The sequence below is a fragment of the Gymnoscopelus microlampas genome, assembly GCF_963454915.1.
Source record: "Gymnoscopelus microlampas genome assembly, chromosome: 17".
NCBI lineage: Eukaryota > Metazoa > Chordata > Actinopteri > Myctophiformes > Myctophidae > Gymnoscopelus > Gymnoscopelus microlampas.
This window is the reverse complement of record NC_139954.1, coordinates 24073422-24139383: the sequence shown is the minus strand read 5'-3', so window position 1 is coordinate 24139383 and position 65962 is coordinate 24073422. Positions and strand designations below refer to the sequence as shown.

General features: G+C 40.8%; 6 protein-coding genes across 8 annotated transcripts; 1 reads left to right on the top strand and 5 right to left on the bottom strand.

Moving 5' to 3' along the window:
* Nucleotides 1-8902: 8902 nt before the first annotated feature.
* On the bottom strand, nt 8903-12759 carry slc25a6 (solute carrier family 25 member 6). Its single transcript, XM_084084395.1, has 4 exons — nt 12599-12759; nt 11193-11679; nt 10524-10664; nt 8903-10113 (listed from the first exon to the last, which is right to left on the bottom strand). Exons 1-4 carry the CDS (start codon nt 12707-12709, stop codon nt 9953-9955), a joined length of 900 nt encoding a protein of 299 aa, XP_083940521.1. The 5' UTR covers nt 12710-12759; the 3' UTR covers nt 8903-9952.
* A 1246-nt stretch (nt 12760-14005) lies between these two features.
* asmtl (acetylserotonin O-methyltransferase-like) lies at nt 14006-21184 on the bottom strand. Of its 2 annotated transcripts, none has more exons than XM_084084065.1 (15): nt 21102-21184; nt 19794-19902; nt 19208-19339; nt 19005-19052; nt 18856-18920; nt 18695-18759; nt 18386-18494; nt 17597-17987; nt 17264-17500; nt 16967-17129; nt 16266-16465; nt 16005-16137; nt 15745-15885; nt 15430-15552; nt 14006-15115 (listed from the first exon to the last, which is right to left on the bottom strand). In XM_084084065.1, exons 2-15 carry the CDS (start codon nt 19884-19886, stop codon nt 14910-14912), a joined length of 2106 nt encoding a protein of 701 aa, XP_083940191.1. In that variant the 5' UTR covers nt 19887-19902; nt 21102-21184; the 3' UTR covers nt 14006-14909. The 2 variants fall into 2 exon arrangements, with proteins under 2 accessions (XP_083940191.1, XP_083940190.1); XM_084084064.1 differs by having other exon boundaries at nt 19794-19907; nt 21102-21151.
* A 1049-nt stretch (nt 21185-22233) lies between these two features.
* On the bottom strand, nt 22234-27323 carry p2ry8 (P2Y receptor family member 8). Of its 2 annotated transcripts, none has more exons than XM_084084751.1 (3): nt 27300-27323; nt 24050-24351; nt 22234-23406 (listed from the first exon to the last, which is right to left on the bottom strand). In XM_084084751.1, exons 2-3 carry the CDS (start codon nt 24331-24333, stop codon nt 22635-22637), a joined length of 1056 nt encoding a protein of 351 aa, XP_083940877.1. In that variant the 5' UTR covers nt 24334-24351; nt 27300-27323; the 3' UTR covers nt 22234-22634. The 2 variants fall into 2 exon arrangements, with proteins under 2 accessions (XP_083940877.1, XP_083940876.1); XM_084084750.1 differs by lacking the exon at nt 27300-27323 and adding an exon at nt 26786-26892.
* A 2421-nt stretch (nt 27324-29744) lies between these two features.
* On the bottom strand, nt 29745-46924 carry upf3a (UPF3A regulator of nonsense mediated mRNA decay; the record flags this gene model as incomplete). The annotated part of the gene is made up of 10 exons (XM_084084562.1): nt 46769-46924; nt 45568-45674; nt 33212-33318; nt 32671-32769; nt 32334-32444; nt 32123-32178; nt 31875-32033; nt 31404-31537; nt 30766-31066; nt 29745-29918 (listed from the first exon to the last, which is right to left on the bottom strand). Exons 1-10 carry the CDS (start codon nt 46910-46912, stop codon nt 29745-29747), a joined length of 1392 nt encoding a protein of 463 aa, XP_083940688.1. The 5' UTR covers nt 46913-46924.
* On the top strand, nt 35175-36489 carry LOC311064648 (eukaryotic peptide chain release factor GTP-binding subunit ERF3A-like; the record flags this gene model as incomplete). Its single annotated transcript, XM_084084561.1, is given in 2 exon segments — nt 35175-35668; nt 35670-36489. Coding segments are annotated over 2 exon segments (1314 nt in total), but the record flags the coding sequence as incomplete, so codon positions are not given.
* Nucleotides 46925-50084: 3160 nt separating the features above from the next.
* Nucleotides 50085-59331, bottom strand: cdc16 (cell division cycle 16 homolog). The gene is made up of 18 exons (XM_084084397.1): nt 59148-59331; nt 58448-58502; nt 57496-57593; nt 57284-57322; nt 56986-57126; nt 56388-56547; nt 56161-56255; nt 55639-55772; nt 55415-55494; nt 55200-55249; nt 55046-55119; nt 54801-54926; nt 54243-54395; nt 53370-53433; nt 53191-53252; nt 52313-52448; nt 51982-52072; nt 50085-50978 (listed from the first exon to the last, which is right to left on the bottom strand). Exons 1-18 carry the CDS (start codon nt 59193-59195, stop codon nt 50719-50721), a joined length of 1866 nt encoding a protein of 621 aa, XP_083940523.1. The 5' UTR covers nt 59196-59331; the 3' UTR covers nt 50085-50718.
* Between the last annotated feature and the right edge of the window lie 6631 nt (nt 59332-65962).

Here is a 65962-nt window from a genome sequence, read left to right as displayed (position 1 = left end):
GTGTGTTTGTGTGCCAGCATCGTTAACTTCATGCTGTTCACCAGTGGGTTAGTAGTTACCAGGGTCTATCAGGTCTGTGTCATTGTGGTTTAGTGTGGTATTTAACACTTCACCATACACGGTCAAGTTCGTTTTTACAGTTTCAGAGTTAAATTAACACATTGGCCATGACACAGAATTATGGCCAAGTGAAACATTGTACTGCAGACTTTTGTCAACTATCTTGTCGATTCAATACATACTATTAGCCTATAGCCTATAGTGTATTTAATTCAATTTAATGCAATATTATTATAATGTCAAATCACAAGTTGTCAAGACCTTAACATATTAGATGGGGGGGACGACGACAACAACAACAGTAATAATAATATTATATTATATATCATTATTACAACAATAATAACAGCTATAATGATAATAATGACAATAATATCAGCTATAGTCCGCAGTGTAATCACAACACTAATGAGACACAATTATTTTGAGCGGAATAGGGTTTTTTCTCTGAATTGTTTCTGCTGTCTTTGAACTGCTTTGCAAAGAAGAGGTGAAGATCTTATCGGGGTCTGTGGAAAATGAAGCAACACTTATCATGGTTAATCATCAGCATCTGTGCTATTAAAAACAAAGTTGATGACATTTGCATCTTTTGATATCATTCGATCTCAGGCATGCAAGTACACACAATGTGTTTTACTGTCACATGCAGTTGCAGAAAGTACAACAACTGTGTTGGCCTTTTTACAGACCATTTATAGATATTAAAAAAGAAAACAATAGAAATTCTTAAAAATGAAAAGATACAGACGTATTAAAAAAACATTAAAATCGAATTCAATTTGAATGTAGAAGTGCAGTGCAGCTGTGATGCTGTAGTGTACACTAATAAAATATGCCAATAAGTACAACATGCCAGCATTTGTGTGTGTGTGTGTGTGTGTGTGTGTGTGTGTGTGTGTGTGTGTGTGTGTGTGTGTGTGTGTGTGTGTGTGTGTGTGTGTGTGTGTGTGTGTGTGTGTACGCGCGCGCGTGTGTCTCGCGCGCACGCACGCACGCACGCACGCACGCACGCACGCACGCACACACACACACACACACACACACACACACACACACACACACACACACACACACACACACACACACACACACACACACACACACACACACACACACACACACACACACACACACACACACACACACACACACACACACACAAAGTAGTAAGTAATGGTGAGGTATTATGAACTGCTAATTAATTACATAATAGTTAGCAGTGTAAGTAAGACATTATGATTATCTTCTGTACTTTATTAATATGCAAATTATTAATTAGTTAAACATTTTATCAGTAGTGACTGGTGTGGGCTAGTTACTGTTCTAAATTACATAATATTTTGAGGAGCTAATATTGACGTAATCAGTAATTCATTAGTACTGTAGTTGATAAAAGGACCAATAGTTATTGATTAGTTAATTAACTACCCCAATCGTAAGTTTACTATTACCCACTGGCTAACTAGCCATTATTCAGTACAGTGTTGCAAAGTCTTAACAAAATGTCTGCTAAATTCTAATACATCGAAGGCAATGGGACCTTTAAAAGGTCCCATTGTTCTCACATTTGTATGGTTGACAGTGGATATCTGGTTACCCACTGTAACTCGTTTAGTGTACATATCTTTATATTGGCATGTGAAAAAAAGAATCATGAAGACATCATTCTACTTAGGATGAAATATACATGTGTCCTACCTTTGAGGCGCGAGAATTGAGATCCTTGCTTAGGTAAAGTCCATAGGAGCAGAAGGCACAGTATATGGTTGAAGGATGCTCTGTCACTCATTGCTTGACACCTGTGCTGGACCTCTACTGGCCTCTATTTATATCTTACACACACACACACACACACACACACACACACACACACACACACACACACACACACACACACACACACACACACACACACACACACACACACACACACACACACACACACACACACACAAAGTAGTAAGTAATGGTGAGGTATTATGAACTGCTAATTAATTACATAATAGTTAGCAGTGTAAGTAAGACATTATGATTATCTTCTGTACTTTATTAATATGCAAATTATCAATTAGTTAAACATTTTATCAGTAGTGACTGGTGTGGGCTAGTTACTGTTCTAAATTACATAATATTTTGAGGAGCTAATATTGACGTAATCAGTAATTCCTTAGTACTGTAGTTGATAAAAGGACCAATAGTTATTGATTAGTTAATTAACTACCCCAATCGTAAGTTTACTATTACCCACTGGCTAACTAGCCATTATTCAGTACAGTGTTGCAAAGTCTTAACAAAATGTCTGCTAATACAGGCAATGGGACCTTTAAAAGGTCCCATTGTTCTCACATTTGTATGGTTGACAGTGGATATCTGGTTGCCCACTGTAACTCGTATCTTACTGTATAGTGTACATATCTTTATATTGGCATTTGAAAAAAAGAATCATGAAGACATCATTCTAATTAGGATGAAATATACATGTGTCCTACCTTTGAGGCGCGAGTATTGAGAACCTTGCTTAGGTAAAGTCCATAGGAGCAGAAGGCACAGTATATGGTTGAAGGATGCTCTGTCACTCATTGCTTGACACCTGTGCACACACACACACACACACACACACACACACACACACACACACACACACACACACACACACACACACACACACACACACACACACACACACACACACACACACACACACACACACACACACACACACACGCACGCACACACTCTCAAACACACGTATGCACACACAATATCCTACCACAGTGTCTGTGACTATCTATTGTAAACTTCAAAGCATACTAAGAACTAACTGCCTGCACCAGAGCATATGAACCTGCTGTGTAATCTCTCTCTCTATCTCTCTCTCTGATTTCATCAGTATGCATGTGGTGGATAGAGAAGTCATTCAGCCGCATCAACATCAGAAATTCTGAACATGTGGAATTATGACGTTAGTCACCCCCCCTACCATTTTCTACCATGACATATGCACCCGTGGGGAAAATACCTACAGTACAGTATCTATCACATTACCCTACTCTACAGTATGTGGAAGAACATGGTCATTGGACAATTTTACTCTTTCTCTTATATGAATGCATATTACAGTACAGTACAGTACATCCATCCGTGTGTGTGTGTGTGTGTGTGTGTGTGTGTGTGTGTGTGTGTGTGTGTGTGTGTGTGTGTGTGTGTGTGTGTGTGTGTGTGTGTGTGTGTGTGTGTGTGTGTGTGTGTGTGTGTGTGTGTGTGTGTGTTCTGAACTGACAGCACCAGACTTTCCTGTGTGTTTCTTTCTTTAACTACTTGCGTTGGCCCTCCAAGGTTATGCAGTCAAGCTTAGCTGACACCTCAGTTCACCTCTCTTTTCACAGATACAGTATATTGTGTAGTGACAGAGGAAGTCCTTGAGTGCTGATTGACTCTTTGCAGCACATCAGCTGCTTCTGTGAAGGTTACATCTCTGATTGATTGGCTGCAGCAGGTCCCTTGATAAATAAGTACATTTTCTGTACAGTATATAGTAATGATATAGCTTACTGAAATGACCCGTGGATTTCTCCATGTGAAAGAAGAGCCATGAAAATGATATTTAATAGGAACGCCCTTCCATTGCCAACACAATGCCAACACAAAACAAACCAAAACCAACAAAACCTGGTCAACATGACGTCACAGTACTGATGTCATAGACTGGCCTCCAAGTACTATGGTTACAACGGATACTGCATAACCGGAGGGGCATGCATTCCCAACCAGCATTGTTCCCAATGGGCATCATACTATTTTACATTACATTACATGATTCAGGATGAGACACATTTACTTTTTACAGTATTTCGACAATAATTTAACCATACCCCATTATATAACACCAAGGCCATGTGATGGATAGTGGCATCTATAGATAGTGTGGGATTAAGCTCAAATGAAGAAAATATGATTTTTCATATTGTGAGGAGGATGATGAAACTAAGAAAAGATGGATAAGATCTCTGTGGGGAGGGGACCTACCAGTGAAAAAGGCAAACTGTAACTGCTGTTGGAGAGGCCTGACTAGAATAACGATTAGCCTCAAGCTCTTGTCTCTGGGACGTAAGCTGAAGGTATGGTGAAGATATTGCAGTGAATGATTGAATCCAGATGGTATTGAGAATACCCCTACTTTACATGTTACGTTACACACTCATTTTGTAAATGAAAGCCTGTAAGAAGTAGCATCCATGCACAGTATTAAAGAGTTGCTCAGTGGAATCCGGAGCAATGTGCTATATGTAAAAACACTGGTAAACTGTCTCTGTAAGCAACAATGATTAACACGGTCCTTGCAACCTTGGACCAGACGTACCTTCAGTACTGAACCCCCGTACTTGAGTCAAGGTATAGATACTCCTGGTCAAATATTACTCAACTACAAATTTGTACTAGAGTTAAAGTACTGGAGTGCTTGCTTTTACGTTAAAAAAAAAACAGAAAAAACGTAATAACCATTATCTTCTAAAAGTACTAAAAGTGCAAAATTAGTATTTTTTTTATATTAACACATTGCTGTATTTTTTTTGAAAAATTAACTTGAATTAAAAATGAAAATATTTTTTTGAAAAAAATATTTAAAAAAGTATCAATAATTGTGAATATAGGAGATCTACAATATAAACAAAGCGCCGCATCGTCAAGCATTGTGAGCTAGTAGATTTTTTTGAAATTGCAATTTTTTTCTTTGAAATACAGTGGAGTGAAAAAGTCATCCAAAAATACAGTTACTCAAGTAAAGTACATATACAAACCTCAAGTACAATACTCAAGCAAATATACTTTAGTTAGTGTCCACCACTGTCCTTCCTTCAACATTCTTTCATGCAACAGTGAGGCTTGTATAGCCAGATATAACAAGATGCGCTGTGGTATATCTGCCAACATTAGGCTGTGAAAAATAATGAGATTTTCTGAGGTATTGGCAAGTGGCCTACCTTCAACGCACCTGCCCCATATAATCCTACACTACAGATTAAAAGAATAGGCCAAAATACAAGAATTTGAAAGTCCCAAATTACTTTTAATTAGTATTAAATCCATAGCCTACAATAAAATAAATAATTAAAAATATACAACATTTAAAAAAGAGTGAAGAGAAGTCAATATCAAAGATTCTAACATTGTTAGAGAGCCTCCACAGCCTGTGGTAGACCACCTGTCTGAAATCAGGACCTGAAAACAGTTTGCTGCACTCCATGATGGTGTGTGTGTGTGTGTGTGTGTGTGCGTGCGTGCGTGCGTGCGTGCGCACGCACACGCGTGCGTGTGTGTGTGAGTGTGTGCGTGCGTGCGTGCGTGAGCATGCGTGAGCATGCAGGCCTGCGTACATGCATGTGCATGCGTGTATGTGTGGCCCTACAGCATGTCAGGAATATTGTCAAATTGGGGACAAGACTGTGGTGTCCCATGCAGTTGGATATTACTGAAGTCTCAATAGGTTGGGGCTAGAGTTAGGTTTAGGGGTTTTTGTCCCTAAAAGTTTGCAAAACCAATGTGTGTGTGTGTGAGTGTAAAGCTATACAGCTCCGGTTCTCCAGGGCTATGATAGGATGAGAGTTGGTGGGGTTCATGAGGAGCAGGTCAACACAGGGAGTGAGGGGAAGGCGAAGGCAGACGAAACAGTCAAAGAAATCTGGAGAAGTCTTTGAATAGAGCGGAATTCCTCCTCCTCCGCAGCTCCTCTGGGAGGCGTCAGAAGCCTGTGGAGAGAGCGAGGTAAGACGGGGCCTGTCAGGAACAAAGCTCCAAATTCACATGATATGTTTAGCTAAAAGGGTGAAAGAGAAATGAATCAAAGCTTGGTGGGATCAAAGAAATGCAACAATAAAGTCAAGCCGGTTGCCATGGGACCAGCAGGAGATGCATATCATTTATAGGTAGTTCGTTGGCTGTGTCAGATGTGTGCGGGGGGTGGGGGGGTTGATTGCTATTGTTTGGAGGACTGAACTGATACTGGAGGGGGTTAAGAATGGGGGTCATCATCTCATAGTGAGAAGAGTTGATTTTCCTCATTTGTTTTAAGCAGCAGCCTCCTGTGATGTGTCATAGGCCGTCGCATAAACACCTTCAACTCAACGATAATAGATGACAAAACAGACACAGAGAGAACTTTGTCACCCCATAAAAGTCATCGTCACACAGCACAAACAATTGATAGACTAAACAGCCTTCATTTGTTTTTAACCTTTTGCTGGCCTAGGTTGTTAATGTTACTGTTTGAATGTGAATTAAAAAATGGGTGTGCATTTTCCTTTATGCAATGTAGATTTCAATGGAAATATACTTGGAGCACAATAGTAGCAAGAATACTGCAGTTCAAAAGAACTTTTTTGCTTTCTTTCTCTGTCTTTTTTTTATACCAGCGATACAGCATAGAAAACAAGCAAAAATAATGTCACAACTTATTCCCCAGGTGACAACCACAAACCACAGGTTCCTTTCGCAGTTTACTCAAACCTTGAGTTTCATAGTTGAAAATATTAGAACTAGTCAAACTTAAAAGTACATTTTTAAGCAAAATCTCCAGTCCTTGTTTTTTGCTGTCTTTTGATATCGATGTTACTGTATTTATGGTAGGGTAAAACAATTAGACCATGGCTTTAAAGTAATTAAACTACTTTCACTTTAATCAGTAGAGGTTATTCTCATAACCTTCCTGGCTTGCACACATGCATGCACACCTCCCTCTGAAACACAATCAATATGACTGACATAACAGTGAACATGATGTTTGTGTGTGTGTGTGTGTGTGTGTGTGTGTGTGTGTGTGTGTGTGTGTGTGTGTGTGTGTGTGTGTGTGTGTGTGTGTGTGTGTGTGTGTGTGTGTGTGTGTGTGTGTGTGTGTGGTGTGTGTGTGCTGCTCTCTGAGATTGCACCCGTGAGAGATCCCAAAATAACAACAAAGGGCCCTCAGTGGGTCGGATGAAAGCCCCTGTCACCAACTATTTCAGTACGGAAAACAGTCAGAAAGTCCCCTCCTCACACTTAAAGCATCATATAATCATAGAGAAATGTGACTCTTTCCATGATAAAATTGTCCGTTCCAAGTCTGAAATGAGTGGTGTTTTTACTAATTTAATTTGCTATAGTGACACACAGCCTGTGCGTCAAATTACACTGTAAATGCTACATCAAAGAAATTGTGAAATTCATAAACTTCTTGAATACGATTTTTACACTTTACAAGAAAAAGAAAAACAACACTAGTGTGTAAGCAGTGTCACAGTTATACCAGGGTTCAATGGCAGAGGAACTGAAGAAATGGAACCACACAAAGAAATACTTGTGTCCAATGTCTAATGTGCTATCACATCACCAGTCACCAAAATCAGTTAAATCCGTGGTAAAATTCTTTCCATGTTCAACTTCTGTCAGTCCTAGGAGATAGAAAAAGTACACACAGCCGAGAAAGACTCTATTGTTATTTCTAACTGGTAGAAGCCCTGAGGTTATTTTTTTCTCTGTCTTGAAACAAATCAATGGAGCAAAACTCACTTTGAACAATTGCACATTTTCTGAAATCAAATGTGGGTTGAGGAGCTGGCCATGGTCTGCCTTATTCTTTGTCGACAGCTCTGGAGTCTTGATAAAAGTATGCTCTTTGAAACAGGCACTCAACAGAGTTAACATTTGAGACAATAAATAAACTATTAGGATCATTTGTTTTGTTATTTTGCGTGTATTCCTATTTGTGCTCTCTGTCTTTTCCTAAACGCACATACTTTATTAGCATGGCAAATGTTTTTGCTTTCACTTCTCTGTGAAGAAAAAAAGAAAGAAGAATCAAAATACATGTTTCAATAATCTCCACAACAAACAATTACTTTTGCTTTGATACTCATTTGCTAGAAGTGCAAGGAATACCTATAACACCTATATTTTCCTTCCTTGTCCAATATTGCCCCCAAGTGGCCACACAACAAAGCGCAAAATTACACCAATGCATAGCAGTTTATTTACACTGCTAGAAGAATGTACTTTTTAAGGCCTGTATTTCCATCATTAGATTCATAGTATCAACAGTATTATGACCTATTTTTAATGTCCATTATATAAATAGCAGAGAGTGAACATAGTCTATTGAGTTCACAATTCCAGCTTATCCTTGATATCAACATATGGAAGTGATTGCAAATCCCTTGCTATCTATGAGCAGCAAATGGCCTTAAATCAGTCATTTTAATATCAAAGCACTTAACACTAGAATGGTGATTACTTGCAGGTGGATATCCGTGCTGCTTGTCAAGTCTGCATTTGAAGAAAATGACTGAGCTCTTATCCGACACGTACAGTACAGCCAGTATTCAATAGGCAAGATCACATTACAGAAGATTACTTTGGAGTTTCAGCAATTTTCCCAAATTACACTGGCCTTTGGTCTCTGGTTAACTTGATTGACTTGAATGGTTTTCATTACAAAGCCTTGCAGAGTCCTTGGTATTGATGCTAGTAAACAAAACCTTCGGTGTTCAAGGGTGAGTGAGTGCAGCTGGTACAATAGGAGAAAGGATACCCAAATCCTTTGTGGAAAATGATTCATCATGCTAGAATATGTTAATCTGTATTTCTCAGTGTCACTTTGTTGTCTTTACACAGAACATTAATGAAGCGTTTATGAGGTATTGAGTTTTATTGAATCAATACAGGCATTCACACTTAGCCAGTGTAGGGCCAAAATATTGCAAATATATGGCCTCTCAATGCATACAATACAGTATGTGTATTCAGTTTACAACAAACCTCATGTGCTATACACAAAGTGCCATGTTTGAACTTCATCCCACCCTCCCTCTGTCTCTCCCCATTGCAGGGACTGCCTGGGTAATGAAAATCAGCTTGATGTCACAAAGAGTCTAAGCCCAGACTGACAAGAAAATAGCCACAAATAACATGACCACCCTTATTACCTCTAAGAAAAAAATACTTAGAGAGGGATCCAGAATGAAGAATAATCGGGATACACTTGCAGTGTCACAAAGAATGAGAGCTATTTATTCTGGCTAGAGATATTCCCAGATTCACATCAACTGTTTGGTTGTTTCAGCCATTGCCACAAAGCTGACTGACAAGATGCGTATCTGAAAGGAATTATGGGCTGCTGTCATACACTTTCATGTATTTAAGAGATCGTGTAACGCAACCTGCACTTTTTCAATCTGAAACTTGGCAACATAACCCTTAATTGTGATAGTTATAACCCCTAATTCTGATAGTTCCCTTTCATTTTAATGTCAAAGATTGCTATAGTACACTCATCTTGTTACTGGAGAACATTCAACGGTGCAACATAGGGAGGTCTGTGTGTGCTCCTTCCAGTGAATCTTCAGACCCTCGAGCCTCTCATGCGATTTAGTGATGCCATCTTGAGACGCTTTTCTGACATAGCAAGACGCTAAATAGCTTTGCAATTCTTTGAACTGCAAAGAAAATATTTGGACAACATTCCTGGAATATCACATATCATTTAGATGGTCAACTACAGCAACAAGTAATACAGTGACATGGAAACTATTTTCCTTACAACATCACTTGGGACAGATTAAGGTCAGAAAAGAAAAACAAAAGTCAGACTTTGATCAGTTTGTGCAAAAAAAATATATAAGACAATCGGTTATGGGCAAACAGACCAAAATGATCAAAAATATATGCCATATTTAAATAGTCTGTGTTTTGATGGGTTTGTCTGTTGTCATCGTCTGTTCGCTATCATATGACTTAAGCCCCAGGTGGATTTACTTTGAGATGGGTTAGTGGTTAAAGCTTAAATAACACCAGTGGAACACCTATTCTACTTGGTCAGAATTGTTGCCCATTTGCTGTGGTGGGAGATGAGAGGCTCAAGTTAGTTCGCTAATTTCTTGAACTCGTCATAGAGGACCAAGACAAAGGCTCCGCCCATGCCTCGCATCACGTTGGACAGGGCTCCCTTGAAGAACGCCTTGCCCCCTTCATCACGGGCGATCTTCCTCCAGCAGTCAAGGGTCCCGGTGTACATGATGTCCGCTGAAAACACACAAAACACAGCATGTAACACTCACATTACAAAACATGTTGATTCATAGGCAACATGGCAGTAAAATTATCAGTGTTCATTTAACCACTTTAAACCTGATGTCCCTATTTTGGGCATGTCATAATAGGTGAACATATTCAAAACTTTACCAAATCCTTGAAAAATAGCTAAAAACAGCCAATCCACAAGCTCACGACGTGCCGCGACGCAATGCGTCGTGAGCTTGTAGATCAACTTGTATGTTCGCTATGTGACACTATCATACGAGTAGTATAAATCAAGCTTAAGTGGTTAACTCAGAGTTTAAATGTTTATACACTGAGTTAAATTAACACTGATGATTTTACTGTGTACAAAACAATATGTAATTACACAGGTCATTATAGCTTTACTTAATTACCTCCTTTGCGTCCTGACTGCATCATCATACGACGCCTCACAGTGTCGAACGGGTAGGACACTATTCCGGCCACGGCTGTCACAGACTGAGCGATCGCCCAGCTGACCACAATGTGAGTGTTCTTGGGATCAGGAAGCATACCTGTGCACAAAACAATCCCAGACACAAGCTCAGATTGGACTAGTTTCATCCAAATAGGAACATGATTGAATCCGTTTTTAGACCATGTACAATAAAATACAATTGGGCTTAGTTTAACACCTTTGAACACTTTAGTAGTAGAATCCTCTTCCCCCCGCTCCCACCCCCTTATCTGTAAAAAATATCCGATACTGAGTTAGATTTTACCGATTGTATTGTATTCTATGTATCATATGCATTACTGATGAATTGAGTACAATGGACCACACTGGAAACTTTTAGCTATACCTTTGACTGTACTACTGTACTCAACTTGTGAATAAAGCATTCATTCAATCAATCAATCAATCAATCAATCAATCAATGTATCCTGAAGCCTAATTCATACTCCACCATACAACAGTGTGCTTCGCTGAAAATAACCATTGTGGGATGAAGTATAAATTTGACAAAATTCTAACTGCTATGGATGTCTACTTCAGTAAGTCTATTTGTGAGACACCATACTGTATGTGACATTTCTTGTACCTTTAGCAGTGTCATAAATGCCAAAGTAGGCAGCCCTGTAGATGATGATGCCCTGCACAGAGACACCGAAGCCCTGGTACAGGCCTTTGACCCCATCTAACTTAGAGATCTTCTTCAGGCAGTCTGCAAGACCATTGAACTCCCTAGTGGCGCCTGCTTTACCCACATCGGCTGCCAAACGGGTACGGGCAAAATCCAGTGGGTAGACAAAGCACAGAGAGGTGGCTCCAGCAGCACCGCCAGATGCCAGATTTCCTGCAAAATAGCGCCAGAACTGAGTGTGTTTATCCACTCCTCCGAGGAAGACCGTCTTGTACTTGTCCTTGAATGCAAAGTTGAGGGCCTGGGTGGGGAAGTAACGGATGACATTGGCCATGTTTCCACGCCAGAATGACGCGAAGCCTTGCTCTTTGGGGATGCGCACGAAGCAGTCCACGATGCCCTTGTACTGCTGGTCAGCAGTGATCTGTTTGCTGACATGCTGGACCTGATTGCAGAACAGGGACATAAAAGGTTATCAGTTCAGTTAAGATAGGTTAATCATCTTCATTAAAATACAAAAGAAAATGTCAAAAGATTTCAATCCTCCTGTCCACTTGACTCTAAGTAGGCCTTGGCTGCTGTGTGAGTGACATGAAGGCCTATTTAACAGTGTCAGTGTAACTGTAATCTAATTTATCATTAGGCAAGAACATTAGGCAAGCCCTTTACATACATAGCAGCCTGATTATTTTTGAGTGGTGCCAACCACTCCTATATCTGACTTTGTCTGTGTGTCCGTCCGTATGTCCAAAAAACAAACATTGATTTTTTTCTAAACAAATGTGTTATTTGTTAATACATTTTCAGCGTAATTCATATTTTATGTTTGTGTGCTGTTGCAACAGTTTATTGTTGCCCTTCTTGGCCAGGTCTGTATATAAATATATTTTAATCTCAATGGGACTACCTGGTAAAATAATAATTTAATAACTCCATCGCCTCGTGATAGGAGAATATAGGCCCAATGTATGACACTGCAGTTATCTCTGCACCATACTGTTCAGTGTGGGGTGAGGAGAGGAGTGAATAAGTTTGTCCGTCATCAAATTGTGTAGGCCTGCCTTGTTCTATACAACATAACAAGCAGTAACATTGCATTTTATAAAGTATAAATCCTCAAATTAAAACTTCGTCGTCTGTATTTATGCAGTGGCTTTAATGAGCGTATTCACTGCTGCAGCACTCAGCTGCAATGGACGCAGACCAGGACTTAAACATGGCTCCCAAGGATAACGCAGCTATGTCAAAGGAGCCGTTTATGTTTCGTCTAACAGCAGTGGTTGATTTGTGGTCTACGTGATACACACTTTATCAATCGAGCCTTCGATTACCACGCTAAGCCCACCCGAGACTCACGAATTTACCTGAAGAAGCAGTTTCACTCGCTCGATCGGTGCCACTGCAGTTTTAGAAATAGCTGCTGCGAATCCACCTGCCAAGAAGTCCTTGGCAAATGAAATAGCTGCATCTCCCATGGCTGCTGGTTGGTGTGCAGTGTCTGAAAGTCGAGTTGAAGAGGCGAAAGCTGAAATCAAGAGCCGGCGGACGAGTTTCAAGCGTTGGGGTCGTTGGGGTACCACAAGTTCAGCATCCGTGAATGAATGGACAAAATGGGAGAACAACCTGTCCTTGTAGAATATCGCGAGAGGATACAGTAAATGAATGCGCATGGGAGCATCCTGTTCTGACCACGTGACACTACCCTGGGCTTAAAAAAAGTAAGAAAATAAGTTTGAAATAAATGATACACTGAAAAACAAGTAGGCTATAGTAAACACCACAGTAAAGGTAGGGTAGGTGATATTGTTATCATATTGATGATATTGATGTATAGTGTCTGTTCAGGTACAGCTTGGTCTCCCTGTCTCTCCAGCTCTTTAATAAACAGAACATACATTTTCAGGTACAGTAGGTTACACAATTTCAGCCAACCAGGAGAGCATTATCAGCTCCATTTTTATAGTGTTCTAGTTCCAATTTTGTCTAGTCATTTATTTGTGTCAGCACTTCCAATTTAACTTGTTTAACCTGTATCCTGACTGAGTTCTCTATCCTGATTGGATACAATTGGTATCCCGACCTGAAAATGTATTTTCTGTTTATTAAAGAGTTGGGGACTGTTGAGACAAGGAGACTCCTGTTACTGAACAAACACTATAGCAATGAGTACAGAATTTAGAACTCTTTAACACTTATATATATATATACATATACACACACTTATTCAATTCTTATGCGAAAATCATCAAATTTCTCTTTTGGGTCTTGAGTCTTGGGACTCAAGACCCAAAAGAGAAATTTGATCTCTCCCCGGGAGCCTGGGTCTTGACTCAAGACTCTTTTGCGTCTTGAGTCTTGGGACTCTCACCTGCCCTAAATGTAATTCCTGGGAACGCCACTGTTCCATGAGCTGCTGCAGTGCTGCTGTTCAGCCACAGAGAAGAGCGCCGCTCTGGTTTTGGGCTCCATGATTGGTCAAGTTCAAGGATTCTGCTATGGACTTTCATGGTCTTTTATAGGAATACGTGAAGCCTGGCTTTAACATCCTGCCTCGACACAGCCTGGCTTGACAAGGTCTAGCTCGACAAAGTCGCTCCTTTTCAGTCTGGCTTGGCGTTCATGGAACGGAATAAACCAGGCTGTACGGACCAGACTTTGTCAAACCTGGATTTGACTTGAATCCAGGCTTATTTCATTCTCCTTTTGTGTAATAGGCCCCTGGTATCCTAGTTACTTTGTACCACACAACAAATAAAAACTATTCTTACTCTAAACTCCAAGTTACTGTGTCATTTTTTTTACTCGGGTTCATGCCATTTACTCTGATCTTGCACATCTGCTAAAATGCCTAAATGACAAATTGTACTATGAGATGACACACACTGAAATCACATAGCAGCAGTACCCTTGACTTAAATATGATGCAAAACTCCCATCACAAGAGTACAGTGGATTTTATTATTTTGTCAATCTGCATTGAAGAGACATTTATTGTACATTTGAGTTGTTGCTGTCATTGCATTGTCACCCTGCAAAGGAGGTAGTGATGAGGTCATTAACATTGTAATCTCTATAAACAGATATCTGCATATACGTAGATGATAGTCAATGGGTTCCGAGATTGAAATAGAAACGAGTCCAAGTGAAATGTTGATACTGTCATGAAGGTCCTCTGCATGTGTATAGCCACTGACCATCAAATTGTATATGACTAGTAGATTTAATACCAGCTTAATATCAATACCATTCAGAGGAGCTGTTAAAAGCAAGTATTAAAGGCCAGTTATACAAATGTAAACACATGGGTAGCTCCACCAGCAAAACTAAATAATCGCAGTGGAGACATGCTTTTATTCTCTATTATAGTTTGACTCTGCTCTTGACAGACTAAAACTAGACCACATTATGCATTTGCTGTAGTTTGGGGCTGTGTTTGTTTACATTGGCAAAGTATGTAAACATTGGAGTAAAAAATATATTTGTATACGTTTTTTTAAATTTGTATTATGATAGGGTAACAAAGTTCCAAATGGCATATTTTCTTGAAATACAATATTTTAATTGGGCCTTTAAAAGACATAGTTGCCGTTGTCCCACACATCATAAATATATTCCTAAACTTATTTTTGAACAGGTTAGCCTTATGTGAGATCTTATTGGTTATGGCTGTGTTAGTCACTCTTTGATGCAGAGCATAGCGTCCAGCAGTCTGTCTGTGTGTCTTATGTGTGCCGTGGTGAAACCGTGGCTCTTCAGCAGGAGGCTGTATTCTGTGGCGCTCCTCTGTCTCCCGTCAGTCATGCTGAGAGCCTGGAGAAGCCCACGACTCGGTCCTCTTCTGTCTTCATCCAGAAAGATCTCACTGATCAGGAGCCCACAGTCTGGCAGCACATGTAAGCACATAACATGGAAGTACATATTGTGTGCAAAAACATACATTTAAAAAGAAAAAGTAAACTTAGGTGAAACTTTACTTTGCGGTCTTTAGCTTTGTCATAACTGACCATATTCACGCAGCGACTATTATGCTCTTGTCACATACTCGGGTTAGTGTTATGACATGAGCAAAATAGCTTGTGTGAATATGGTCAGTGCACAAAAACAGCACACCAGGAACTAAAAACTAGGATTTGAGCACTACAAAATATTGAAACATTGTGACTTTCATATGCTGCATTAGGTTCCTGAGCTTTACCTGGTGTGCAAGCATCAGAGATTTTACTGAGCAAGGTATGCAATTTCTCTTCAGACCAGTCATGGAGGATTCTTGCCAGGATGTACAAGTCTGCTTTGGGAAGCTCATCCTTAAAGAAATCTCCTGCAAAACGCAGTGAAAACAAAATGAGTAATTACCACTTAAAATACCACAAAATACAGATAATTACCTGCTAGGGTTCACACTAAATCCAACAGACACAATAATAAGACAACTGTATTTGTTCCAATCAGCTCACTTTTCTTTCACTTACATTGATGAAGATAATAAGTTATTGTGTGTACACAAACTGACCTGCAACAAATGATACCCTGTTGTCCATGTTCAGTGGGCGGAAGTGCCCGCTCATCTCAACAACCTCCGGCAAGTCAAACACAGTCACAGTTAACCCAGGGTGGGCACTGGCAATCTCATATGCTATGGCACCGGTACATCCTGGACAAAAACAAAACAAAAGGTAGTGACATATATCTCAGAATCCCGTAAACTTGTGACTCTAATAAGTCAGGACACGCCTTTAAAAATCAACACCATCTCCCTAGTCCCTACAGTACCTCCAAGGTCACATGCCGTTTTAAATCTGGAAAGATCAAAGGCTGTTGCTACAGCTTGGCCTGTAACTGTGGCAACGCTGTGCATGGCTTCCATGAATCTCAGCTTGACCTCGTGTCTGTTGTAATAAGCATCCTGTGAAAATGGTCAAAAACAGAAGTCGGGGAGTTAGACAGAGATGTTTCTACCAGTATGGACAATATTCCATCTGCATCCTGAATATTTATTGCAGATTTTATATATCTGCATTTGAAGGCAATCACCTCAAACAGGTTGTTTGGCTTCTTGCCAAAGGCCTTCTCATGTTGGTTGGTTCCTTCCCTGACAGCATTCTCAAGATGAGAGAAGATGGGCCACACCAGCTCGTTACAGTGCTGGATGTAGCCTTGCAGAGTGAGGGGAGCATCTGACCACAAGAATCTCTCGGCCAGGTCTGTGTTCTCATACACTGGCTTCTGGTATGCTGACCAACAAATGCAACTTGTTTAATGACAAAAGGTTTATATTCATAAGTTACAACCAACCATTAGCCCAACCAGATGCATCCAGCTCATACAGTATATAACTAGAAAATGTGGGGTTAGGATTACCGATCCACCACACCAAGGTGATGTTGTGGTGATTTTTCATGTTGCATTAATCGGTTCTTCCTGGGCCTATAACGAACTTTCCTTCAAAAGTATTGTTAATCTGTTCAGAAGATATGTGTATTTTGGTTTAGAAGATGTGTATTTTGGTAACCAACCACACCCACTGCCACACTCCATTTTATCCAATCGCCATGAAAAGTTAATCAGATCTTTCTTAGCCCAGGACCAACCTTTCCAAGACGTTAAGAATAATTTCGCTGACAGACGGACAAACAGACAGACAGACAGACAGACAGGATTGAAAACATGACCTCCTTGGCAGAGCCGCAGAGGTAATGACTAAACAGGGATAGATTTACAGAGTGCAGACTAACCTCTCTCCTGGCTTTCTAGCAGTCCCAGAGATACACAGGCCTCCAACAAACGTTCAGTTCCCTTCACAGAGGCTTTGATCTCCTGGGCCACCTCTGTTGCCTCCAGCCCTGGTCTGCTGTGTAGCAGGTCAAATACACGCAACTTGGACGCTGTGAACATTGCCTGAAGCAGATCATAAAGGCCACAGAGGCACAAAGACCTTTTTTTTTAATAGAGTGATAGGTTGTAACTATACATTTTATACATTTGATACAACTGCTAATGGTAAGTTGTGTTCTATAACAATATGGGCAAACCTTTGAGGCTTTGAATCCGTCCATCAGCTCGATTAATCGCCTCAATTCCTCTTTAGTATTTGCGTGGTCCTCATGCTCTTGCAGGTTAAACTCATTCACATGCCCTCTGGTGGTTACCAGTGGTAATGTTGCATCTTCAAAGTCTTGGAACTCTGCCACTCTACTCTCTTTAGATAGGCTGTTGACCAAAGTCCAGGAGCTGTCACCCACTCCACTTTCACTGTCCTCTCTTTTCACCTGGGGGGGGGGGGGGGGGGTCACATTAAAAATGGCACAATAGCTAAGAGAGGGGTAAATAATACAACTCCACCTTATATCAGAATTAAACACTACCTTATGGGCTGGACTTGCATTGGGGCTGTTCTGGATGTGGATGTCTGGAGAGTTGTGGCATGTCTGATTAGCAGGTGGGCCACTAATGGTTGGGCTGGGTGGTGGGCTGTGTTTGGCAGAAGAGCTCGTTAGCGCCGGACTAGCTGGAGGACTGTGGTTCGCCTGGTTGGCAGGGGGACTAGTGAGAGTCGGTGTGGTTTGAGTGCTGTTGTCACTCAGGCAGACAGAGGCACAGTCCAGGTCCAGGGAGGATGGGGGTCGGTTGTAGATCATGTCTAGTTGCTTGCAGAAGTGGTTGAGGGGGAAACCCACAACGTTGAGGAAGTCTCCATGGACGTATTCAACCAGCATTCCACCCAGGGCCTGGATACCATAGCCACCAGCCTTATCCCTAACACACAGAACGACAGACATACAGAAATGATCCTGCAACACATACACTCACATTGTTGACACAAAGGAGGTATTACTGTATGTGTACGGTCATGTACAGCATCAGCACATTTCAGCACATATCACTTAGAGCTCCAATTCATACACTGCAATCCAATTTTACACATCCATGTCATTGCACTCCATAACACTAAGTCAATCATTTATTTCGGACAGAAAAAAGCTAGTTAAGGACACATTTGTTGCGTCAAAGTCCAGCAAAGCAGCAGGTTCATAAAGTTTGCAATTCCTGCAGTGCACGGTGCCCCCCCCCCCCCCCCCCCAAACTAAGCTGTTGCATGGTGAGGTTACAAATCAATATATATATCTGCAGGTTCAGGAAGCATTCACACTCACATGGGTTCACCACTGTTAATGTATTCCCACAGCATATCTTCTGAGAGATCAGCAAACTTCACCTTTGTTTCTTCATAGAATTCAATCATCTGGTAATCGAGCTCTTCATCTGGCGGAGAAGTGACAACCGTTAAGAGGCCGTTAAGAGACTAAAAAAGTGACAAGATTTAGATTTGCACACTAAATTAATTCATTCACCAGACAAATGTGGAAAAACTGGAGGATAATACATCTCATTAAGTTGTCTTGAATGACAACACAAGTTCTTTTGTAAAGTAAAACAAAAAGTGAAGAAGTCTTTTGACTTACTTTCCTTTTCGTGGCAAAGGATAATAGCTACTCCAGTGAAAACACTATGCTCTTTACCACTCAACCTGGAAAAGGGAGACAAAGTTAAAAGAGGGAAGGAGGTTCTTTCTACAGTATGTCCTGTCTTGAGTCTTGACATAAACAATCTCAAAGACACTAACCTTGAAAGCATCCGGTAGGCATCGTGCTTATCCACCGGCTTTTCCAGAATCAAGCCATCTACTGTCTTGAGGGAAGAGCACAATACAATGAAGCTAGCCAGAATAAATGCACACTGTTTCAAATGCTGCTATGCCGTTATTTCTCTTACCACAATGGTGTCTGCTCCAATCACTATGTCTGGAATTTTCAGATGTTTCTAAAGCAAGCCAAGAAACAAAATGTTACTGTTTGTTGAACACAATAAAATCAGTGATTTTATTGTGTTCAACAAACAGCAACATTTTGTTTCTAAATCACTCAACACAATAAAATCTCACAGGCTTATAGATAGGTCATTGTAGAGCTACTCACAAAAGGCATTCTCTTGGCCACCTCCAGAGCTTTCTGCTTTGCCGTCTCAACAGCATACTCATGCGGTTCCTTGAAAAGTCTCTTGTCAAGAGTTTCTTTGAACCAGGACGGTACCACTTCAAATCGTAATCCCTGCCACACATCGGAGTTAACATGGTCACAAAATAATCATCATCATCGGCATCTTAGTGTGCTATTTCTCATGACTGATTTATTAGTTGCAAGCCGGTGTTGCACACATAACCACTTAAAACTCTCTATATGTAGTGAAAGAGACCTGAGTTCCACCATACTTGGTATGCTCTTTTTCACTCTACACCAAATCTCTTCGCCACAAATAGCCAATCTACAAGCTCACAACAATCTCATTGCGATGCGTTGTGAGTTTGCAGATCGTCTATTTTTGGTGAACGTTCCCCCAAGAACAGGGATGCTGGGGTTCAAGTGGTAAAAATAGCAGGTCTACAAGCTCACAACACTTTGCAGAGCGATGCGTTGTAAGCTTGTAGATCTGCTATTTTTGGTGCGAAATACTTAAGCGGATCCGAGTATAGCTCAGGCTTTATTGAGCTAGGTAGGTTCTTACCACATTGGTGAGAATCTCCAGTCTCCTTGGAGAAGCGCTGGCCAGCACCACCAGCTTGCCGGTGAGCTTGGAAATCACAGGTTTCATCACCATGGTGGCCTTCTCCTCACTGCCCTTTCGGTGTAGAACAAAGTTAAACATTGAAAACGTTGGCCCAGTCTGTCAAACAGCCTCCTAGACAATGTTGGGTCAGATGACTACAGCTGTTGAGTTCTGTATTACCACTGAAGTCAAGACCCACAATTCACATGCAAGCGTGCATGTGACACTGTAATGTATGCAACATAGACAATGCACTACAGTTTGTTCTGAAAGCAATTTCCCACTCATTGTAATATGTGGTAACTGGTGCCTCACGGCACGCATGTAAATAACGGGTGCAACTTTTCAAACAATAGCATCCAATGCTCATGCCTACGCTTTGGCAATGTATCCTAGCGTGGGGTTTTGCTGAAGATCCAGCATATTAATACAGGATTATATCTTATGTTTCAGGTAGGCTAAGTTTGGAATAAAATCGCTGTTGTTGTGTTAGAAACTCGCATGCATAAAGAATACTATCCTGTTTAAGAAATTCTAGACCAGGGGTCTTCAACAGGGGGCTCGGGACCCCTAGGGGGTCCTCAGAGTTACTCCAGGGGGTCTGCCAAATCTTTGCGATAGGATTTTTCTTTTTTCAACCACTTGAACCCTAGCATCTCTATTCTGAGGAACACTAGCCGAAAAAATAGCAGATCTACAAGCTTGTAGATCGGCTATTTTCGGCAAAGAGGTTTGGTGTGGGAAGGAAAGGGAGCAAATCAAGTACTAAATATTGAATTGTGTTTTAGTCGTTTAAGTCGTTAAATGTTTGAAAAGAACAAAAAACATGAATTTACACAACACTGATGATAGTCAATGAAGCTATCTATGAAATCTATGATTTAATCTGCAACACATTGTATGCAATGTAGTGGGGGTCCCTGCTTCATCTCTCTCTCAGCTACAGCTAGGGGGTCCTTGGGCTGAAAAACGTTGAAGACCCCTGTTCTAAACGATGCCAGTTAGCTGAGCTCTGCTGTTCTGGTATTGAAATGGAGAAGAATTAGCATAATAATATGCACATCTCCATGTACTGTTATGTACTGCCATGTACTGTTCTCATGTCTTACTAAATAAAGTACATCAATCAATCAATTTAGCTAAGGTTAGCTCAAGAATATTTAGCGTTATACCTTCAAGTAAAGAAGTTGAAAGAAACATAATGTTAAGCCTCTAGGTGTTGTCAGTGGACATGGTTCATATAAAAGTACAAAGTTAGGCACCTACCTGCAGAAGTCAGGTTGGACAGTGAATGAACCTTCCTTTTACTAGAGAGTTTGTTTACTATGCGCCGTGACAGCACGTACGTGATGACGTAGTCATACAGGAAGTATGTCGGTGTCTTTCATTCAACCAATCGTATTACCGTATGGGGGAGGGGGAGGGGGGTGTCTGTGACTCTGTGTAGAGTTCATAGAGTTGTTATATTATACCTCTATGGTTATTACTAGAGTACTTGTCCAGCCTCTTCATTGTCTCCGCCAGGCCAAAGGCAGTCCGTGTGTGTGTGTGTGTCTGTCCATCTGTGAACAGCTAATCTCCGGCACCGACCGTTGTCTTGATCGAAGCGAAACTGTGCACACATACTCCCTGGATGCCAGAGCAGAACCTCTGCCCCAAATGTTGCACATGGGCCGGTTATAGCGCCACCAGGAGGCCGACTTATGTAAAACACATGTTTTGATATTACTCCTTCAGATTTTATCCAAATTTCACGCAGATCGGTACACATGATCTCTATAGTGATCAAGACGGATCTGTTTGATTTTTCATATTCCATCCTGATTGGCTAAGATTGATATTTAAAGTTTGCAGGAGTGGCCCGTTTTCAACAAAATGCTGCAAATCATGAACGCAACGTCTAATTGTGGTGAAACTTTGCGCGCACATTCGCACTGCGTTGAGGAACAAATGCCCTTTTAACATCGCCCTATTATAGTGCCACTAGGAGGGCGATTTTTGCAAAACATTTTTTTTATATTACTCCAAACATCACGCAAATCGGTACACATTATCTCTATAGTCCAGTGATCTACACGGATCTGTCCAATTTTTCATATTCCATCCTGATTGGCAAATTCCAAACATTGCTGGCCCTCAATAAGCTACCTGACCTGACAGAGACCTGTGCTCCGAGGAGCACTTTTTCTAGTTTGAATACATTTTACTTTCACAACATTGACAAAAGTATTGTTTAAATAATACTTTAGTATTATATCTAACTTATCTATCTTCAGAGCTTGTCATGTCGTAATGACAGGGTCTTTGGTCCAAGTATCATTGCAAACTGCTTCACTTCCTTGCATATCAATGTTAGCTAAGCTTTATTTTGTAGCCCAATATTAAGAAGCATGGCAATAAAAAATAGAAAATCTATTAAGAGTTATATATTTCAGATAATTTAGTATTCTATTGCATATTTTATTTGCATGATACAAGTCTAACAGCTCAGATACAGAAATACACACATAGGCTACTACTCACATATACTTACATACTGTACAAACAATGTATCAAATACACACAGATTTCCTTTAACGAAACTCACAAAAGCTGAAGTGTGATGTGGAATATGTCACGAACAAAGGATGTTGCAAAATGTCATGGGCACACTACTACTGTCATGGGATTTTGTGTTATCCTATTATTACCATAAATGTCTTACTGTACCTCGGTACTGTTTTCATTTCTGACTATATTCTTTATTCAATCAAGCAATACCACCTCCACCGCTACCATCCCCCCAGCTCCTGCAGAGATTTACAAGCTGCTTGCATGTGTTTTGCCAGACATCTTGGCATGGTCAGCCTCGTGTCCTTCAGTAGCGTACTGGGTGGAGAAGATGCTCTCCCTGTGCTCCAGTCTCCCTGTGGTCTCACTAGTACTGTTCAGACTCAATCGTAGCATTTTCCTCAGCTTTTGCCGGAACTCCTTGGAAGCCAAGTAGTAGATGATAGGGTCCAGGCAGCTGTTCAAACAGCTGAAGGTGAGAGACAGCTTGTAGGCCATGTAGAGGGAGCCCCCGTAGAATAGCCGGCGCACAGTGTGTGCGATGAGGAGGATGTTGTTGGGGGCAAAGCAGAGGGTGAACACCAGGAGAACAATGACCATCAGGCGTATGGCCCTGTCCTTCTGGTCAGTCTTGGCGTCTCTGGACAGCTTGCGTATGACACGGATGTAGCAGAAAGTGGTGATGAAGAACGGGAGGAGGAAGAGGATGAAGACTAAGGTGAAGATGAAGGTGGCCCAGGCTGTTTTAGATGGCAGCATGTCTTTCTTCAGCATGTCAAAGCAGGTGGTGATTCCCAGGTCTGGAAAGTGGTAGGTGAGGTCCGTGGTCATTAATGGGTAAAGGACGGCCAGGACCACAGCCCACATGCCGAGGCAGACAAGGATGGGATATATGCACTTCATCTCCTTGGTCTGCCTGTACAGCATAGGCCTGACAATGCCCAGGTAGCGGTCAATACTGATGGCTGTCATGGTCAGGATGGAACAGTACATGTTGGCGAAGAAGACCACAGTCACAATCCTGTGGGAGACATTAAAGAGTCAGGGTAGATTTACTTTATGCAGGCATAAAGGCTGTTTTAAGTGGCACCTGTATCTAAACATGGCTCACCATGACAGCATTAGAACTAGGGGTGTGCCGATATATCGTCCCGCGATATATCACGATACGTTTTCACGACGATATGTATCGTTTTTGAAAAAAAAAATATCGTTTTGAAAAATGTTTTTTTTTTTTTTTGTACCAATCAAAATAATCAGGCATGCAAACAGCCCCGAGGTGAAAAGGGTGACAACATGTTGTTTTTTTTCGGGTCAGGTGTCACACTATTGCCCTATTTGGATTCAAAACGGCTGAAAAGCTACAAGTTTGCATGTCTGAATAATGCAAAAACAGAATTATTTGTTTGCATTTCCTTTTTTTCTCCCCTATTTATTTTCATAATAAAAAAAGTGCGTATCGTATCGTATCGAAATCGTATCGAAGTTGTGAGCCAAATATCGTATCGTATCGTTTCGTGAAATTAGTGTATCGGCACACCCCTAATTAGAACATAAGTCAAACTTCATTCAAAAAGTAAACACCCTTTCAGCTTCATCGATATTAAGGTAAAAACTGTGTTTTTCCTATCAAACAAAGAACAAACAACAACAACAAAAGATACCTGCACATGCTGGATCCCAGGGTCCAATTGTATCCTTGCAGCAGATAAATGATTTGGAAGGGCAAGGCGGCGCCAACGGCCAAGTCTGTAAAGGTCAGGTTGATCATGAAGATGATGGATGGCGTCTTGGGAGATGTGCAGAAGAGGAGGAGGCACATGGAGAGGCCATTGCCAGCTAGATTGACGACAGTAATGATGATATAAATGGCAGAGATGCCGATGCTGGCATCTGTGTTCTGGAACAGTGACAGGGTGGCATTGTCCAGCTTGGTACTGTTAGACATCTCTCATCACCTGTGTGCCTGGGTTTAAACAGACAGACAAATGCATCAGAGGGGATTACAGTGACATGTATAGTGAGTGACATGCCTTTGTTTAGTGATATTTGTTTCAAATCTGTATTCTCTACACATCTGAAGAACAAACAACACATTGCAGTTGTATTATAAAACAAAAGGTACACAAGACTGAAGTCCTTCGATAATACAATTTCCCCATTTTGGAAAAGGCAGAAATGCAGTAGCTTTAGTGCTTGCAAGGTCTTGATTATCAAGACAACAATATACAGTTGATGACTATAGACAGAATACTGTAGATGTCACTGATATGTCTATACCTCAACTTCCTAATGAATTGTGATGCTTGTCATCAGTGTTGCAATAATCTTCTTGTGCTTGCTCGTTGCAGCTTTTCCGATCATGTGTGCAATTTGACATATTTAGGGTGTAGTCTTCACACAGGAAATGGGCATGTTTGATTTTTCAACTGCCATTGTACCAACTGTTTGCACATCTGCTTGAAGCCCTTGCATCTCCAACTGCAACATTTTTGATTAGCTCATGCATGGACCCTACATGCATGGTGCAACAGTACAAAATATTAACACCAGAACCAGTGTTGAATTGGAGAAGTTGAATGGGATGTGGATGTGGACTTGTCTTACCACATATATCTAAATATTTAATCAAGCAACTGCACACAAAAGCCAGAGTAGACATGAAAATTGACCACAGACGTGTTTTAACATGAAATTCCCATTTAAAGGGCAAGACCACTTTGGTAGAGGTTTGGGTTGTGTAGTTACCTTGCCATGATGTAACTCCAAAGGTGAACAAGAAATCAAATAAAAAATAATTGCTCCATTGATTAGAAATTGATAATTCAAAATATGCTCCTCATTGACTTACATTGTACGCTGAAACAGCTCTGAAAGTCACTCTTTTAGCTCATAAACGAACGCAAACAAAGTTAATTCAGACAATATAGAGCATCACCAAACCCAGTACTGTTTGTTTTTTAATACAAATTTTAACTTCCTATTGATTTTACTATTTGAACATCCGGATCCACGGATTCAGTCCGGATTTTCTTCCTAATAAAAATGGCAAAATCAACAGGAAGTTAACATTTTTATTTAAAAAACGAACTTTGCGTTTGTTTGCGTTTGTTTATGTGCTAAAAGAGTGACTTTGAGAGCTGTTTCAGCGTAAAATGTAAGTCTGAATGACTTAGTGAGGAGCATATGTTGAATTATCGATTTCTAATCACAGGAGAAATAACTGGAGTTACATCATGGCAAAGTAACTATACAACCCAAACCTCAACCAAAGTGGTCTTGCCCTTTAACATACTTATTTTCATTACATTGTTAAATTGAGATATATCAATCATGTAGTGAAACAAATCGGTCTACATGTCCTAAGATAATGCATGAATTTAATTCAGTCTGACGAGAAGCAGGGATAAACATACATGCCATCGCCATACCAAGTGCAGAGACATGGATTCCACCCCCCACCCACCCAACACATTGGATGCAGTATCTAATGAATACACAAAATAATTGTGAATCTTCATTCACATTCCTTCATGGATTTATATTCCCTGCATTTCTGATACATTAAAAACTAAATTAGTTATTGGAGTGACTATATAGAACTTCTTCGCCAGTACATGGTGCTATAATAGGACTAAAAGTGGTTCTTTGGCTTGTAATTGGGGGACCTCTTTTGGTGCTATAAAGCATGAATATTTAAATGTGCTATATACGTTAAACCATTAGAGGTTTGTACTTTGGAGTGTGTACAGATGGAGCCGCAGTGATGGCTGGTAGGCATGTCTCTTTTGGGGTCCCTGGAATATTTCCTTATAGAAATAGACACAGGGGGGCCTTCAATATAATAGGGGGCATTAACATTGAGAACCGATGCTTTAACATGTTATCCTCAGGAAATACACTGTAATTCAATGTCATTTTTATTATTTGAAGAACCAATAGAGTACCCCTAAATAACCATATAAAGTGTCTTAGCAGGTTATTTGCATGGCTGCGGTGATAACCTGTAACCACCACTGCACCACACAAAACTGTAAACACCACCATTCATGTTTGTAGTGTACCATAAAATCTCCTACAAAGGGTCAATGTAGTGATTCTAGTGAACCAATCTCAGCCCAAATACACACTCTGGAATTCATTTGACGAAAATATAGGGTATTTCAACACGCTCAACAAAAATATCAATGTTTTATGTTCTTGTATCTAGCTTTGGCAAATGTAAAATATTGTAATATCACTCCATTGTTCTAATGTACAGTATCTAAAGCTACTTGCAACATCTCAAAAGGTTTACTATTGTCATTATCTTAATATTATTATAATTATATTAGTATTATCATCGTATTAATACACTGAAAGTAAATCAAACCAAAAGTGTAAGTCAGTTGAGTACTCACTTCTGTATAAGAAGAAGACCATAGAAAATATCAAAGTAGAGCAGACATGTGAGCCAGTTGGGGATGAATGCATACATACAATGTGTATACGGTCGACTGAGCAAACACGTTTGGCTGTTACTGTACGAGGAAGTGACTCCACTGACACCCGGTTTAGAAATATTTTTTTTGCTGTTATCTGGAGGCTCACCAAGTGAGAGTGTGACTGGGGGAACTCTATCTTATTATGTTGAGATAGATGACACAGAAGCCCATATTTTTCAAGCTGAAAAATGTTATGCCCTCTTTTTCATAATCCAGATTTAATGCCCCTTTTTAATACCCAATTTGCACCCGTTTAGACAAAAATCTGTGTTTAATGGTCCATTCATAGACATATCAAGTCATAGTCAATTGTTGTGGTTTTCCAGTGCCTTCAATCTGAAGAGAAGTACACTACATTTACATATTTCTTTCATCTTTAATTGTCAATGCCCCCCCCCTGGTTAAATAAGTTGATGATGTCCTTACTTACCCGCCATCCCCCATCAGTCTTTTGAACTGTTTTAATGATTCTTTCCATGTCATCTTTTCAGACTCGTTATCGGATATTTTACAGAATACAAGTGATCTTTATTGAGAAAACAAACAAACAAACAAATAAACGTTAATACGTTATATACACAATTGCAATGCAAAAGCCAATACTTTGCCATAGAAGTTATGGCTCACGTTGCTTTCAATTTCAGTCATAATAAAAGTCACTGTTTAACTGTTAAATGGTAGTTAACAGGGACATACAGTAGGGTTTACAGGGAGATGATGAAGAAAGAATAGAAAGAGTGGGAGAGGAAGAGCTGAATGAGTGTCGAAACGTCATATCTGCTGTTTGTCACAAATAACAAAACCTTTGGAGCATTCAACAAGTGAGTTGCGAGCTCCGCTTTGTTCTTATGATTCTGTTCTTACAGTTTGGCTCAGCACCAAGGAACGGAGGATTTGCGTTATTTGTTCCTTGAGTGAGTAAGATCTCCCCCCACTCTCTCTCACACACACACACACACACACACACACACACACACACACACACACACACACACACACACACACACACACACACACACACACACACACACACACACACACAAACACGTGTCATTATGAAAGTGAATGTTTTGAGTGAAGTGAGGGTGTTTTTCATGGCACACCACATGTTCACGAGCTCGTGTTGGTTGCTTCCTGTGTAAAGTTCTGTGTAAAGGGGGGGGCATGTGACACAACACAACCAGTGCTGTGATGCAATACAATTGTCACACTAATTACTACTTCATAAATAATGTTGCTAACATATTACCACCAAATCTTCCTGATTCCTGATTTCCTGTTATTCTAATCAAACCATAGACCAGATCCATTTTTATGAGCTTTGGATATCACCTGCTCACATAATTGTGTTATGAACATTTAACATTTATTTCTGAGCACAACTACATGCCCGGACAAACCTTAGCACATCTTTGTGCAAATGCCATATGTGCAAATGACTTGTCACTTGCAAACTATTATTATGAGCTATACAGCAGATAAATGTGGCCTCACCTTAACTAGTCTGTCGGTCTAGCTAACCATTCAGACTGAATTACAACTTTTCATTTTCTCAAATCACTTAGCTTTATTAGATTAATTTAATATTTTCACATAAAAAAAAAAGAAAAGAAAAGAAAATACATTAAATAACACAATTCACAAATGAGCGGAAAAATACCCAAACCAAAACATTTAAGGCATTACACCTAATTCATTATGTTGATATTAGTAGCCTTTCCATCACACATTGAACAACTGATAGCAATGATAGAACATTTTGGAAACCACATCATAAAAATTCATAATCTCTCATTGAATGGTTTTGGAATCAGAACTATTTTTTTTTAATATTGTTTTCCTCATACATGGTTAGTATGACATTAGGGTATGTCACCTCCCTGGCCAAGGGGTGATACTATATACAAACAGCTGTGCTGCCTACAACACCAACAGAACAAGATTATGGACAAATTGTCATAAGCTATATAAAAGTGAGGGTGATTTCTCTCATTCACATGCATTCATCACACACAAAAACACATGAGATTTCTTCTTGTTAAATATTTAAAGTTTCTACATCCGTTATCTTTAAATACAATTCTACTGGCATTATATTTCTTTATGATAAAATCTATAGACTCTCTTTAAAAACATCCAAGTTGAATGGACTCTCTACAAAGGCTTAGAAATAAGTTCTCTTGTGGAGGATGAGGTCACACGTTTCACAGGCAAAGTGTGGACTGCCTTGAGCTGGTTCTTATGGGTACACAGTTCAAAATCAAGAAGAAAAGCAACAGCATGGGACTGTCTCACATAACCTCATGTCACCAGGATTCCCGCAGTACCTGTGGAAAGCTTGGTTTTCGTTCCGAAACCAGTGTGTTCCGGTCTAGAGCGCGCCTTCCATATCCGGTAATTTTCACACACATACTGTACATACAGTACACGCACCGTTTCCATATGTGCTCTATATCCAGACCAGATCATCAACCTGCAAAGCAAATTGCTCCCAGTCCAGTCTCACATGAGGAATAATTTACAGGATGGAACCCTGGCTAGCAAACAGCGGTTCAAATATCTCACATGAAAATTAGCTTGAAGCTTCAATGTACGACATTACACGTACTGAAAATACTGGGTTATTGTGCTATCATAAATAAGGATTGTTTATTCCTCTTCTCATGGTATTCTGATATACTAAACGGTGAAAGAGTTGTATTACTTATTTTGACTGATGTTACTTCAAAACAACAAACGTCTTTACCATTTTATCATTCAAAGCTCATAATTCTGTTCCCGCCTTGTATTACCATTCAAACCTTAAAACCATGGGCTGTAGCTGAATAGTTCATTTACTTTTTTTGCACGCTCTCTTGCAACATCGGATTGCAGACTATTCATCTCTATTCTTTTCTGATCCACTCGCCATGGTGACAGCCTCATAGCAGTGCTCTGCCCCAGGGTCTGGTGAGTGGCCAACAGGAACGCAGTCGAAACCTTTTCCTGCTGAGCTCATACGCTTACGGTTTCGTGCACCAGGCTGGTAGAGCTGCATGGCTGGACGGTCCTGTGGAGAGACAGGAGAACAGAGACATGCGAGAAAAGAGCAACACCATTTGCCAACACTGTCCACAATTCAAGCCATAGTGAGTTACTGTCAAAAGGCTTCAAATTATGACTGTTCAAGTGAGGAGTCCGCACATTTGAGTATTTTCAAATAGTCAAATATCTTATGACTCTTGATAGGCGGTAAGGTGCAATGAGGCCAAGTTATGCTATGCTATTTCCTGAACTGATGCTGGACAGAGCTGCCAAATCTCACCCTTTGAGAGTGAGAGTCACGCAATTTAACCTCTTCACACGTCTCACGCCACACTTGCCATTTCACACGCTTTTTTCCCCCTCTCACAGCAAAAAAAAAAAAACAGCAACCGGGTGGAAAACGGAACGCTCGTCCTAAAACACACTGCCCCATTTTTTCCCCGGATTAGACCCGGGGCGAGGGTCTTTTAGGACGACGCCGATTCTTCCTTTTTGCTTGATATTGTTTGATGGCAAAACAATCATGACTGATACACATGAAGACCCTTCACAGCTAATAGAGAATTTAAAATTGTAAGAATCGGTTCAGAATTGAATGAGTATACGGTTAAATGTGAACTCTTTCTGCTAAAAAACGGAAAACCGCGAAAAAACGCAAATGTTCTGGCCACACATGCACGCACGCGCATGTGATGACACTAAAGTCTCACTAGATTTTCCTGAAACTTGGCTGCCCTGCAGGGATGATCTATAGATGTCATTCGATGATCAATCAGAATTCTGGAAAGGTGATGGGGGTTCATAATATTATAGGCATGTATATAATGAGACTCAACAACAGCAGATACCCCCACCTTTCATCTCATGCTCACCTTCTCGCTCACCTTGTTTCGGAGGCGCTCTTTCCTGCTACCCAGATCGTCCCTGTCCTCCTTGCCCATTTTGTCCCCACTATCAGGGCAATAGGAGTAGCCATGGTGGTGCCCGTCTTTCTTTGCTCTGTCCTGGCAGTAGCCCTTTCCCCATTTAGTCTCATCTTTTCGACGCATAAACTTGTCAAATTCATAGTGGTGTCGTTGGCGTTTCCTCTCCTCATCTTTCCCACGGTGATCCTTGTCTCTCTGTCTGCGGCCATGCTGCTCTCTCTGCTCCTTGTCACTCTCAGGCTGACCTCTAGTGGCCAAAGTGGAGATTGAATAGACACCAGACGGTTAACCCCATATGCCCCACTCCTTCTTCATCGTACAATGGTGTCATGAGGCAAGAATTGCCAATACACGTTGTGAGCTTGTAGATCTACTATGTTTGCTATTTTGGAATATTTCAGACAAATTTCACCTATATTGACATGCCAAAAATAGGGACCCCAGGGTGAAAGTGGTTAAAACGAACACATGATTATCGCCACTACCTCTATTATTGACCACCATAAACAATGTCTTGTATAGAGAGCGACCTCTACTATGAGACACAGCACCCTGGCTATGGTTAAATATTTCAACGTCCTTACTTGTCCTTAGGTTCCTTTGACTTCATTTGTCCACCGGATTTCTCCCATTTGCCCCTTTCTGTCTCCCCACTGTCACCTTTGTCCTTTAGTCGGTCTGAGTCGACATCATCATCTCTGTCACTCTTCTTCAGGAGCTAAGGGGATGAGAACGCAGGGGATACATGTGCTGCTGGATAATGAATGCACTGTATGTATGCTAGGTACTTTGCAAAATCTGAGTGCTAATGTAGCTCTGGGGAGGGTAAAGATGGTCCCTTAAGGCTAATTTGTACTTTGCTGCTCACCAAAAATAACTGGTTTTATGTTTTTAATATAACTTATTAGGTTGGAAATCTCTTATTATCAGCAAGTGACACTGTTGTGTGATGAAATATAAAGTTGGCTTTATGGGTCCATTGTTACACTTTCAGAATTAAAGCAACACACGTAGGTAGATCAGTAAGTGGATTATTTGGTTAAATGGAGAGATACCTTGATCTTAATCTCTTTCTCAGACAGTTTCTTCTGCTTCTCAGCCTCCTTGCGTTTTCGTCTTTCCTCCTCTCGTCGCTTCCTCTTCTCTTCCTCCCGTTGCCGTTTCTTCTCTAGTTCCCTCCTTCTCCTCTCCTCTCTCTTCTCCTCTCTTATCCTCTGTGGGGGAAAGATCTGATGACATTACACGAGTACTTTGAGATGGACTGTATATACTAAATCAATTATTTTTGAAAACATTTTCTTGCCTGTTTCTCAAGCTTCTTATTCTTGATGTACTCCAACAGAGGTGTGGTTCTTTTGGCTAAAGAAAACAATTACAAACGAGACAAATGGGTAGAGAAGTAAACATCATACATTTTGAACGTGGCTGCAGCTCTACAGGATTGCATCTTTATCTTTGTAAATCCCATGGCACACAATTCTGTTAATTGCTCCCTATATGGACTCCTACAGTACCTATGAGTTCTCTTGTCCTGGCCTCTATCTCTCCCAGTAGGGTCTCAGGGTTGGCCATGGATTTCTCCTCATCACAGGAGTAATTCTCCAAGAACCGCTTATACTCTGGGTCTGAGGTTTAGGAGCAAGGATATTTCAGACAAAAGCCTAATTTATACACCTCAGCATGATGACGTGTCACTTGCCAAAAACAGATTTTCAATGCACTCAAAATTGGGTCTTTTCGGCAAGCAACACTGTCGTGTGATTGAGTAAACACATAAATGTAGCTTAAGCATAGTCATACAAATGCATAAAAGAACAGATCATTCAATCAATAATAATCAATAATTACTACCTTCCTCGATGCTCCCAGTTTTGGCATCTTTCTTTTTCAGCTTCTTTTTGGAAATTTTCTGAAAGGGTGCAAATTCTACCACCGCGGGAAATTCCTGACCTGTGTCAATATTGAAGGAAAATAAATCATTACATCCAGGCTTATATGACAGGCTACTAATCAGATGGTAACTATGGTACTGGTTTAATCTATATCTATGTGGCCTCTGTGTCCATAAAATACACACATGTTCTATTTGTTTCTCATAATTTGATGTGCCGCTCTTTAACCTGCATGGCAACTCCTCTCTCTCTCAGGTGCCAGCATTGTGTTTATGTGACATGCAAGCTGAATGAGTAATCATGTAAAAAATATTTTGTAATGGTATAGGACTATAATCAGAATAATCTGCAGAAAATGGTGGGTGGGGAATATATTTATACAAAAAAAACGCCAAGGGGTGGCAATTACCATCCCCTGGGACCCAAATGACGCACCGGGTTCTGGTGTAGAGCCAGGTAATTTTAAGAGCATTATTTGAATAATGTTCCACCATAGTTACCTTTGTTGTCAATAAAGACATAGCCATCAAAGCGGTCCCTAAACAGAAGGATATCCTCAGGGTTTTTGAAGTTGATATATGCTCTGGAGAACAGGTGGGGATACAGACTGAGGAGAGAGAAGGGTGTCAGACTCACATCACAACAATGAACATGTCCATCATCAACACAACGTCAGCAGTTTCTGACAACATCAGAGATATTCGTATCTCCATATTTAGTCAATCGGACGTATGTTACTGGGTACCGCACTGGGTACTCCGAGATTGGGGGCAACAGGTACAACGGGTATTGCATAAACGGTAACGGGTACCACACTGGGTACTCTAACAAGGGGTACAGTGATTAACAGGTACAATGTGATGGGAATTGCATAACCGGGTGGGACATGCATTCCCAACTTGTAGGCACCGGTCTAGTACCTTCAAATATAGTACAAATCCTTAACAGTGTTTTCTAGGCTCACAAACATACAATAAACTTACTTAAAAATACTGCAGACTACTTTGCAGCACATTTCAAGTCACACATCTCTTCCTCCAGCAGCAATGGAAATGTCTTTTGGCAGCATGCAGTGGTTTCCCTGCTCCCTCCCTTTATTTTTATGCTTCATGCCTCAACGCCAAAAGTTTTACACCATGATTCAAAAACGTTATATCCTACTATAAATGCGTGAAATCTCTGCACATGTGCATACGTGTGAGTGTGTCTGTAGTTCACGTATCTCAAGAACAGTTCAACCGATCAACTTCAAACTCGGCGAGCGCATCACCAAGGACCCATGGGAGTGCGGTGACTGGTGTCGAGTCAGTCAGATAGGCGGTTGTCCAGCACCGGCGATCTGAACATGCCCATATATAGGCATATATGGAGAGCCTGTTGTCCAGAACCGCCGATCCAACCGATATGGAGATGACCAATTGACTTCAAACTCGGCGGGTGTATCGGCAAGGACCCGAGGGAGTGCGGTTCCCAGCGTCAAAACGTCGGATAAGGCATGTATGGAGATCCAGTTGTCCAGAACCGCCAATCTGACTGATATGCCCATATATGGGTATTTCTGATGACACCAGGGATCTCCATTTATGAGCATATATAATGTCTGTCGCTCCATTTATGAGCAACAGATAGGCGGCAGACAAAGGCTCGACTGGCTATCTAAATCTGAGCTAAGACCCGCTGCAATGGTGTCCAAGCAGAACTTAAACCGAGATGTTCAACCCAAGTGGTTCACAAGGTGAAGTAGACGGTGAAAGAGAATCAGTGGGAAGGGCTCTGTAGTCACCGGAGTATCTGGGTTGTAAGGCCCTGGCTAGTACATGGTAAGCTCTCTGGGAGAGGTTTGAGGATCGTCTCTGGGGTCATCGTTGCATTTGAATCTATCAATGAGATTCCCTTCCCTTTATATCATTGGCTACAGTGCTTGTGTCATCCCAGTGAAACAGTAGCCAACATGGAGCTACTGTTTCTGTTTTCATATGGTTGGTTGTCTCCATATATGGGGATCTCCCATGTATGGAGACAACCGACCAAACCAAGTCTGACATCATAGTCTTCTACATATGGATATAACTAACATACCTAGCTCTGACATCAGAGAACCCCTCCTGGTGCCCCATATATGGAGTCAACCAAAACATCCAAGACTGACATCATCGCTTGCTCCATACACGGATATGACTGACATCACCTTAATGACACTAACACTGCGACCCAACGTATAAAGGCAAAGGAATCCCTAGGCTGAGCTCAGTGTCATCAGCGGTAGTCAAGCGACCTTAACTCTCTGCGGAGGAGTAAGCGCATATACAATTACAAATAGCTGGCCTTACAACCCAGTTAAGCATCACAGCGGCTCTTGAGTCCGGTTTAAACAACCAGCCGATTATCTGTCTTTTACATGGTCGCCACCATCGATGGAGAGGATGGAGTATGAGGAAGTAATACCCAATGTGATGACCTCCCCTTCCGGACGCTCCCAGGAAGGAGCACGTCAATGTCATGTTTATCAGACACGTAGATGCTGGCAAGTCCACTATCGGCGGACATATCATGTATCTAACAGGAATGGTAGATGAGAGGACCTTGGAGAAGTATCAGAGGGAGGCCAAGGAGAAGAACAGGGAATCCTGGTATTTGTCATGGGCTCTTGACATTAACCAAGAGGAGAGAGATAAAGGAAAGACAGTGGAGGTGGGCCGGGCATACTTTGAGACAGAGAAAAAGCACTTTAACATCTTGGATGCTCCAGGTCACAAACGTTATGTGTCCAACATGATAGGAGAAGCATCACATGCCGATGTGGCTGTGCTGGTGATCTCAGCCAGGAAAGGTGAATTTGAGACTGGCTTTGAGAAGGGCGGACAGACACAGGAGCATGCCATCCTGGCCAAAACGGTTGGGGTGAAGCACCTCATTGTCCTGATAAACAAAATGGATGACCCTACAGTTAACTGGAGCCATGAGATATGAGGAATGTAAGGAGAAGTTGGTGCCATTTTTAAGAAAAAAGGTGGGCTTCAACCCCAAGAAAGACATTTACTTCATGCCCTGCTCTGGTCTGACTGGAGCTAACCTCAAGGAACCAGCTGAACTGTGCACTTGGTATACAGGATTACCACTCATTCCATACTTGGACAGTTTGGCAAATTTCAATAGATCAAATGACGGCCCGGTTAGATTACCCATTTTAGACAAATACAAGGATATGGGCACTGTAGTTCTGGGGAAACTGGAGTCTGGTTCCATCTGTAAAGCACAGCAGCTCATTATGATGCCCAACAGCAAGCATGCTGTGGAGGTGCTGAGCCTCCACCACATGCCACAAGATGAGGAGACCGATCACGCCACCCCGGGTGAGAACCTCAGGCTCCGACTGAAGGGCATTGAGGAAGGCGAGATCTTACCCGGGTTCATCCTGTGTAATGCTGAGAATCTTTGCCACGCAGGGCGCACCTTTGATGCCCGGATTGAAATCCTTGAACACAAGTCCGTCATCTGCCCTGGTTACAATACGGTTCTTCACATCCACACCTGTGTTGAAGACGTGCAGATCACCAACTTAATCTGTCTAGTGGACAAGAAGTCAGGTCAGAAGAGCAAAACGCGGCCACGGTTTGTCAAACAGGACCAGGAGTGCATCGCTCGTCTGCAAACAGCACGAATCATCTGCCTTGAGACCTTCAGAGAATTCCCCCAGATGGGACGGTTCACTCTGCGGGACAAAGGAAAGACCATTGCCAGAGGTAAAGTACTGAAGCTTGTTCCTGAGAGGGACTGAAGAGGGCAGCCACACAAGAGTCCCAGTGAGAAAAGGGCGGGCTTGGGGCGGAGGCTTCATTGGTACCCCGGCAATAACTTGTCAGCGGTCACGGCAGCTCCAACCTCGCCGCCCCCTTTCACTAGGCCTTGCAAAGACAAGCTTAAAAGCACTTCTGTGAAAAGTGAAACCTGCTTCTAAGCAAATTATAGAATCAAGATCAATGTAATGTTTTTATCTTTATTATATTGTACATTGTACTGCATGCTGTATCTTTATACTATTGCTTTTCCTCCTGCCTTTTGCGGAATGTACACAAAAAGAAAATAATAATTTAACTCATTCCTAAACACTCACGCACACACTCATACACACACACTCACTTATCATTTTTCAGATACATCTCACATTTTACAAGGGACCGCAATGGAAATAAGCTTTCAGCTTTCTTGAGTTTTATCCTTTTGATGGTGGTGCATAAATGTATGTATTGTCTGTGTCAATAAACAATCAATCAATCTGTCCACATGTGTCTGCTTTCTCATATTGAGATCTCATTTATGCCAATTCTGGGGTCAGCCCCCCCATACCTTAATCTAGTCTACTCTAATTTAGAGTATATTTCCCTTTTTATGCTTTCAGCAATGAAAATGACAGATGGCAGACAGACATGACATGGCACTGAGGGGTGATTTGGGGAAAACAAGACGGCATGGCATGGCTTCCATGTGCATCTCACAAATCATGTCGATGATGCCATATTGACATCATAATGTAGCTCTAACATTATTGACTTCCAAATACGGAGTTATCTACCTCTCTAAGGATAAAGATTGTATATTTGTCTCCGCCAGGAGGCTATGTTTTCGTTCTCGTCCCTCCGTGTGTCCACCAAGCTAACATTGGTCAAGCTTCACGTGACACGTGACAATATGTTGAAAGGGTGTGCTTTGATTGGCTAGCGAGACGCATGATAAAATAGAAACCTATAAATAGGTGTGTCACTTCAAAAGATCATTTATATATTTTGAAGTGAGGTAAGACAGGATTAATCAGGAACAGTACTGGCGGAGACCTGTGCTCCGAGGAGCACATTTTCTAGTTGTCTCCGCCAGGAGACTATGTTTTCGTTCTCGTCCTTCCGTGTGTCCACCAAGCTAACATTGGTCAAGCTTCACGTGACACGTGACAATATGTTGAAAGGGTGTGCTCGATTGGTTAGCGAGGCGCATGATGAAATAGATGAAATAGAGACCTATAAATAGGTGTGTCACTTCAAAAGATCATTTATATCATCATTTATATCTTTTGAAGTGTGGTAAGACAGGATTAATCAGGAACAGTACTGGCGGAGACCTGTGCACCGAGGAGCACATTTTCTAGTAAACATTCATTTTGGTAGTCTTTCTGGCAAAACCTCTGGTAACCCTGTTGTCATTGCAACCGTATAGACCGTTTGTCTACATGGAAGTACCGCTCAACAAGTTGTCAGAAACTATATTCATTAACTTTACAAAAACATTAATAAAAACAATGCCTATGTCATTTTGGTGACACTTGTGAATAACCATATTGGGTAGCACTTTACAATAATGACCCGTTATAAAGCATTTATAAACGTTTATAAGTAGTTTGTAGACTATTAAAAAATCATTAACAACCTGTTTGTTGACATTTGTAAATGATTACTAAAACCTTTATAACTACAGTTACAAATCATTTGTAAAGTATTAGTAAGTAGTGAACTATTCATGAATAAGCCAATTATATACATCTGTAAAAGATTATTAAATCATTTGTAACGACCCATTCTAAAGCATTTATAAACGTTTATAAGCAGTTTGTAGACTATTAACAAATCATTAACAACCTGTTTATTGACATTCGTAAATGATTACTAAAACCTTTATAACTACGGTTACAAATCATCTATAAAGGTATTAGTAACTATTCATGAATAAGCCATGTATAATACATCTGTAAATGATTATTAAATCATTTGTAACTGATGTTACATAATATATACAAGCTATTGGTAGCATATATACAAGCTATAGAATGCAGACACCAAACAATTACTAGAATTATCATTCATGTTAAGCAAATGATGCGTAAGACATTCGTAAAGAGTATGTAAACCATTTGCAGACGTTATCATGAGCCTGAGCCTAGTTGCTTCTTTTGGGCTTGTTTTCATAGACCTGTCCGCTTGTTTCTTTTGCAAAATCTGGCAACACACTGATTACCTGCATTACACCTGCAGTAGCCTACTAGGGAGGAAGTGAACAGTGATGCAGTTGCAGACTGGACAGAAATATGTCTAATTCATGTTTTATGTTTTAACTGTCTTGTTGCAGGTGATCGAGGTAACATAAAATGGCTAATCTTACACACATGAAGTAGCATTATGACTAGGGGGTATTTTGATGGTGGCTGTTTGTATCCACAATGTTTGTTTTGATGTGTAGGCTAGTAATGTCCTCCATGCTTAGCAGTTTAGCTTAGCAGCTAAAGCTAACTTGCACTGGGAGGTGGTGACTGCAGAGGCTCCAAGCTGCTACTCTGTGATTCTGTTGTGATTAATTTCTTTGTTTAAATGTCAGTGTGTGTGCTGTGGCCAAGAGTTGCTACATTTTATATCTTAATAAATTGTTGTATACTTGTATACTATATAACGTTAGTTTTGCCACTTTTTGATGTCACATGTTTTACTAATCACTGTTAAACATGAAATAATAATGCATAGTCTTCACTTTACAACAAGGCCCATGATAACGTTAGCAAATGGTCAACACAATCTTTACGAATGTCTTACGAATCATATATTAAACATGAAAGATAATTCTAGTAATTGTTTGGCATCTGCATTCATGAAAGCCAGGTAGTTTGCAACAGGTAAGGAGAAAGTCACATTAACAGACAGTTGTAAATGATGAACTGTCTTCACTTTACTATAGGGCACATAATAACATGTACTAAGGATTTATAGATATTTAACTCTACTCAGAGTCATAAGTTTACAAAATGTACTAAAGTACAGTGAACGTCTGTGCGGTTTGTCTTCATCACTGAAAATAACGTACATGTAAACTGATATAAAACTGCTGTCATGTGCAGTTGGGGTGAAGAAACACAACCATTTCACTCCTAATAATACCTATTTGATTTGACATCCTGACTTGCTGCTGTAGCTGAGGCTTCAACCTGTTACCTGCGGCTCACTAGTCAGTGACTCTATCCATTCACCTACAGCTGTTTCCTTGGAATCTGTGGTTCTGAAACGTTTTGTTGTCAACCCCCCAAATTGACATGTATTTGGGCAGTGGACCCCAATGTGAAAAGATGTAGAGTCAGGGCCCCCCATGAAAAAGATTTATATTTATGCTGTAACACATTTTTTTAAAGTTATTTGTCTTGTTTGTTGTTCAAGTCAAAGCACCAGGAAGGCTGTACTTGTCAGCCATCTGTTAGCTCAATGGGTTGAGAAGCAGTATTCATGATCCAGAGGCCATGAGTTCAAATCCCATTGATGTCTTTCCTATGATTCTTTCCTTTGCAGACTGGCTTCCAGAAGATCAACTGAAAACTACCAGGAAGGCTATATTTGTCATCCAACTGTTAGCTCAATGGGTTGAGACGCAGTATACATGATCCAGAGGCCATGAGTTCAAATCCCATTGATGTCTTTCCTATGATTCTTTCCTTTGCAGACTGGCTTCCAGAAGATCAACTGAAAAGTACCAGGAAGGCTGTACTTCTCAGCCATCTGTTAGCTCAATGGGTTGAGACGCAGTATTCATGATCCAGAGGCCATGAGTTCAAATCCCATTGATGTCTTTCCTATGATTCTTTCCTTGAGTGGGTTCGATTCCCACTCCGAGTCATGTGTCCCCGGTAACTTGGGGCAACGGATAAATTGACTGATATCCTTCGTGATGCTTCCCTTTGCAGAATAACTTCTAGAAAAACAAGTTAAAACCACCAGGAAACCTGTAACTCTCAGCCAACAGCATAGCTCAACTGGTAGAGCGTCTGTCCAATAACATGACTTGACTTGACTTGAGTGGGTTCGATTCCCACTCGAGTCAAGTGTCCCCGGTAACTTGGGGCAAAGGATAAATTGACTGATATCCTTAGTGATGCTTCCCTTTGCAGACTAGCTTCTAGAAAAACAAGTTAAAACCACCAGGAAACCTGTAACTCTCAGCCTACAGCATAGCTCAACTGGTAGAGCGTCTGTCCAATAACATGACTTGACTTGACTTGAGTGGGTTAGATTCCCACTCGAGTCAAGTGTCCCCGGTATCTTGGGGCAACGGATAAATTGACTGATATCCTTAGTGATGCTTCCCTTTGCAGACTAACTTCTAGAAAACAAGTTAAAACCACCAGGAAACCTGTAACTCTCAGCCAACAGCATAGCTCGACTGGTAGAGCGTCTGTCCAATAACATGACTTGACTTGACTTGAGTGGGTTCGATTCCCACTCGAGTCAAGTGTCCCAGGTAACTTGGGGCAACGGATAAATTGACTGATATCCGTAGAATAACTTGTAGGAGTGTGCTGGTTCAAATCCAGTACAACCCAGGACCGAGCGGTCCTGGGTTCGATTCCCACTAACGTCAAGTCCCCGGTAAATTGGGGCAGCGGATAAATTGACTGATATCCGTAGAATAACTTGTAGGAGTGTCCTTGTTCAAATCCAGTCACCACCTTAGTAACTGAAACCGAATCTGGCCAATTCGGTCTCAGTTACTGAGATAGATAGAGGGTGTGTAGAGTAGGCGGAGTAGAGTAGTGAGTAGAGTAGGGGTAGAGTAAAGAGGGAATATAGTCGGGGAGTAGGAGTAGGTCCCAGAAGGGCCCAGAGTAGGGGGAGGAGTAGGAATAGGGGGAGGAGTAGGGCCTAGAGTAGGGGGAGGAGTAGGAATAGGACCCGGGGTAGGAGTAGAGCCCAGAGTACTACATCTCCCCCTACTCTGGGCCCTACTCCTACTCCTCCCCATACTCTGGGCCCTACTCCTACCCCTACTCTGGGTCCTACTCCTCCCCATACTCTGGGCCCTACTCCTCCCCCTACTCTGGGCCCTACTCCTCTCCCTACTCTGGGCCCTACTTCTCCCCCTACTCCTACTCCTCCCCCTACTCTGGGCCCTACTCCTACCCCGGGCCCTATTCCTACTCCTCCCCCTACTCTAGGCCCTACTCCTCCCCCTACTCTGGGCCCTTCTGGGACCTACTCCTACTCCCCGACTATATTCCCTCTTTACTCTACCCCTACTCTACTCACTACTCTACTCCGCCTACTCTACACACCCTCTATCTATCTCAGTAACTGAGACCGAATTGGCCAGATTCGGTTTCAGTTACTAAGGTGGTGACTGGATTTGAACCAGGACACTCCTACAAGTTATTCTACGGATATCAGTCAATTTATGCGCTGCCCCAATTTACCGGGGACTTGACGTTAGTGGGAATCGAACCCAGGACTGCTCGGTCCTGGGTTGTACTGGATTTGAACCAGCACACTCCTACAAGTTATTCTACGGATATCAGTCAATTTATCCGTTGCCCCAAGTTACCTGGGACACTTGACTCGAGTGGGAATCGAACCCACTCAAGTCAAGTCAAGTCATGTTATTGGACAGACGCTCTACCAGTCGAGCTATGCTGTTGGCTGAGAGTTACAGGTTTCCTGGTGGTTTTAACTTGTTTTCTAGAAGTTAGTCTGCAAAGGGAAGCATCACTAAGGATATCAGTCAATTTATCCGTTGCCCCAAGATACCGGGGACACTTGACTCGAGTGGGAATCTAACCCACTCAAGTCAAGTCAAGTCATGTTATTGGACAGACGCTCTACCAGTTGAGCTATGCTGTAGGCTGAGAGTTACAGGTTTCCTGGTGGTTTTAACTTGTTTTTCTAGAAGCTAGTCTGCAAAGGGAAGCATCACTAAGGATATCAGTCAATTTATCCGTTGCCCCAAGTTACCGGGGACACTTGACTCGAGTGGGAATCGAACCCACTCAAGTCAAGTCAAGTCATGTTATTGGACAGATGCTCTACCAGTTGAGCTATGCTGTTGGCTGAGAGTTACAGGTTTCCTGGTGGTTTTAACTTGTTTTTCTAGAAGTTATTCTGCAAAGGGAAGCATCACGAAGGATATCAGTCAATTTATCCGTTGCCCCAAGTTACCGGGGACACATGACTCGGAGTGGGAATCGAACCCACTCAAGGAAAGAATCATAGGAAAGACATCAATGGGATTTGAACTCATGGCCTCTGGATCATGAATACTGCGTCTCAACCCATTGAGCTAACAGATGGCTGACAAGTACAGCCTTCCAGGTACTTTTCAGTTGATCTTCTGGAAGCCAGTCTGCAAAGGAAAGAATCATAGGAAAGACATCAATGGGATTTGAACTCATGGCCTCTGGATCATGTATACTGCGTCTCAACCCATTGAGCTAACAGTTGGATGACAAATATAGCCTTCCTGGTAGTTTTCAGTTGATCTTCTGGAAGCCAGTCTGCAAAGGAAAGAATCATAGGAAAGACATCAATGGGATTTGAACTCATGGCCTCTGGATCATGAATACTGCGTCTCAACCCATTGAGCTAACAGATGGCTGACAAGTACAGCCTTCCTGGTGCTTTGACTTGAACAACAAACAAGACAAATAACTTTAAAAAATGTGTTACAGCATAAATATAAATCTTTTTCATGGGGGGCCCTGACACTACATCTTTTCACATTGGGGTCCACTGCCCAAATACATGTCAATTTGGGGGGTTGACAACAAAAGGTTTCAGAACCACAGATTCCAAGGAAACAGCTGTAGGTGAATGGATAGAGTAACTGACTAGTGAACCGCAGGTAACAGGTTGAAGCCTCAGCTACAGCAGCAAGTCAGGATGTCAAATCAAATAGGTATTATTAGGAGTGAAATGGTTGTGTTTCTTCACCCCAACTGCACATGACAGCAGTTTTATATCAGTTTACATGTACGTTATTTTCAGTGATGAAGACAAACCGCACAGACGTTCACTGTACTTTAGTACATTTTGTAAACTTATGACTCTGAGTAGAGTTAAATATCTATAAATCCTTAGTACATGTTATTATGTGCCCTATAGTAAAGTGAAGACAGTTCATCATTTACAACTGTCTGTTAATGTGACTTTCTCCTTACCTGTTGCAAACTACCTGGCTTTCATGAATGCAGATGCCAAACAATTACTAGAATTATCTTTCATGTTTAATATATGATTCGTAAGACATTCGTAAAGAGTGTGTTGACCATTTGCCAACGTTATCATGGGCCTTGTTGTAAAGTGAAGACTATGCATTATTATTTCATGTTTAACAGTGATTAGTAAAACATGTGACATCAAAAAGTGGCAAAACTAACGTTATATAGTATACAAGTATACAACAATTTATTAAGATATAAAATGTAGCAACTCTTGGCCACAGCACACACACTGACATTTAAACAAAGAAATTAATCACAACAGAATCACAGAGTAGCAGCTTGGAGCCTCTGCAGTCACCACCTCCCAGTGCAAGTTAGCTTTAGCTGCTAAGCTAAACTGCTAAGCATGGAGGACATTACTAGCCTACACATCAAAACAAACATTGTGGATACAAACAGCCACCATCAAAATACCCCCTAGTCATAATGCTACTTCATGTGTGTAAGATTAGCCATTTTATGTTACCTCGATCACCTGCAACAAGACAGTTAAAACACATAAAACATGAATTAGACATATTTCTGTCCAGTCTGCAACTGCATCACTGTTCACTTCCTCCCTAGTAGGCTACTGCAGGTGTAATGCAGGTAATCAGTGTGTTGCCAGATTTTGCAAAAGAAACAAGCGGACAGGTCTATGAAAACAAGCCCAAAAGAAGCAACTAGGCTCAGGCTCATGATAACGTCTGCAAATGGTTTACATACTCTTTACGAATGTCTTACGCATCATTTGCTTAACATGAATGATAATTCTAGTAATTGTTTGGTGTCTGTATTCATGAAAGCCAGGTAGTTTGCAACAGGTAAGGAGAAAGTCCACATTAACAGACAGTCATAAATGATGAACTGTCTTCACTTTACTGTAGGGCACATAATAACATGTACTAAGGATTTATAGATACTTTAGGAATGTTTAACAAAGCATATGTTAAACATGAACAAGCTACCAATAGCTTGTATATATTATGTAACATCAGTTACAAATGATTTAATAATCATTTACAGATGTATTATACATGGCTTATTCATGAATAGTTACTAATACCTTTATAGATGATTTGTAACTGTAGTTATAAAGGTTTTAGTAATAATTTACGAATGTCAATAAACAGGTTGTTAATGATTTGTTAATAGTCTACAAACTGCTTATAAACGTTTATAAATGCTTTAGAATGGGTCGTTACAAATGATTTAATAATCTTTTACAGATGTATATAAATGGCTTATTCATGAATAGTTCACTACTTACTAATACTTTACAAATGATTTGTAACTGTAGTTATAAAGGTTTTAGTAATCATTTACGAATGTCAACAAACAGGTTGTTAACGATTTGTTAATAGTCTACAAACTACTTATAAACGTTTATAAATGCTTTATAACGGGTCATTATTGTAAAGTGCTACCCAATATTGTTTAATAGTGTTTAGAAAAGTTGTCAAAAACACATTATGTAGAATGGGTATTGTGAACTTTTTATTTTTCCTTGGCCTACTATTGCCAGCGTGCACAAGTAATTTGTCAATGCAATCTTGCATATGAATTAAGTGATGAGTGAAATCAAGTCATAAGGTATGAATGGTATTGCATAACTGGGTAGAGCATGCATTCCCCACTTGCATCATTCCCGACTTGGGAGGTCCTTAAAAGCATTATGCCCGTATAGACATACAGTAGAAGCTGGGTAGAGAGATTCAAAGTCCAGGAATGATTTATTTGCAGGATTGCTTAACAGTTTGTATTTTATTTTCTTCAAGTTTGTTATTTAGCATTTTTCCTGTGTGACAGTGACTGCGGGAGATCTCTAATTTTGGGATTATTTATTCAACAAACTACATTCATTACCTTTGGTCAGCGGGGAAGAACTCAAAGTAATCATAGGATGGAAGAGGACTGAGTTGCTCCTCTAGTTGGTCCTTTGACAGGTTAGGTGGAAGCCTTCGAATCACCACCTGCAATCATTCGGAACATTTTAACCATTATTGCAGGAAAAATAGGCTTGAATCAAGACTATCATACATGTATTTTATCGAGTCTGACCATTACTTTTGTATCTATGATATGCAAATGTCAAAATGGATAAAATACATCTATGATAGTCTTGATCCAAGGCTACAGGAAACCACCAGTGTAGCTATCTCTGCACAGGTTTAAGTATGTAATGTTCTCCCGTATTCTACTAGCATATAGGTTACTATGATAGGCTATAGTAACTGTAGCCTTGCACATAGTGTCGAAATAAATACAATTTGGTGCAGGAAATAATGCAAGGAATCGATTTTTTTAATTACAAAACAACAGATTGCTGAGCTAATGTATGTAGCCTACAGTATAGCCAATCTATTCTGCATTCCCTCTCTGCTATCCAATATATCAACACGAAATCATAGCCTACTTCAATTCAAGCCATGAATACAGAGATCATTTCGACGAGGTCATGTCATGTTCACACTCGCCCTTGTATACACTGTATACACTGGTGGTCCGGGGACCACCAGTGGTCCTTGAGGGGGTTCCAGGTGGTCCCCAGCTAAATGATGGAGAGTTGGTCACCAAATGGACCCTTATAGATCTTTAATCTTTAACTAATTGAGAGTGTAAAATGAAACCAAATGGACCCTTACAGGTCCATATGGTTTGGATGTTATGCTCTCAAGAGTTAAATCATATCATTATTAAACATCTGCATTACTTAATTAAATAATTGTTATTTTGATCTGTTTGCCTGTTATCTCGATTCTCTCCTATGGCACCACATCAATACAGCATGGAATTTGGGACAAAATCGTATCCAATGATAACAAAATATTCTAAGTCTTGGGTCTGAGAGTCTAAATCTCATCAAATGGTGGCCCTTGGCTCAAATACCGAATATAATAATGGAGCTTGATATGAAAAGGGTTGAAAATGAAAACCAGTGGTATATACAATATATTCCTACGGTCGCTGTCCATGGTGCTGAAACTCTCCCACCTCCATATCGGCTCCAGATAGAGCGTAAACAATGCGCCATATCGCAGAAGCGGTGTGGCCCTACTTTACTTACCTTTGTGAAAACCTCTTTCTTCTCTTCTTTCTGTTTGGAATTGCACGCATTCCCGTCCTGCTCTCTCGGTACGTCTCTGAACTGTATTTCGACGACGGGTTTCTCCCTTCCTCCGGTCAGCGTTTGGTCCTTTTCAGACCTCATTTCTCTCCATCTCCCTCTCTCTCTCGCAAGCGACTCACTGCTGTTCCCTCGCGAGAGTTTACAACATCATACCGCGATAGTGGAGAGGTAGCCCTTATACATGACAACATGACTGTCATATCATGACAGTCATGACGAAACTTCAACCTGTTTTTTGTACTTTCTCCATTTACAGTCCGTACATCTACATAAAAGTTCAAATTTCAAATATAAAGTGCTTACGCTATGGCCACAAATGTTACAATTTACTTCGGGTGGGTGATAAGTACCAGTATTTTCCGTATTGTTCAATAAAAAGCATTTTAATCTGATCGGCGGCCATTTTCTGAAAGAGTTATTATTCATCAGAGTGCAATACACCTCCCAACCGATAGGGTCACGTAGATGAAAGCATATGGAGACAATTCGGAGAAAATGGCCACCGATCGGATTAAAATGCTTTTTATTTAACAATACGGAGGACACAGGTACTTATGTGGGCCCGAGTATAATTGTAACATCCGTAGCCATGGGCTAAGCACTTTATATTTGAAATCTGAACGTTTATGTAGATGTACGGGTTGTAAATAGACAAAGTGCAAAAAACAGGTTGAAGTTCATCCATGACGCTCGTGACGGACGAGCGTCGTGTGATCCATGGCTAGTGGAGAGGTAGCCTCGATCTCCAAGCTTTTATTTTTTAATTTTGCTCAAAAATAAGATAGTGGAGAGGTAGCTCGAGGCGGCTTTGTATTATAAGCTCTTATTATCACATATTCCCTGATATTAAACATTTAAAAAAAACAGGCTATAGGCCTACCTACCTACAAGAATGGACATCGTTTTAATATTCTCCTATTTACCGTCAATTTGTGCACTATATTTAAAATGTGGTATAAAACTTCAATAAACGATTGACACGTCTTATTCTGATAGTTCTTTAATCGGCAAACTGCATACTTGTTGCATGCTATGTAAAGATTCACAATTTACAATTCAGCACAATGGATTTGACATGAACAAACATTCTGACATTAAAAACTCAGCATGGCCCTATAGACTACAAAGCCTATTTCCACAAATGACATTTTCCACCAACAGTGGAAATCAAATCACCTTTTCATATCAAGGTCCATTATTTATTCGGCATCTGATCTGAGCCATGGACCACCATTAGATGAGATTTAGACTCTCAGACCCAGAACAAATATTTTGTTATCTTGGATACGATTTTGTGCACAATTCCATGCTGTATTGATGTTGGCACCATAGGAGAGATCACAGGCAAACGTTGTTCAAAATAACAATCATTTAATTAAGTAATGCAGATGTTTAACAATACTTTAACTCTTGGGAGCGTAAAATGAAACCAAATGGACCTGTAAGGGTCCATTTGGTTTCATTTTACGCTCTCAAGACTTAAAGATCCTTCACTTAGCTGGGGACCACCTGGAACCTCCTCAAGGACCACTAGTGGTCCCCGGACCACTGGTTGAGAACCACTGATCTAGTCCATACAAACAGGTGTGCATTCAGCCAAATTACAAAATGATAAAGGGACCAGACAATTAGCCTTTAATCGAGTTGGAGTTATAGGCACATGATGGAAGTGCAGTTCTGTGTCACCTCTTGCTGCAGCCTGGAGTCATCATATCAGGAGACAAACAAGCTTCAAAGTCACTGTCGTCACAGTCCGTACTGTTGGTTTTGAGACTGGACCTGGGCAAGAGGAACGGGCTTGTTGCAGTTGCGCTGCTTAAAGTGCTCCATGCATCAGGGCTAGAGGGATGGCTCAGGGACCGGCCATGGACATCTTGGCAAGGAACTGTACAAAAACAAATAAAAGCCACATAATTCATGAATAATGATTTAGCCTACAAAAGGCAAATTTCAAAATGTTCAGACTAGTGACTGTCACTGAACGATCAACTCACCACTGAGGAAAGTCTGTTTGCCACTGCTTGTCTCCACGCAGAGTCGAGGCGAGGGTCTTTCTGGGGTTGACACAGAACTCATTAGGCTGGGCACGAAGGTAGAGCAGGTGTCCAGGTCTCGATGTACCCTCTCCTGGGTGTATGTGACGGCAGACTTAGACGGCGTACAGCCCATCTCACCTGATGCTGCTTCTACTCTCCATTAGGCACACTGCCGGACCAAGGCCAGCTGAAAAGGGCTGGCTGACGTTATAAATATCCAGCCTTTATGACTGACTGCCAGGAAGGACACAGAATGTTTACCGATCTCATTTGACATCGGCCCTCCCCTTGGCTGGGCCCTGACACATCAAGGGGTGTGTTCTGTTACTACCTAACACATACTGCATGGCATGGTTTGTAGGGCCCCAGTAACCTACTGAACCAAAGCATCACCAAGATCACAGCAATCTTATAAATTATTAACTGGGTATCCCAGAGCCCCATAATTCTTTGCTCAGCTTGTAGGAATTTTCGAAGGTTTCTGAACTGTCCACAGCCCCTGCTCTGAGACAGACTGAGTAGACAGAAATGAGCATTAGTGACTCCGTTATCCCCTGGGTCACAGAAGTATTTTTCTATTGAAAATATCGTAGGGTGGCCCGGACGGCTGACGTAGCCATCTGGGCACCTAAGCTGCTATTGCTGCCTGACAGTGTCGCGGGTTCGACTTCTGATCCCGACGACCTTTGCTGCGTGTCACTCCCCATTTCCTGTCAGTCTACTGTACCCATCAATAAAAGGCATAAAAAGCCAAATCGTGTTCCAAAAATAAACAGATCAGCCTGACGATTCTGTCAGGCACGTGACTCGGTGTCGTTTATGATTTTCAGTTGCATTCGATAACGTCCGTGTTTGGAGAAATTTGATTTATTTTCTTACGCTTCGGATAAATTAGTACCTTTTCACCATCAGTTGATGCTTCATATCCATATGAGTAAAATCGGGCTCTTTTGGAACAGTTCTTATGCCACTATGCTAATGAGACCTTATGGTATTTTCAATGGAAAAAATAACTGACCAGGGGGGTAGCGGCCTTAAACGGCTGTGAAACTTCGGTACGCTATAGAATGTCTAATAGAGCCCTGTGAACTTGCATGTTTACGATGTCTGGTGCACGCTTTCCTTTACACCTCTTTTTAGACGAGTGTCAATATAAAGGCACTGTTGCCATAATAATAATCCAACCATCCTCAACACAAAACACAAAGAGCACAGTCTAAAAAGAAAATTCTATGGTTTATTGTAGGAATTACCATTCTTTTTTTTCTCTTTTCACTGGAACGACTTGCATTCAGCCAGTTCGGTTTAATCAAAGTATAAATCCACAGGTAAGCAACACAAGAGAGTCCTGCCATGGGCAGAAATAGGTGACTACAGTCTGTCAGTTGATGACTTGAGGAGTGCTGCCACAATTTGTCCTTTCAGTCAAGCATCAGAGGATCACATCTTCCCGTTGTCCCCAAACCTTAATCCCCAGGTCCAACGCTAAACCAAGCCCTAAACCCGATATCCGAGACCCATGTTGGCACCCCCCTTTAAAGTGCAGTTTTTGAGCAATCTAGAGTAATCTAATGTAAAGCAGACACTGTTTACATATTCACCAAACTTTTAAAAATGTGTTAGTTAGGTTCACAATGGCACGTTCTACATCATGTCACTTAAAAGCAACACAATAATATAGGATGCACAAGGGGGGAACTCGACAAGTGGCCTCTGGTGGAGGATAAACGCCAAGGTTTTGGTTTTGAACTGGTCCTGTGGGGTTTTGGGACGTGCATACATGCGTGCATGCATGCTCTCTCTATCGCAACCTGTCACGACGACAAGTTCTGCGTCCAAAGAGTCTGACATTCACGTGCTGGTGTCCGACATGGATGTCTCTAGCATCATGTCACTTTCATACATGTCGCACTCCAGAGTGAGCGAGCGCCGCAGGGATGGCTCCGATGGTGTCTTGTCCTGATTCAACAGTGGTGTCTCCAGGGACATGTTGCTGTCGTCCAATAGGCTTGGCGTCTCCCGCGCGTCGGCAGGCTCAGACGACGTGTTCAGCATTTTAATCAGCGCCGGTCCACTCAGGTTCCCTCGCACCTTGTCCTTGATGTCAGTACCTTGGAGGAGCAAAGTTATACAAGGTTATTACAGTGATACATTCTTGATAGGGGTGTGCCGATATATCGTCCCGCGATATATCGCGATACGTTTTCGCGACGATATGTATCGTTTTGGAAAAAAAGAAATATCGTTTTGAAAAAATCGTTTTTTTACACCAATCAAAATAATCAGGCATGCAAACAGCCCCGAGGTGAAAAGGGTGACAACATGTTGTTTTTTTTCGGGTCAGGTGTCACACTATTGCCCTATTTGGATTCAAAACGGCTGAAAAGCTACAAGTTTGCATGTCTGAATAATGCAAAAACAGAATTATTTGTTTGCATTTCCTTTTTTCTCCCCCATTTATTTTCATAATAAAAAAAGTGCGTATCGTATCGTATCGAAATCGTATCGAAGTTGTGAGCCAAATATCGTATCGTATCGTTTCGTGAAATTAGTGTATCGGCACACCCCTAATTCTTGAAGAAAATTCTTTAAGGGGGTGCTGGGGTGTTTGCAAACGTATGACTGGTGTGTATGCATAGAATTTATGCTGCAACTGAGAAACATTGTACACAAAAAAGGAAACTTGACATGGTAACGTGAGGACCAAGAAAGATCATGTAGAAAGAATTACATGTGATATATTCTTGCTGTTACAGTGTAGTCTGTATGTTTGAGTCAAACAAAAGTTCAGTGACAATGTCTGTACATTTTCAATTTCCTACCGTAGCCTATTCTGTCCAAGTTGGACAGACTTTTACCCAGCTTGGCAAATCTATATTTATTTATCAGAAACTGAAACTGCTTTTTAAACAATATTTATTTTCTTTTTTTCAACTTTTAAGGTTTCTATTTCAGTCAGTAGAGCTCACTTCACTTTCAAGACACACTTCTCAGCCATTGTTGCTGACATTTTGCCTAAATGAAGATGAATGTGGAATAAATGTTTGATTTGATGATAGCAAGTATATAGTTAGCTTCCATGGATCCATATTTTTGTTTTTACCGTTGCCTTACCTATATAGGCGTCTGTGTCGCCAATGTACATCTCAATACAGTGGCCAAGCATTGTCACAGAAAATGTGTCATCCCTTTTCAGTCCAAGAGCCTGTCAGAAAGAAGTGAACCAAATCAATCTGAATTCTTGAATAGATTTTTTTTAAAGGAGGAAAATAAATAATTGCAGTGTTGTGTTTATTCCATATAAAAGAAAAGAAAATCTGATTTATCCTAAAGCCAGGTAATGCATTTTTAAGTAAAAATATGTTTTCTACCATCTACCAGTGCTAAAGGCCTTGGGGGGTGGGGGGACATGTGGACTGAGAAGTTAAGGAACTAAATGATATACCGTATGAAAGTAGTCAATGGCGCTCTCAAAATCGCCCATGAGGCTGTGCACGTATCCTATGGCAGCATATGTGGAAGCATGCTGGGGGATTAGCACCAGGGCCTGGCGATGGTACTCCAGAGCCTGGTCGTACTTCCTGCAGGGAGAAACACTCGGTCAGATAGTTTCCTTGTAATATGAGACCAAAATGATTTAAATCTATATATAAGTTTTGTATAAAATAGCAAATAAGTTTAACGAGTAAACACAACACATGGGCTGTGAATGGTAAAATAAGAACTGAGGCATTGTTCATTTATTACATGAGTGACTCAAGCTGAAAAACAAAAACAGACAATACCTTCATTACGACCAATGCAGATGAGGCATTCACATTGTAAGGGCTATTTTAAGATCACCATTTTACATCAAATTCACCAAAACCTTTCAAAAACAGCCACTTGTACTGCACACGTTCAGCGAGCCTCTCTTATATTTGCTGAGTGGCTTTGCATAATTCATTAAAGGATCTTTGCATGAATTCTCAATGAGGGCCCTACTTATGCAGAATGACTGTAGCAGAAACAAGTGTGTACATCTCTGAATAGAGTCTGTGAGAAAAGGCAATGAAATAGACGAGAGTGCACTCTGAGCCTTCTTCCCTAAGCATCCACTCAGGATAAATTTAACCCCCCGTCCTTTAGCTGTACTGTATCAAGAATCCCTGCCTGGCTAACATCACCTCAGGGCCTATAGACATTCAGAGAAGGACCAAGAGCGCAACAACATAATTAAGAACAACGGCAGAGAAGCGTGTGCAAGCGATCACGCCATTAGACCCATACTACACCATTCAGTATCTAGGAGCCAAGTATAGAACATAATGGCTCTACACTTACTTCAGTTTCCGACAAACATGACCCAGGTTGTTCAGCAGAGGTTCCCATTTGTCTACGGTAACCTGTGAAAACAGAGTAAGGCTTAAATAAAGCTCACCTTCTAGAGACATGGCCATTTTCTGAGGACACCCTTTATTATTGATGAATGTTTTTCATGTATCACTGAATAAAGTACCTACCTCATTCCCTATGGCTTTTATCTTCTCCATTGCGTCAAGGAACAACTTCTCAGCCGTCTTCCAACTGAAAGAGTGGTTGTACAGTCAATTTCCCCATTTCAGTCAGAACATGCATTATTCACAGCTTCGGCCATAATAATACATAACATAAACCATCTTACCATTAATGGTATAATTGCAAGGTTTGTGTTTGTTTACGGTTTGTCCAAAGTTATTAAAACATTACTGAACATACCTTAATAATTGGGTCAATGTTGTCATAAATGACAACATATACAACAATAAATGTTAATAAGACATGAATGTTTGAATTGTTCGTAATAGTTTTAGCTAGACTTTAAGATTTGCATAAAAAAACAATAACTTAACTTTGACAAAGAATAACCTTGCAATTGTATATGTAATATGTTGGATTAGGCTAAACATGCTGGGCCACCGGTATAGTGGTGAAGGCACAAGTTTAAAATGTACGTGGACTTGGCTGGTGGCAAGGGCAAATTTTCCAACACATCTTTATTTTTTACCATACTGTGTAACCAAATGGATATACTACACTAACAAATATATACATTTACATACTGTACACATATATAAACACACACACACACACACACACACACACACACACACACACACACACACACACACACACACACACACACACACACACACACACACACACACACACACACACACACACACGTGCTCTTAAGAGTTCATAAGGTGAAGACTCCAGTCCAGGTGCTCACAAAGTCAAAACATGGTGTTCTATACATGCTGGTATGCCTAGCCGTGTTAAATGCGTAGCTAGTGTATTCTTCCATGTACATGCATTGTGCCCTGCCTGAAGCTGTGTGTTTGTGTGTAACTCACTCTCCATTCTGGAAGGCAACCACAGCCACCTCATGCATGACAAAGGGATCCTCAGGTGCGATACTAAGTGCCTGGCTGAAGAAGCGTTCTGCCAGCTTGGAGTTGTTAGTCAGACCGTACTCTAGACCAATGTATAACATGGGTAAGTGACACCTGGACAAGAGAGAGGATGGGTGACATCAGTGATGGATAAAACTTCCAGCATGGGTAGTTCATTCCATAATTAGGTCAAAACATATTTGCATATCCCTGATGAGGGGCACTAAGTCAGTTTAAATAAAACGTCTGCACATTTGCAATCCCGACAAAAATATTCGACTGTAGAAACAAAGTGTCACCTGCAGTCATTGTGAAGAAGCACTGTGTTAGCAACATTACTTTTTCAAGACTACTCCCCTCACTTCCTCTTGAAGTTACAATACTTTTTAAAGCTGCAGCATGAGAACTGATGCTGTCATATCTTACAACTGCATGGCTCAGCCAGCCCAAAATGTAGTTATAGATTGATCTACAGTTTCAACGTAGAAAATGTCAGAAATGTAGGTGTAAAGTACCCACCCTTTCATCAGCTGTGCGGCAGTGAAGTAAGCAGCCATGGCTTGGTCATGTTCACTCTCTACTGCAAATGAATGACCATACGCAATCCACGCTGGCCCGTATGTCCTCTCCAGAGTGGTTGCTTTGCTGCAGTCGACATACAAACCCCCCACTTTGTTAATAGTACACCCACAATATAAAAAGTGTAAGGCAGTAGATCTGAAACACATAAATTGTTTCCTTTGCCGAGTGAATACTGTACCTACCTAAGGTATCTCCGTGCATGTTCGTTTTTATGGCCAACCATCAAATAGTAGCATCCGACAGCAAACCAGGACACCTGGGTAATGATTTTATTGGGTTACCAAACAGCGAGATGAGGTGTAAACACAGAAAAGAAATACGGAGGGGGCAACTTACGGGGTTGTTGGGATACAAGTCCACAAGCTTGTGTGAAAGGAAAAACAGCTCTGCAAATGAATTGCAAAAACAAAACAGATAGTAAACAACAGAAAACGGAAAATATTTGACCTCATTAAAATACATACTCTCAGTATTTCAACAAGTTAGAGAATAGAATAAAGTAATCAATCAAATCCCTGACACAATAATTCTTCTATGGCTGCTTATTTTACCATTTGCTTTGCTGAGCTCCACTAATGTTCCTATGTGTACGGGTAAACAGTTGGCATGGTATGGGTCTTTCACCATCACCCTGGAAGGAATAAAAGAAGAAAGAAAGAATTGGGATTATACTAAATTGCAGGCCTCCAGTGCTGGCACTCAGTTGTAAATGCATGCAGTAATGTACCCATGCTGCTGGTGAATAATACAAAAGGAAATTAAAAGCAACACCTACATAGACGTGAGTTTGTAGCACATCTTGAAGTCACAGTTGTAATAATGCCTCTCAGCGAGAGAGACCACTACATCCAAATTGTCCTGGAGTCCATTGACCATCTCTGGCACCACCAAATCACTAGGCTTGTTATACTGCGAACGACAAAGACAGATGGACACAGGTGGGGGACGAAAATGAGCATGAGACAAGGGAATGCAGTAGGCAGAGAGAAGACAGATGAAGAGGGACTGGAACAAAAAGAGGCCACAATCACATTAGCATTTCAATTAATGCTAAGTTAAGATAAATGAACGCTGAGGATCGACAACATTGGAGTGCACAGCAGGTTGCCATGGTTACTGGCCCTCTTGTCAGCCAAATTATGACAAACGTGGCTGGATATTTGGAAGTTGACCAAGTTAGAGAATAATGTTAAGTCATTGCTGACAAATCATCACTATATACAGTATACACTGTGCGCGTGTGTGTGTGTCTATTAAAAACTATGTCAGAGATTATATGCAAATCATCAGACTGTACCTTCTTTAACTTATTCTCAAAGAGGAAGTGCAGCAATTCCTCCTCTTCATCAGTACACTGTTGACTCAGAGGGAGCGAATCCAGGAAGTCTTTTTCTAGCGGGTCATAAAACAAGACTTTTTTAAAATAGAAAAACAAAGTCACAGAACAGAAGGTTACTGAAATCTAGAGGAGAGGGGGTTATATTAAAAAGAACCCTACACCTCATGGCCGAGCCTCAGCCTCACCTTCCTGCGCAGTCAGCATGTGGTGGGACGTTAAAAGGTCAAAGGCTTCAAAGCAGTACACGTCCAATTTCAAGGCCTCTTTGTAGCTAGAGGTGGCCAGGGGCCGGTTGTCCATGGCATCATAGATCTTCCCCCGCAGTAGGCAGATGGAACTGTTGATCTGAAAGAAGACAGCGAGTGGTGAGAGAGGATAAAAGGAGTGTGAGGGGTGCAGGTCTACTGGTAAACATGAAAAACAAACACCATAGTCTTCTAGCAGTGCACTATGTTATACACCAATCTATGTACCCCCCCCCCCCCCCCCCCCCAAAGGGCTTATGTTATGTTATGCAATAAGCTAAATCATAAATTTAACAATCCGCGTTTTGGCTAGATGCACATTCATACACATTTAACTGTATTTGAAATTCACACAGAGTTTACAGCCCAATAATGCTTGTTTTAAGGATAGCTAAAACAAGCTGATCAGATCAGATCAAATCTATAGAATAATAATTTCACGGGTCCATTGGGGGTCATTTTGGACCCGCGAAGAGCTCTAATATGGAGCTACAGTATATGTGATCAGTCCAGTGCATCAAAGGTTGCTGGGACTTACAGAGGCAGCAGACATCTCCCAATCCTTGGCGGACTCTGGTAACCCATTGTCCTCCTTCCCACTCCTGTCCAGGAGCTTCTTACTGGCTGGCTCCTCCATGTCCAGAATGTCCAAGGCTTGCTGGAACTCTTTGGCAGCATACTAAAGAAAAAGTGAATTCACTTAACATCTCCGACAACGATCCATTACAAGCTTAATTCTGCAGCAGGAAAGAAAAACAGGCTACAAACCCAACTTGACTAGTTCATATTTGCGAGATGTTACAGTTATTGTAACAGTAAAGTGGCCAAAAACTCACGTGACACCTAGCAGCAAGATATTGACAAGATCCATACAGCTGTGTGGGAAGGGAGTAGGGGACAGAGTGTTACCTCAGACTTTAAACTGATTGCATTCAGTATCAGATTCAGACAGTACAAGAGAGCACTCACAACTCACATTCTCTTAACTCTAGGCTTTGTAAAGTTGTGCTGCGTCCAAGCTTGGCCACCTATAGTGCGCACTCCTTACCTTGTCTAGTTTCCGTGAGCGGAGCGCATGGGAGGCTCTGTGGTACTGAGATGTCAGGTAAAGGCACTGGGCTAGCCAATAAATGTCCTGGGGATCCTCTGTACACAAAAACCGTAGAGCGGGTTAATCATTTTTGTCACAATAGTCATCGACTGGCCTGTGATGCATCACATCCAGCTCCTTATGAGTCTATTGCGTGCTAACCACCACTACTATAAATACACAGTAAAATCCTTTAGGTGTTTATTTATCCAGTTGTAACCCCAAGAGTAAACACATATAACCAAATGAACCCGTTAGATTGACAGATTTACTGTGTACAAACAATGCTTGATTCATTTTTACTGTTACAGCGCCAAACAGAACTGACGTTTAGCCACAGGAGGAGCTTCAAAGCACCGCCACCCCAGAGTGTCAGTTCGCAAGTAAGTGACACGTAAGTAAGCTATAGAACAGGGGTCTTCAACGTTTTTCCAGGCCAAGGACCCCTTAGCTGAGAGACAGATGAAGCAGGGACCCCCACTACATACTGTATAAAATTGTGTTGCAACGTAGATTAAACTTTTTCATAGATAGCTTCATAGACTAGCTTGACAGCACTATCATCAGTGTCTGTTGGATTCATGCAAATGTGTATTTCTCAGACATTTAACCACTAAAACCGTCAATACTTAGTAAACTTGACCTTTCACTCTGTACTTGGTCTGCTGCCGAAAATAGACGATCTACAAGCTCACAACGAGCTTGTAGATCTGCTATTTTCGGCTAAAGTTCTCCTCAGAATAGGGATGCCAGGGTTCATGTAAAAGAAACATCCTGTCACACAAAGATTTGGCGGCCCCCCTGTAGTAACTCTGAGTCTGAGGACCCCCTGTTGAAGACTCCTGCTATATAATATATAACACATTTAGGTTAAAATAGTCCCTAACAGAAGTGTTGATCAATCACTCACCGTGGGAGAGGGATGCTATCTTGTCGGCCCAAAACAGAGCACTTTGATACTGTTGCTGAAAAGCACAGAAACATAATAATGATAGAGGGTCTTTCAATCAATGCCATGTAAAGGAATCATATTCTATAGGTGTGAAGGTCTGGTTAGCTACAAGGCAGTGGTGGGAAGCAAATATGTACATTTACTCAAGTACTGTAAATGTTTTACTTTACTGGAGTATTTCCAGTTTTCAGTACTTTTACTTCTACTCCACCACACCTCAGAGGCAAATATTGTACTTTATACTCCACAACAGTTATTAACTCACGTTACTAGTTACTTTGCAGACATAAATTACTATATTATAAAACGAATGCATTAACCAACTCAGCCCTATTTAATACATAGGTTATTTGAAAATAGCCGATATACAAGCGCGACGCGTTGTGAGCTTTTGGTACTGTAAGTGTATTCTACTCAAGTAACATTTTGAATACACAGGCCTTTTACTTGTAACAGAGTATTTTTATTTTGTGATATTGCTACTTTTACTTAAGTAAAATATATGAGTACTACTTCCACCACTGCTACAATGTGAGTTAACACAGCTTTAGAAGACTAACATGTTTGAAACGTTCGTAATATTTTACAATGCTTATTTGCTGCTAGCCCCGGCTAATGTTAGCTACATAAACTACAGAGGGAACTCGTCTTTGCTTACCTGGTCAATGTAGTGCCGTACACGCTTTCGAAGTCTGTCAAGATTCATGGTGATTTTAATATAGTTGTCCCTTTGAATATTAAAAGTGTGTCATTATTAAACTCAGTGAGAAGAGCTAGTCTGGGCTAGCCTAGCTAGCTTAGCCAGTTAGCAACGTTAAAATCAAACCCGCGGCTTCTCTCCAGTGTTGCCAGGTTCTGCGAGAGAAATAAGCAACCAGGTCTATGAAAACAAGCCCAAAAGAAGTGATTTAATTTGGCCACATGAGCAATTTACATCTATATTCATCAGCTATTTGAAAACATGAAAAAAAAACTCTTGAGGAAAAAAGAGATTTTTTAAAAATATATATAAAAAATAAAAATAAAACATTTAACACAAATCTGGCACAAAACATTTTTCAGATGGGGGGGGGGCCTGCAGACAAATACATATTAATTTGGGGTTCCTTGACATGAAATGTTTGAGAGCCACTGGTTTAAACATCATTAGGAAACAAACCTAAAAAAAACACAACCTGCAACTACCAACATTTAGAAGCGATTTTACAGGAAAAACAAGCCCAAAGTCACTTATAATAGGCGGACATGGCAACACTGCTTCTCTCTGCAACGACTGTTCTGCTCAATCCTGTCGTGAGGAAACTCTAACTGGATTGGAAAGTTCCGCCTCTCACCCGGTGTTTCGTTCAAAGCGCTTATGTAAAATTACTAATATTAATAACAGTATAATAATAATAATTAATAACAACAGTGGTCTGGAATTCAAAATGTACTTGAGTAAAAGTAAAAAAAGTATTGGTATAAAAATGTACTTAAAGTTTAAAATTACCAAAAGTAGAAAGTACTCATTATGCAGAATGTCCCATAGCAATCACCATCAACCCGGCTGGTAAGTGTGGGTTTACTTAAGTTGTGTTGCATGTTTTCTTTACGGTGTACATCTGACATTTCATACAAGGACTGAAAGGGTTTTAAATATTTGTATTTATTGAAACTGTGGGGAAGTTAAAAGCTTTAACTGATGCTCCTCTGCAGTGTTGGCAATCCTGTTGATTGGAATGGGCCAAGCACTGTAGAGGAGGAGGGGTGTATGTTCATATTTGTATCATGTTTTGACTTATTTGTATAATTTGTGAATGAATTGGGCCTGTAAAATATAGTTGAATCAGTTTGGAAATTCTTATGATTAAGAGTAATTAGGTAAGATAACTCATGGGCCTCAGTTAGCCATAGTTGAGTTAACGGGTTACCAATTCATGATTACTGGTATGGTTTGCCCCACCTGTTTAAATAGCGGACATACTTCAACTTTTAGAGTTCAGTTTGAGAAGAGTGTCAGGAAAAGCTGCCAGGGTCCTTTGGCTAGTAGGGCATAGCCTGCGTATCAGTGTCTTGAAGTTGTGGTTTTGTGCACCTTGTTGTCTTTTCCTGAGTTTAGCTGTCAAGTGTTAATTCCTTTCCTATTTTTGTAACTTTTTTTTTTTGGCCAGTGTTATTTTTTTTGTGGTTGTCACCGGCTTGCACTGTCTGATCAACCTTTGGAGGTAAATAAAATACCCCAAAATGTACTTTCGGAACCTGTCTACTTTTATGGAGCCATCTGGCTGCCAGCCTTTTCACAATAATGTTATCATGTAGGCTACACACTCTGTAAACATTGATTCATCCCAGACTCAGTACACCAGTACACAATATATATCTTAAATAAGGGCATCACCCAGTCCCGATTCCTGAATAGCACTGAAATGTAGCCTATATAGAACACATATTTAATATATTGAAACTTGATTATTTCCCAGTGAGGAAAGTGTGTTGGTCACCTCTTTTGCATGCATAAAAAAATCACATTCCATCCATATATTGCGTAATGTTGTTCAGGAGCCAACCAAAGCCAGAACAGTCCACTCTTATGCCTACCCCTGTAGTGTAATGCTTAACACATACAGTAATTAAAATACATCATTTACTTGACCTACACATACAACCAAAGCCAACAAATAACCAAAACATACAATACAGAGGCACACATTTCAAAATATACCACAAATCACATGTTAACAAGCTACAGCTGAACAGGACCACAATGGAAACAAGCCCCTAGGGCTTTTTGTGTTATCCTTTTAACAATCATTGTAAATTGTACCTCTGTACTAATTGCAAACTGTTAATAAAGTAATCAATCAAAAAGCACATATTACTTTGTTCTAATTGTTACTAATTGTTCTATGGAACATTTGGTTCATTTATTTTAATGTAACCACATTTGTACATTGTCAGAGTTAAATTACACTTTAAATTTACAAATTGTCAGTGTACCTTAACCTACATAGGCTACTAGGCCCTCTACTGCCCTCAAACAAAACATGTCTTTGTGAAAAGTGAAAACACATCTCAATCCTCCTCACTTGTGTCCTTGTATTCAGTGGCTCCGTCCTTCAGCGTATGTGTTTCAGGGGTGTTAGGCCTACTTGTGTGAGGATTGCTTGACCTTTCAGATCTGTCAGACAAAGATGAACCTTCAAATGTGTGGTTGGGTTTATCTGGGGTGTTTGTTGCTGTTTCAGATGCACTGCTGCACTCCTCAGATGAGGTGGATTTATCCAAAATGGCTTTTGGAGCCAGGTGTGTCCCTTCCTCCGGCTGGTTGTTGGTTTTCTTCCCCTGTTCCTTCTGCTCACGTGTTCCTGTGCCATTGGTCATGTTGCTATCAGAGGTTTGTGCTGTTTCATTATTCTTCTCCCTGGTGCCACTGTCACTGCTGCTCTGGCTGCGTCTCTGACTTTGTTGACCTTTGGATGAATTCTGCAACCATCATAAGGGTACTGTGAGAAACATAATTTGCCGTGATACGTGATAATATATGAAAGATTAATTTCAGTGGCTCCTGAACCGGCAGCATCATGTTCTCAATGCATATTATTTGAACGGTTCGAGTGAAGCAGAGCCCTCCTGAATTCAGGCATAATGTTAAAATGGTGGTGTTTAGACATTAGGTTAGAAGATGGTTAACTTAGGTTTAGGCTAATAGTGGTTCTGTTTAGGCATGGTTAGAGATGGTTAAGTTTAAGTACAGTAAAACGGATCAAAATTGTTGTTTCTTTGGCATTAGGTAAGGTTATAGATGGTTAAAACAAGTTTAGGTATGTGTTTTGTGTTAAGGTAAGGTTAAGTAAAGGATCTAGAATGATGGTTGGCCACTGATATTGCATAATATCAGACTCCCACATTTGGATTTGTATACATTGGGTACCAGTTCAGGAGCTATGACCTATATAGAAATAATATGTTAAATTACTCACAGCAAAATGGGTTACAAAATCGTGGGATACTCACAGCATATGAAGAATTTGGTTTGTAATGTGTGCTATATATAATATTCAAATAAATGACCATCTTAATTGAACTAAGTCATCACCTTTGGGTCACTTGCCCTTCCTCGTGGGTAGAGTGCAATGTTGTCCATTAACTTGAGCGTCTTGAGCCAGTCCTCATGCCAGGCCATCACGCTATAAAATGGTTTGCACTGGTTCAGACGAAACTGGATCACCTGGTTCTGCTTTGTTATACGGAACAGTTCCTGCTGTCTCCTCTCTCTGCCAAGGCTACAATGAAAAGTAAAGTATTGTTAGTCGTTGTCACTACGAGATGTATGCAGTTTCAAACGGCATAAAATCATTTGACAATCTACCTTGTTGCCTTTATGTTGCCTGGCTGTTCAAAAAACATTTATGTAACACTGTGTGTTACATAAAATAAGTGTGTGTGTGTGTGTGTGTGTGTGTGTGTGTGTGTGTGTGTGTGTGTGTGTGTGTGTGTGTGTGTGTTATCTCAGTGCAAATACAGAGCCAACCTTTTCCTTTCATAGTGATTTCTGTTGTCAATTTGTCCAGTGGTCCTCATAATGTGGGATATTTTCCCCAGAAGCATAAGGTTTTCTCTGTGGGTCTTCATTGCCTGCTCTTCCTCAAGCTTAATGTGGGAGTTATATTGACATGACACAATCCATGACACTTAAAAATCTGTTGTAATGCTGTTCACATTGTTGTGAGCGCAGCATAAAAACACATTCTAGTTATTGCTGCCATCTTGTGGACATATAGTGAGTTCATTTTAATGAGATGTATGACCATAATCACCTTGTGCTTTTTAGTTCTTAGAGCTAGATGATCATACGACCTTGGGGGACTGGTGTTTATTGTTGCCATAGCTGATTTCACCTGGACAAAAAAAAAAAATCAAAATGTTGTTGTAGGTATTAAGAGCTGGGGTAGAGCTTGATTCATTGTATGCGAACTGTCTGGCACTGCAATGCACTTAGCTTAATGTTTAACTAAAGTAAAAACTTGAGATGTATTGCATACAAGGAATAATGGAACAATGACACTGAAACCAATCAACTAGAAGTAATGTTGTTATTATGACGCAACACGACAAACACAACACAACACAACACATACTCTTCCTTACCTTTCTCCTGTGCATATCATATGAAGCCTTGTCCCATTTCTGTTGCAGGAATTTGTTCCCAGCAGGAAGCAATGGTTGATATGCCCAGTGCTGCATCACTGTCTGATAAAAAAAAAACACTCCAAAAGAGAACCAGGTGGTAGGTAGGGCAGTGGTTCTCAAACATTTTTGCGTCAAGTACCCCCAAATATACACATATTAGCCCACGGACCCCCATTTGAAAAGATATGCCAGGGACTCATTCATTTTAATTTCTTGGGGGTCCCAATCTACACTGTAGTATCATCATCAGTGTTAATTTAACACTAGCCCTGGTCCAGAATGGACTAACGCTCTGGACGCTCTGGACCAGGGTTAATTTAACACTGACATTTAATTTTAACTCTGAGTGTGCAAATGGGCTCCATTTGTACACTTTAAGAGTTACAGACACACAAGGGTCAATTTGGCTCCTAACTATTAATTTGGCTGGGGACCTCCTGGAACCCCCTCAAGGACCCCTAGGGGTCCCCGGACCCCACTTTGAAAACCACTGAGCTAGGTCTGTCACGATCATGAAATTTTACTTGACGATTAATTGTCACACAAATCATTTTTGATTAATTAATGTGTTTTTGGCATTGAACACTGCAACATTTACAAGCAAAATTACATTTCTATTTGTCTTTTACGCTTCTTAAACAAAAATTGCACAGGACAGATATGTCAAATAAGTTAGATATACAAATTGCGATTATCTCTCATAATTGCCATCATGCGATTATGTAATCATTGTGACAGGCCTAGTGGTGGCTAATAGTGTTCACACAAAAAATAACTATGAATCTTATATCATCTGAAGTTGCTGTGGATCATAATTGATCAGTCAAAGGTGAACAGCATGCTAACTGTTCATGACCCTCAGGCTTCTCTGACTTACCTCACTGTCGGGGTCCAGGCTGACCTCTCTGTACCAACTTAGCCCCCTATAACCCAACTCTTCCGCTGCCCAAGTCTTTCTTTCCTAACCAATGAATGGAACTCAGACAGACTGCAGTCGGTTTTCTGCCAGTCTGTCTGAGTCAGTAGGTTGCCATGACAGCAGAGAGAGAGAGAGAGAGCGAGAGAAGATAAATGGATGGTTTCAAATGTTCTGGTTGTTTAACAAGTTCCATAGTGACACGCATACAGGTATAGAGATAATTGGTGTGCAGCTGTGGGGACAATGACTGTAAAATGACAGTCAAATTAGCTATATTGTTTAAATACACAGTTGAAAGTTGATGCCGAACTGCAATAAAAATGGGGCATAAATGTTTTATTGCAAACTTGCTTTTTTTTGTTCATGCGCTTGTTCATGCGGTTTTCCTACCGAGTAGATTATTTTAAATAATGCATGATAGATGGAGGTTTTCATAAACTTTGATAAAAGTCAATATCTATGCCTGTAAGATAATTGCTGGGAACCAAGCTAAATAATGGTGGTCATCATAAGAAAGGGTTCCATAACCTATGCCATTACTTGTGTTCAAAAGTGTTAAAATAAGTTAGGACATTTTTGTTTTCAAACATACTGTGTGATTATTACTTTACGTAACATGAAAAAAGGGAAGCCTGACTCGATTGAATCAAAGGCTTGTTCTTTCATACTAATAGGCGGGCAGAGGCAATAATGGCCTTGGTAACAGTTACTTGGAAACAAACATCGCAGAGACTTATAGCCTACCAACGCAGTCACTGTAAACAAAACTATTTACTGATGACTCAACCTGCAGTCATAAAACGCATGTTAATAAGTTGTGTGACCTTCTGACTTATTTGTTCTTGTGAAAGAGATTTAAGTTTAAGGTTAAAAAAAATTGCCAGTAGCATTATACCTTATGCCTACATGTTTGTATAGGATATACTAGATTAATATATAGGCTACCTCTGTGAGAAACATATCTCTGATGGTCTGCTGAATTAAACCCATTGAGGATTTATAAAGCTTCATGCATGAAGATGTGAATGGGAATATTAATATCACAACACTTCCCTCTGCTGGTAAGAATTGGGACTGATGTTTGCTGGTGCAAAACCAAATGAAACCAAATCAAAGCAAATCACCCTGCATGATAATTTTGATAGCCAAAGAAAACGCATGCATTTAGTCACTATGGAACACCCTTACTGATCACCTGACATCTGTGTCATCTTTTAAAGCAGGTTTAAGACCTGTGTGTGTCATTTGAACTATGGATCATGGGTGGGGTTTATAAATACTTTTTGTAGGTGGGTGGATGATGGTGGTGGCTGTGCTTTATATGCCTGTTTGTGCACAATTCCTTTTTGATATTTTTGGGGCATTCATCCTTTATTGACACCGAC

Excerpts from the sequence above, each read along its gene's own strand:
- slc25a6 (XM_084084395.1), bottom strand. The coding sequence starts at position 12,709 with ATGGGAGATGCAGCTATTTCATTTGCCAAGGACTTCTTGGCAGGTGGA. Across the intron at positions 10,665-11,192 it reads CATTTATGACACTGCTAAAG|GTATGCTTCCTGATCCCAAG; the intron begins GTACAAGAAATG and ends TTTTGTGCACAG. Across the intron at positions 10,114-10,523 it reads GCAGTCAGGACGCAAAGGAG|CGGACATCATGTACACCGGG; the intron begins GTAATTAAGTAA and ends GTGTGTTTTCAG.
- asmtl (XM_084084065.1), bottom strand. The coding sequence starts at position 19,886 with ATGGTGATGAAACCTGTGATTTCCAAGCTCACCGGCAAGCTGGTGGTG. Across the intron at positions 19,053-19,207 it reads TGGCCAAGAGAATGCCTTTT|AAACATCTGAAAATTCCAGA; the intron begins GTGAGTAGCTCT and ends GGCTTGCTTTAG. Across the intron at positions 15,886-16,004 it reads AACGGCATGTGACCTTGGAG|GATGTACCGGTGCCATAGCA; the intron begins GTACTGTAGGGA and ends GTTTTTGTCCAG.
- p2ry8 (XM_084084751.1), bottom strand. The coding sequence starts at position 24,333 with ATGTCTAACAGTACCAAGCTGGACAATGCCACCCTGTCACTGTTCCAG. Across the intron at positions 23,407-24,049 it reads CTGGGATCCAGCATGTGCAG|GATTGTGACTGTGGTCTTCT; the intron begins GTATCTTTTGTT and ends TGTCTCCCACAG.
- cdc16 (XM_084084397.1), bottom strand. The coding sequence starts at position 59,195 with ATGAATCTTGACAGACTTCGAAAGCGTGTACGGCACTACATTGACCAG. Across the intron at positions 57,323-57,495 it reads GCTCACGGAAACTAGACAAG|CTGTATGGATCTTGTCAATA; the intron begins GTAAGGAGTGCG and ends CTTCCCACACAG. Across the intron at positions 52,449-53,190 it reads CATGTTTGTCGGAAACTGAA|GAAGTACGACCAGGCTCTGG; the intron begins GTAAGTGTAGAG and ends TTCTCCCTGCAG.